At 33.1% G+C, this 68,034-nt stretch overlaps 4 protein-coding genes and 1 long non-coding RNA gene across 10 annotated transcripts; 2 read left to right on the forward strand and 3 right to left on the reverse strand.

Annotated features, from left to right (window-relative positions):
- Window positions 1-19,251: 19,251 nt before the first annotated feature.
- On the reverse strand, window positions 19,252-23,874 carry LOC112278474 (uncharacterized). The gene is made up of 6 exons (XM_024512025.3): window positions 22,763-23,874; window positions 21,540-22,403; window positions 21,324-21,386; window positions 20,780-20,973; window positions 20,334-20,422; window positions 19,252-19,969 (listed from the first exon to the last, which is right to left on the reverse strand). The coding sequence occupies exons 1-6, from the start codon at window positions 23,115-23,117 to the stop codon at window positions 19,876-19,878; spliced, it is 1,659 nt and encodes a 552-aa protein (XP_024367793.1). The 5' UTR covers window positions 23,118-23,874; the 3' UTR covers window positions 19,252-19,875.
- Window positions 23,875-29,614: 5,740 nt separating this feature from the next.
- On the reverse strand, window positions 29,615-33,249 carry LOC112278223 (folate synthesis bifunctional protein, mitochondrial). 6 transcript variants are annotated; one of them, XM_024511404.3, is made up of 5 exons: window positions 32,943-33,249; window positions 31,663-32,002; window positions 30,996-31,349; window positions 30,550-30,762; window positions 29,615-30,290 (listed from the first exon to the last, which is right to left on the reverse strand). In XM_024511404.3, the coding sequence occupies exons 1-5, from the start codon at window positions 33,040-33,042 to the stop codon at window positions 29,729-29,731; spliced, it is 1,569 nt and encodes a 522-aa protein (XP_024367172.1). In that variant the 5' UTR covers window positions 33,043-33,249; the 3' UTR covers window positions 29,615-29,728. The 6 variants fall into 6 exon arrangements, with proteins under 6 accessions (XP_024367172.1, XP_024367173.1, XP_024367174.1 ...); XM_024511405.3 differs by having other exon boundaries at window positions 32,947-33,242; XM_024511406.3 differs by having other exon boundaries at window positions 31,663-32,006; window positions 32,943-33,222.
- Window positions 33,250-39,752: 6,503 nt separating this feature from the next.
- LOC149986260 (uncharacterized) lies at window positions 39,753-40,825 on the forward strand. The gene is made up of 2 exons (XR_016500975.1): window positions 39,753-40,050; window positions 40,197-40,825. It is a non-coding gene; the product is annotated as an uncharacterized LOC149986260 (long non-coding RNA).
- A 2,248-nt stretch (window positions 40,826-43,073) lies between these two features.
- On the forward strand, window positions 43,074-44,781 carry LOC112278226 (putative pyridoxal 5'-phosphate synthase subunit PDX1). Its single transcript, XM_024511411.3, has 2 exons — window positions 43,074-43,626; window positions 44,040-44,781. The coding sequence occupies exons 1-2, from the start codon at window positions 43,311-43,313 to the stop codon at window positions 44,666-44,668; spliced, it is 945 nt and encodes a 314-aa protein (XP_024367179.1). The 5' UTR covers window positions 43,074-43,310; the 3' UTR covers window positions 44,669-44,781.
- Window positions 44,782-65,973: 21,192 nt separating this feature from the next.
- Window positions 65,974-67,741, reverse strand: LOC112278272 (protein TIC 21, chloroplastic). Its single transcript, XM_024511518.3, has 4 exons — window positions 67,271-67,741; window positions 66,718-66,975; window positions 66,395-66,598; window positions 65,974-66,173 (listed from the first exon to the last, which is right to left on the reverse strand). Exons 1-4 carry the CDS (start codon window positions 67,616-67,618, stop codon window positions 66,066-66,068), a joined length of 918 nt encoding a protein of 305 aa, XP_024367286.2. The 5' UTR covers window positions 67,619-67,741; the 3' UTR covers window positions 65,974-66,065.
- Between the last annotated feature and the right edge of the window lie 293 nt (window positions 67,742-68,034).

Consider the following 68,034-nt stretch of genomic DNA (forward strand, 5'->3'; position numbering starts at 1 on the left):
CAAATAGGAGAATTCATTTTGTATCAAGATTTTGATAGATTCTTTTTAAGATTCTAAAAATAGATATAAAAATATTTTTGGCATTCCATCCTCAAATTGATGGATAAATGGAGCATATTATGTGAAGTCTTGCTTGAGAATGCATTGAACACCTAGCTGTGAAAGGTAAAAGAAAATTGCAAAAAAAGATCCTAACAATCCAATAGCATTATAGATAATTTATAATTAAACATTAACAATTATAATCAAATATTAAGCAAGCTCAATTAAATTTTATTGAAGTTATAAAAGAAACATAAGGAAATCCAAAAAAAATATAAAAGAATATTAAAGAAAACTTAGTCAAACCCTAACAAAAATCTAATAAAATCTTAAATTTTAACCAACCCCAAATCTTAATCCAACCTTAATCAAATCTTAGACAAATCCTAAACCCTAAACCAAATTCTAATCAAATCTTAATCAAACTCTAAACCTTAAATCAATCCCTAATCAAATCCTAAATCAAATCTTAAATCCTAATCCAAATCCTAATCCAAATCCTAATCCAAATCCTAAATCCTAAATCAAATCCTAAACCAAATTCTAAATCCTAAACCCTAAACCAAATCCCAAACCATATCCTAACCCTAACAAATCCTAAATCCTAAACCAAATCCTAACCAAATCCTAACCCAAACCAAACCGTAATCATAGATTTGAAAATTAAATAACTAAAGATTGAACCGTTGATTCTAATTCAAAATTTGCATACTTCTTGGAGTTTAAATTAGAAACCAATATACAAAATTTGAAGAAAATTTCACTTATCACTTAGTCCATGACCTCAAAATTTCGTTCAGATATCGGCTGGTCTTTCCTTCTCCAATCTTGATGCCAACTTCAAGTGCTGATATCTCTCCTTTCCACTCTTCAATTGCATCCAAATTTTACTTGCATACAGGAAATCAAGTCTTCTACTGATAAAATCAAAAATATCTCCAATCCAATTGGGAGATTGTTAGATATCTAAGAAAACCTTATTGGTCTTCAAAATCCTAAATCCTGAGACCTTAGCCCACAAAAACCTTCATATGTATCGATCTAGCCATTCGATTGACTTCAAATCTCTTATACACATTTACAACAACCATATCAATAAGACTCTAAATTTTCACCTATAAAAATGCTACAAAAGACACGAAATCCAAAAATTTGTAAACTGGTTTTATTTCTCAAAGATCTGAATTCATAGAGAACACCACTCACTTTGAAAATTCCTCAAAAATCCAATACTAATCCAAACAATATGAAATTACCTCTCAAAAATCCCTCCATAAGTCTTCTCTCTAATTCGCCTCTTCAATCTTCCAAAGAACCCTTGAGTCGCCGTCAGAGTGCAGTTTTGTCCCTCAAGGTCTGATTTCGACCCAGGTTCATAACCGGTCCTCTTCGAGTATCAACTTTCGTCTTCTTGAGGTAATTTTTACTAATTTGCACTCCTAACTCCTCCCTAAATATGCCTATATCCTTTATTTTTCTAATCTACCTTGTTTTGTCTTATTTATGGCCTTACAAAGTAAATAGAAGCATAATTTGTAAAAAGGCAGCATTAGCACCTTTAATTTTTCTACCCTTAGACTAATATCTATTTTTCCAAGATAATTTGCTACAATATTTTTGAAGTGAGATCCTCAAAACATGATATTTTCTTCACCCTTTTACTTTGTTAGCCATAATACATCACGACAGCGTGTTAATCAAGTTTTGGAGGAGTATTTAAGATGTACCATCAACTATCAATAAGATGATTGAACAACTCTTTTGTCATTAGCAAAGTTTTTTTATAATAACACGATACATTCTTCTACAAATCAAACACCTTTCTTTGCCAATTATGGTTATCATCTATGACTTGATATTTTTGACATTTCAAAAGTTGATAATCCTATGGCGAAAGATTTGGCAAATTGTTTGTGAGAGTTACATGCAACAATGAAGGCATACTTAAAAAAAGCTCAAAAGCAACAAAAAATTAATACACATGTCTATTGAAAGAAACAACCACCATTCCAAATGGGTGACAAGGTATGATTACTTTGTTGCAATATCAAGACTACTCGTCCTGGTGATAAATTGGACTATCATACGCTTAGACCATTTCCTAGTTTTGTACAAATCAATCCAGTTGCATATTATTTATACCTATCAGAGTCAATGAAAATCCATCTAATATTTCACATATCTCTTTTTAAATCATATAAGATAGTGGACATACCAAGAAGAAGACAAATGCTACCTCCTCCTATTGAAATGAATAATAATGAAGAATTTGAAGTGAAAGAAGTCCTAGACTTAAGGTAACACCAAAATCGGTTGAAATATCTTATTCATTGGCATAGATATAATATTAGTGAATGCACATGAGAGCCAACAAAGAATCTTGTAAATGCAACAAAGAAGGTCGAGGATTTTTATCAACAATATTCATCAAAATCAAAATAAAGACCTTTTCTATAAAAGAAACAAGATTTAGGTAAGATAATATTCTACTTTCAATCCTTGCTTGTAGCTTCTTTGTATTTATGATACTATAGAAATGAAGAATCAACAACCAATGGATTTGATTGAAGAGCCTTCATTTGTTGACCTATCAGATGAGACATTGCAATTATCACAACCTTTAAGACAACACAATTGACATAAAGATCCTCAAGAACAATATATTTTTCTTCAAACAGATGGCAAGATATAATGCATTTGGTATCACAATCTTAGAAAAAACTCCCGATGTTTGATAATTTTATTAGAAGTATGAACAATTCTTGACGTTGTTACAAATATTTTATTTGAAGGAAGTAATGAAGGCTTCAACAATGACCAAATAATAAGGTGGTCTTCTCGCCCTAGTATGGAATACTATTGATGATTGAAAGGCCCTATCAACCATCTTCAAAGAGATTAAAGATTTGAATATGTGGCAAATATAATTGGTCATATTATAGATTTTTTTCAACTTATAATGATTGCTCCTCATTGAATTCATTCCTAGAAGGAAGAATAATATCACAAACATACACATATAAGCCAATAATTTCTTATATAAATAGATAGAAGTAGATAGAAATAGATAAAAATAAGTTAATTCTATAATATCTTCTAAGAAAGCTTCTTAAAAGCTTTATAGATGCTTCTTTGAATTTATAGGTATCCATTATTGATTTTTAGGTTAAAAACTTGATCAACAAGTTAACTATGTATTACATATGTTGGTAGCTTGAAGAACAAGCTAACTATATAGTGCACATATAGAAAAACTTGCCTTGTAAGTCAAGGCATATGTCCCACAAAGTAAACACATATTAGAGGTCTTATAGAACATTGCCACGTAGCCTTTAGTTAGATAGTATATATAAAAACAATAGTGAAGCCCTCTTTACTCTTATCAATTCCTTTCTTGCTTCTAGTCTAGTTTCTAGAGTCTCAAGTTTTCTTGTCTTTTGGCAATAAGCCATTCTAGTTTCTTTTCAATATATGTACTTCCTTATTTCTATTTTGTCACTTTTTCTTTTATACAAATTTCATTCGTTTATGCATCATCTTATAGTTCATGTCCTTGATACTATGTAAGATCTACTATAGAATATTATAGAAAGAACTTAAGACAGTTATCTAGATAGAATCTACCATAAAATCTTCTAAAAATAGTTAAGGGAGTTATCTATATTGCATCCATCATCAAAGAACATTCTAGAAAGTCCAAGTTTATAAAACAACGTATAAATAGGACTAGTCAAAATCTTTTGGATATTTGGTCAAGTATGGCTTTGGACCTTTTTTCTTAATAAAATTTGCTTTTCCATCTTTTTATTCAATTATGTTCTATTTTATATGTTTTTTTAATTTTATTTTTTATATCTTATTTTGTTAAATTCTATTCAATTTTGTTCTGGTCCATTTTGTCTTATTTTGTGATGAAGTTTTATGTCACTATAGATTAGAAAGATCTTAGACTATCAAGATAGACTAGTTTTATTTCATTGGTATCAGAGCAAGTATTAGATTATTCTTTAGTAGTGTATCAATAGTCATCATCTAATTCGAGGTTAGTTATTGTGGTCACATTGAGTAGTGTATTGAAGCTACCATGAGCTACTCTTAAAAAGTCAATCGAAAGATGAAAAGGCATTACAATAATAGAGTCTAGCAATGAATTACAACATGAAAGATATAGTGGAGCAATCCTAAATGAAGGCTTAAATACATGACCTCTTAGGCCACATAGTTATTTTGCAAAAACAAATAGAAGCCTCTAGGACAAGATAGTCAACACGTATTAGGCTCAAATTGAATAAGCCTAGTATATACTTTGGAACTTTAAGGCAAGAAGATATATGTCAATGGCTATTGAACATGCAACAAGTATCTAGAGCAAATACCACTGAAGGAATTATGTATGCAGCTAGTTATTTAAGAGATGCGCCAACTATTTGGTAGTGAAATCAAGTTCAAAGCTATAGAGCTCAAGGTGGATTTTGTGATTGGAAGGAATTTGAGATCGAATTTAGGAATCAATTTTATTCCATTAATACAAAAAATATAGCATGCAATCAAATGGCAAATTATATACAATCTAGATCAGTGTAAGTTTATATTTTTTATTCAAGTCCTTATGTCTTTAAATTAATAATATTTTAGAGGTAGAGATGATAGATCCATTTCTACAAGATTTAAAACTTAAGGATCCACAAACATTTGAAGAAGCAATTAGGATTGCAAAGATGGTCGATGCTATATATTTCAAAAATCATAGAGCACAATCTATAGCAAGAAATCTTATGTTGCTATCTAATATTATGGCACAATAATCAATGCCAATGGAGATTGATGCCTTATAAGGATCATTGATACCACAAAGACAAAAAATATTGATACAAAAGGTATTATGTTTCTATTATTAGGAGCTAAGCCATCACATTGGAGGTTGTCTAAAACATCAAAATTCAAGCACTAACAAAACAAGGTAAGTTCACAGTCTCAAGACTGACCAACTCAATAATGAGATAGAGTAGAGAAACAAGACTTTTCAATAAAGGCATCAAGGGTTAATATTAGAAATAGCTACTATCTCTCAAAAATAAATGATATGGCCTTAAACTATAAAAAGAGTCAATTAGTGCATCTAATGGGACTCTTAAGAAGACAGTCATGTCAAGTGCTTGTGGATTGTGGCTTTACAAAAAATTACACTTCTATTAAAATTATTGATCGACTTGGAATTAAAACTAAAGTAATCAAAAAAAGAAGTATATATCTTAAAGATGACAAAAAAAATGTATTGAATTAGACATGAAAAAAAGAAATCTTAAGGTTGATTGATACCTACATCTTAAGAGAGAGGTTCAAGACAACAAAGCTAAGATATGATATTATTCTTGATATGCCATGGTTAAAGATGGAAAATAAGCAAGTTAATTGGATAGCAAGAAAAATCTCTTTCAAAGATAATAGACACAAGGTGATTCTTTTTACCTATACATTTAGTGAAGAAAAAAAATAATCTACAACTAAAGACTTACTTGTAGCAATGAATTTTATGAAGAAGCAAATATATTATAAAAAAATACTATATATAGTGGTTCCAAATTTTGTATCAATGATAGGAAAAATAATCAATAGAATAGAATGGACAAAGTAACTCATATAAAAATATTGGGATGTCTTTCTAATTGATCTACCTAGTAGCATGATTTTTAATCAAGGTGCCCCCTTTCAAATAGAACTATTATTTAGAGCCAAACAAGTAAGTCAGCCAATTTATTGTCTAATATCAAATGAATTTAAAGAACTACGGAAGATATTAAACAAACTCTTGGAAAAGGGACTCATTCAAGAAAGCATATTACCATAGGGAGTACTTATACTCTTTACACCTAAGAAAGATGGTACACTTCAACCTTGCATTGACTATCAAGGCCTTAATAAATAGACTATTAAGAATATATATCCACTTTTAAGCATAGATGAACTTTTTGATCAACTTCAAGCTACTACCATCTTTAAAAAATTGGATCTTCAGAGTGGCTATTGATAGATACGTGTAGAATAGGTAAATAAATTTTGTGGTAAGTTACTAGTTGGTTATTGACAACCTTGAGAATTAGACTTATGGTTAGGTAGTTTAGTTGATAACAATAGGTTGTTAGTAGAATAAATGGTTAAGAATTCAAAGGGTCATAACCTTTGGAATCTACTGGGCGACGGATCATCTTTTGGTAAGATAAAGAGGTTGAAAAGTGAGAGATCAAGGCTAGACTATGAGTCGTAAGCTGAGAGCCAAACTGGGAGTCGTAAGTCAAGAGCCAGACTGTGAGTTGTAAACCGGGATAAGCTTGATGCTACCACTTTTTTTTCTTTGTTTTTATTATTTTCTTATGAAGAATTATAATTGAAAGAAGTATTGTTGAAACTGTGATTAGAATATTATGGAATATGACTTTGGACTGACCGTTTTGGAAAAAATCTGTGACCTTGAGAATTGAGATTATCGAATTGTGTTGTATTAAGTGAAGATATTGAATTCTGTGTGATGAATTGAGAAATTGAATATAATAAGTAAGCTGGAGATCAGTAATTGAATATATATAATAATCGAAAGAGAGTAAGTAAGAGATGAACTGATAAGAATATGGAAGTATTGTTGAATTGATAGTCGTAGAATGGATTATAGGTTGAATTAAGATGGAAGTAGTAAGCCTTGGTATTTTGTAGTTTGATAATTGATTTTAGATAGCCACAGTACAGTCAATTGTGACACTAACAGACCTAATTCATATAACTAGTCTTTATCCATATTCAAACCCACCTCTATTAGCTCAATTGCTTTCGTATATTGAAGCTTGAATACAACAAGAACAACAATACCTATTACAAAAGAAGAAATAGAATAAATATGGACATTTTGAATGGCTTGTTTTATCTTTTGGCCTCACCAATGCTTCAACTTATTTCATGGATCACATAAATAAATTATTTCAAGATCTTTTGGACAAGTGTGTAGTTGTCTTCATTGATCATATCCTTACATATAATAAAATCTCTAAGGAGCATTAGCAATTTGCACACATTGCTGCCTCATTGACAAACCAATTGGAGGAGGGTGCCTTATTTGAATGGAAACTGGAGCAGCAAAGCACCTTTCATAGGTTAAAGAAGGCACTTATTACTGCTCCAATATTGTACTTATTATTGCTCAATTCCATTACCTACAATATGTTGGCAGTAGGTGACTATGGATCTTATTACGTATTTGCCGCAGACACCTCATAATCACATCATAGTTATTATCTTTGTGGATCGACTCTCAAAACAACTTTACTTGGCCATAATATGCTTGGATTTTGATGCCTCAATAGTTGCATGGATCTTCTTTGATATTGTCTTTTGTTATCATAGATTATCTTATGTCATCATTTTAGATTGGGATCCATGCTTCACGAGAAGTTTTTGACAAGTCTCATTCAACCTACTAAGCATATGACTTGTCATATCTATTAAAGAACAAACACTATGAAGTTATAACACTTAATATCAAGAAAGTTGCATACAAAGAGAGTATGGAGTAAGATTTCTCTCACTTCCAACATCCATTACTTATATGTGGTGGTTGTTGCTCTAATAAACAACTCCTATCTTTTGATGAATACATCTATCCAACATTCTATTGAGATTATTCATTGCTATCTTATCTATTAGAAGAATATACCTTAAGTATATTTTTTATTTCCTTAAGATCCTTTGTCTATTCATTTATCTTATCTCTTGGCCTTCTTATATAACAAGAGCCAATCTTTTGACTAATAACAACTTATCTAAAGTAATATCTTCTATAATATAACTTATTCTATTTTTATTTTTATTTATTTACTTTAATAACTTTAATACTCTCACTTTGCTATTAGTTAAAGACTTTTAATCCTAATATCTTTGTCAATATGTGATTTCTATCCGTTACCAATATCTTTGTCAATAAATCTACAAGCATGTCTTCTGTTATATAATATTTCATATCAATCCCTTCTATTTCAATCTTCTCCCTAATGAAGTGATATTCAATGTCAATGTACTTAGTCCTTGAATGATGCTTTAGATTCTTTATAAATGCAAGATATTCTTAATTGTCACATTTTATTGGACTTGCTTCCATTTGCACAATTTCAATATCCTCCAAAAATTATCTTAGCTATATTGCCTCCATTATACCATGACTTGATGTCATATACTCTATTTCTATTGTTGATCTTGAAATTTTTGGTTGTTTCTTACAATTCCATGAAATAACTCCCACTCCAATAAAGAATACATATTCCATTGTTGACCTTCTATCATTTGTATCTCTAGTCCAATCTGCATCACAATAACCATGCAAAGTAATGTTATTATTTCCAAGATACAATTTGAAATATAAAGTGCCTTTTAAGTACCTTATGATCCTTTTGATGGTTGCCAAATGGATTGATCCAACTTTTGACATGTATTGGCTCACAACACTCAACATATATATAAGATCCACCCTTGTGCCAACTATTTTATATATATATATATATATATATATATATATATATAAGTGAGCCCACTATTGCCTTATATAGAACACCTTCTATTTGACCTTCAATTCCAGCAAACTCTTCATTCGTGAGCTTCATCAACTTAAAATTGGCCTCCAAAGGTGTACCTATAGGCTTACACTCTTCTATGTTGAATTGTTCCAACACTTCTTCAATGTACTTGCTTTGGCTCATTGTAATGGTCTTCTTAGCATAATCTCTTATAAATTCTACTCCTAAATAATAGTAAAGCTCTTCCAAATCACTCATCTCATATTCTTTTTTTAACTTTGCCTTCAACCAATCCATCATGATTATAATATAGGTTAAAATGATCAAATCACTAATAGAAAAGATAAAAATCAATTTAATTGCATAACATACAAAGAATGGTTAGATTCACTCCTTTCAAATATTTTATTCATAAAGAATATATTAATACATTGATACCATACCTTTGAAGATTGCTTGAGTTCATACAAGGCTTTTTCAACTTATAAATAAGATGTTGTTTGCCTTCTTCTATAAATGCTTGAAGTTGCTCTACAAAGATGTCTTCTTTTAGATTTCTATTTAAAAAAGTCGTCTTCACATCCATTTGATGTATCTCTAAGTCTATTGCTACCCCAATTAAAATAGTGGTGAATTTGGCCACAAGAGCAAATGTCTCATTGAAATCAACACCAAAAACTTGTGAATTATCTTTGGCAACTAATCTAGACTTGTATCTCACAACATTATCCATTGTATCTCTTTTGGTTCTAAATATCTACTTACAACCAATTGAAAATCAATTTGGAAGTTGAGTGAATTTCCATGTTTCATTGTCCATGAATGATTTGTACTCTTCTTCCATGGCATTCTCCTACTTCATAGCATTTGTAGACTTCATTGTATCATATAAATTCAATGGATCAGTATAGAATGCAATATTGGCATGTTCTTCACTTACTTGAGGAAAGATGTAATTCTTCCACCATGCACTAAGTTGTTTTCTATCTCTCAAAGAATATTTCTTTTCACTTGATGAAGCTTCACCTTCTTTCACTCCAGGTTTCTTGTAAGTTTCTTCTCTCTTAAAACTTACTTTTTCACATTCAAAGATTGGTACTCTTCATCATCATCATCATCTTCAACATCTTCATTGTCTTCAATGCTAGTTTTAGTAATAGTAGGTATACTATGGCCTATCTTCTTTGGCTCTTCATCTTAATTTGAATTTCTACCATCATCAATGTTATCATCTTTTTCTTCTTTCTTTGCTAAAATTAAAGATGTATCCACAAACATACCATTACTTCTACTTACACACATTTTCAAATATTTATAAGTATTTTTATGCTCCAAAAATTCTAAATCACGACTCTTGATGATTTTCTTGGTTTTTAAATACATAAGCCTATATACCTTGGTACCTTCACAATATCAAACAAACACACATTTTATACGTTTTGCATTAAGTTTGGACCTCATACAATCTGATATCTTTGCATAGATAATATATCTAAAAATCTTCATGTATAAAATACAAGGTTTTTTGCCATTCCAAGCTTCTTGTAGAATCATTGATATAAGTACACTTGTTAGGTACTTATTCCTTGTATACACTATATTAACCATAACTTCCATTCAATATTCATGTCTAAGATTTTGTGCATGAAACATAGTCCTTGTCATAGTCCTTGCCTAAGATTATGTACATGAAGCATAATCCATAATAATATAATTTTCTCTTTCAATAACTCCATTTTATTCTAGGATGTAAGAAGTAAAAGATTTTCTTGTAATACCTTGAATCTTTAAGGATTAATCAAGATATTTTGACATGTATTTACCTCTATTATCTGTGCACAATACTTTGAGCTTGCACTCATATTGTTTTTCTACAAGAGCTTTAAACTCCTTAAATCTTAAAAAAACATTCATTCTTAGCTTTAATGATATAAATCCATACATTTTTTTAAAAAATCATCAATAAATATAACAAAGTACCTTTCTCTTCCAATTGATAGTGTCTTCATTGATCTAGAAACATTAGAATGCTTAATGTCCAATAATTTGATAGCACGTTTTCGTGTTGTGGTTCGGCTACTATATGAAAATAATGTAATTATGTACTTAATATATAATTTATTAAGTAACATGGTAAGAGCCATGTTAATAGATTTTAGTTGGTTGTAGAATATAATTTGATTGTTACTTTGTTAAGAGGTTGTTTAAAAAGATTACTATAGAATTTGTAGAACTTTAATTTCTTTTTGATAGTGGCTTTTAAGATTGATTTTGGTTGATAGTAACTTCTAAATATTTAGAGTCACCTTTGTTAGACATTGGTGATATTTGAAAACTTATTTTGATTCTTTTATTTGATGTTTAGAGCATAAATTATATAAATCTTATAAAAAATAGGATTAAAGAAGGGTTTTGGTAGCAAAGGGAGTAATTAGGGCACCAATATAGATGAATGGAGATGAATGATGGAAATTTCCATTCCTATTGATCAAAAATCATGACCAATGGACTTTGAAGAGGTTGTCTAAGGCCATATTAGGGATTAGGGTTGGTTTCTCGGACCATTTGAGCTTTGAAGGATAGATTCAGAAGGTTTAGTTTTTTAGCTATGGTTTTGGTATAAGTTTTATATGATTTGGAGTTTATATGAAGGAGATACAAGCGCTCAAAGTTAAGATATTGATTTGGGAGCTACTATCACTCTTTTTGGCATAACGTATGTGTACAAACAACAATTGAAGATCGGCAATTGTAACTGGAGAGAGCACTTTTGCGGCTACACTTTTTACATACTGCTTATTGGATTCCAAGTTGAAATGAAGGAGTTATTGGATTTTGAAGTCAATGCATAAAATCTAAGGGTAGTAAGTAACCTGATTTGCTAGTAGTTGTCTCTTGAGCTATATCATGAGCAATTTGATAAGGTTTTGGCTCAAAATTTTAGGAAATATCTAATTTCATGTTAGTAAACTTTTTATATAAGTTTTATAACATTTAAGTATTGGATTCTTGAGATATTAAGAAAATAGAGTTTAGGTGCTTGTAAAATAGGGTTTAGAGCATTTGCTAGGGTTTCTTAGATGCCAGAAGATCGGAAGTGAATTTGCTGTTATTTTTTTTGTAATAAAATATAAGAGTGAATTCTACCTATCTTGTAAGTTTGAGGCAAATTGAACAATTAGATTGAGAGTTATGATTTTCTAAAGTTTGGAATAAGAAAACCCTTCGTCAGAAAAATATGTTTTGAAGGGGTTTTGTTATATTTTGAGTTTGATGCAAAATAAAGGAGTTTTGGAAAGCTAACACAAGATTCATATAAAGGTTTAAGCTACACTTTCTATAGCTAGATACTTAGTGTATTCTCAGATAGCAAATCACACCATACGACAATATGTTATAATTCTTGTTAGAAATAAATTCCTTTGTTATTTGCCTTGTATGCATCCTTCACAAGCAAGTATCAACTAATTGTAGCTAAATTGACCAAGATCCAAGTGACTTATCATGGATTCGAGCTTCTTCATGCTTTTGGTAGTCAAATGACTAAGTCATTGATGCCAAATTTCAAAATTATCTTGATCTTATGAAAAAACAACAAATGTTGAAACTTCTACTTTATTCACATTCTTATAATTGATGAAGTAGAGGTTGCAATTTTTAAGACCTTTGGTAACATGTTGTCCACCCAATATCTTCACAAAACATCTATTCTCATAAAATTGAACCTTACAACCATGTAATATAAGTTTGTTCACTGAAATGAGATTCTTCTTCATCTTTGATACATATAAGACCTCCTTCAACCTGATTCTCTTGATTTGGTCCTTCACAACAATTTCCACAATAATAGATCTAATTTCAATGGCTTGTATCATGCTATTATCCCCCAACCAATCTTTGATTACTGGAATTTCTTCATAAATATCAAATAAATACTTATATGGTATCATGTGCTTAGTAGTATCCAAATTTATAATCTACTTAGACATAGCAGCCATACAAGCTCTTTTATTTGCCATGAAAGCATATTCATCTCCATCAAAATTGTCACAAGCATTGTTTGCATTCTTCCTATCTCTTTTCTTAGCTTGATAGTAATTTCTAGTAAATTGACCTAGTTTTCTATAAATATAATAATTTCTCATATTTTTTTGAATTATTAAATTGGTGAGAATAGCTATCTTTACTTTATCTTGAAATTAGAGCCAAATCATCACTTTGAAGCTTCTTTTCTTTATTCTTATTTATTTCTTGAGCAAGCCTTGATGTGACATAATTCATGGTAAGTTCTTTCATGTTAATAAACTCCAATGCTACAATGAGGTTGTTGTAAGACTCAAGAAGGCTCATGAACAATGTCAACACAATGTTTCTATCATCAACTAGCTTGTCAACAACTACTAGTTGGTTTGCTAGTGCTTTTACCTTATTGACATGAACCATGAGGTCATTTATTTCTTCCATCTTTATCATTAAGAACTTTCTTTTTCTTCATAGAATGTTGGCAAGGTTTCTATTCTCATAGATCTTGCAAAGAGTCTTCCATGCTTCCATTGGTCTATTACAAGCAATTATATATGAAAAATTGGCATCATCCAAATTTAATGCAATCATACCAAAAGCCTTTCGTTCACAACATTTCGACTTCTTTTTCATCTTGACATCAATATCATCACTTGGAAGCTCTTCATTTTCATCTACAATGTGCCAAAGGTCCAATGAAGCTAATAAAAGCTCTATTTTTTTCTTCCAAGGGTAGAAGTTATCACCTCTAAACTTTTCAATCACTCTCAAATTCTCACCTTCACTTGAATCCATGTCTAAAATAAGGATGTATAAAAAAAATCAAAAAAAGAGAAGAAAGTCCTCTGAAAATCAATAAGAAGGTATTACTGCCTTAGAAATCCAGAATGCTCTCTTTGTGAATAAATAAGTGATTTAATTCTTTAATCACTTTCAACTTCACTTATAGGACTTCTCACAAGTCTCATAATCTATTTTAAACTCTTATATAAGCTTTGCTACTCCACAATCACTCTTCCTTTCATAAAATACTTTTAATCTCATAAAATACTTCTTATCACTTTAAGAGGATCTCAAAGAAAGTTTATCACATAAAACTACAATGTTACATTAAAAATGATGTAAATTAGCAAAAAAAATGTAATATTAGTATTTTAAAATATCATTTTTAGATATCTAACAACTTCCAAGATTATCAATGCACTTAAAAACAAGTAAGAGTAAAACTACATCAATAATTACATGCATCAATAGAATTAGATGATACCAAATTCTAACATCAGCAACAAAAAGAATCTACTCTTCACAACAAGTAAGTCTTCAAAGAACTTCAAAACTCACAAGTAAAGATAAGTAGATCCATAACTTATTAAAAAAACAAGCATTATGAAGTCACAATACTTAGTATCAGTAAGGTTGTACGTAGAGAGAGTATGGAATAAGATATCTTTCACTTCCAACATCCATTACTTATATATTGTGGCTGCTATACTAATAAACAACTTCCATGCTTTAATGAATACATCCATCCAACATTCTATGAAGACTATCTATTGCTATCTTATCTATTAGAAGAATAAGCCTTAAGCATATTCTTTATATCTTTAAGTTACTTTGTCTATTCATCTACCTTATTTCTTAGCCTTCTTACATATCAAGAGCCAACTTTTTAACTAATAGCAATTTAATTAAAGTAATATCCTTTATAATATAATTTATTTTACTTTTATTTTTACTTATTTACTTTAATAACTTTAATAATGTTTACAACCTTCCATCTTCAAATAGATGGACAAATAGAGTATACAAATTTGACCTTGGAAGACATGTTGTAGGCATTTATGATACTTCATCATAATGAATGGGATGAATATTTGACATCCTTGGAGTTTGCTTATGATGAAAGTATTCAAGCAAGTATCAGTCATTCACCATTTTTCTTTAACATCGATTAGCATTTGATTATGCTAGTAAGTTTTTATCATTTCATCAATACTAAAAACTTGATAATCAAAGAGTTTATACAATGGCTTATAAGAGCCTTATAAGAAGTACAGCATCATCTCTTTACTGCATAAAATTAATAGAAGTAATATATAGATAACCACTAACAACACAAGATCTTTTGAAAAGGTGATCAAGTATTACTCTCTAATGCCAACTTGCTACATCAACCTAAATCTATAAACTGACACCTTTATAGCTTAGACCTTTCTACATTTTTGTAATGATTTTTGATGTTGCATACTACCTTGAGCTTCTGCCACATATTTAAGTCCATCCAGTCTTTTATGATTTGTAACTGAAGGAATTTCATACCAAGTCAAAGCACTTTTTAGATTGACACCAACTACCACCATCATTAGTTGTAGTTGATGATCAATAAGAATATACAATAGATACTATTTTGGAGCATTGTTACCTTTGCTATGGTAGTAGACATCCACAACTTCAATACAAAGTTCTTTAGAAAGGTTATTCCATCCACGATGCAACCTGAGAATCTACAAAGAATCTCATTCATTACCAAAAGAAAATTTGGAGATATCATCAAGAACAAAACAAGGACGTTCCATATTAGTGGAGGAAGATTAATTATAACATGGTATAAATAAGACATTTATATTATTGATACATAGAGATAGATAGTTGGAATCATATTTTAGAAGTTTAGAAGTTTCTAAAACTGACACTAGATTAGTGGATTATATAGGATCTATTATAGAATATTCTAAAAAGAGCTTAAGGTGGTTATTTAGATACGATCCACTATAGAATCTTCTAGAAAGAATATAGGGTAGTTATCTATGTAGAATTCATCATCTAGGAGCATTCCAAAAAGTCTAAGGTCATAAAATAAAGTATAAATAAGACTAGCCAAGACCTTTTGGATATCTCGTCAGGTATGGCTTTATACCTTTTCTCTTATTGAAATTTGATTATACATCTTTCTATTCAATTCATTTTTTTTTTATATCTATTTACTTAATTTTATCTTTTGTGTCCTATTTTATTTTTTTTGTTTTGTTTTGTTCTTCTCCATTTTGTCATATTTTGCAATGAAATTTTATATTACTGTGGATTAGAAGGATCTTAGACTTTTGAAAAAAAATTGGTCTTATTTCAAATAACAAATCACAAGGCTTAAATAAGAAATAATTTAAAATTTTAGATTCTAAAAAAAATACATTCATATGGTGGTGAAGGACATACACTATATTTTTAGAATATATGATATTCTTTTATTAGCTACAATCTTAAACAAGAAAAGTTGTAAATTCAATTTAGATGATAATGGAGTTGATTGAATTCTTTCTTTGAATAACTTACTCACACAAGCCATGTTAGTTGGTAAAGCTTATCTTATGGCTTGGAAAATTGAAGAAATTATTGTAATTATTAGTTTAACTATTTTGGATCATATATTTATTGAATAGTATCTAATATTAGCATATTCTTAAATATATATAATATGAAAAATAAAAAATAATAATAATATTAAAAGATTAAAGAATAAGAATGAGAAGAATAAGATACTTATATGTGAATCATGCATTGTTGATAAGACCTATAGGTAGACTTTTCTACATAAGTACAAGCATGTTAGTGGTATTTTAGATATAATAGTATCTAGCCTTGGTTATTTAGATACAACTAATTTTGGTGGTATCATATGATTAGTTGTGTAGATTGATGAATAATCCAATTATTGTAGCCTTATATTTCTTCAAACTAAGGACAAGTTATATGTTGCTTATAAGACTTGGGAAGTTAAGATATAAAAAAAATCAAAAAAATGTGAAAAAAAAATGACTAATTAAAGCACTACATACTTAAATTATATTAATAAACATGCAAAACTAAAAATCCTTGAATAAGTTATAAGCTCAACTATTTGCAAGGAGTGGAATCATGCCATAAAGGAAGAATTTGATTCTTTGAAAGAACATAATATATAGAAGTTTTCATTTTTATTGAATGGCAAGAAGGTTATAGATTCAAAATAGATTTTTAAATTGAAGTTTTCTAGCAATGGTTCTATTGAATATTTTAAAGTATAATTCATTGCAAATGATTTTATTCAAATGAAGAGTATTGATTACAAAGAGATTTTTGTATCAATTTTTTATCTTATAATAATTTATATATTTATTATAATTATTTTTATTTTAATTATAATATGTTTCAACTTAATGTTGTTTCAACTTATTTAAATAGTAAACTTTAAAAATAAAATAAAATAAAATAAAATAAAATAAAAAACATCCACATAAAGATTCCAAAAAGATTAGAAGTCATTTTTGAACACAAAGGCAAGGTTTTGTAATTGCTAAAGACTTTGTATGGCTTGAAGCAATTTAGATGAAGATGAAGTAAGAGTTTAGATGGATCTTTATTAAATCTTAGTTGAGAGTGCTTAGAATCAAATCATATTTATATACAATATATATTGAGAGATTAGTCCTTATATTGATTATTTATATTAATGATATATTAATCAATGATAAGAATTTTGAGATCCTTATAAAATGTAAGGATAAATTACAAGAGTACTATAAGATGAAAGACCTTGGTGAACCTAGTCATTTTTTTTGCATTATTTTCTTATAAGACAAGAAGAATGGTACTATTAATTTGAGCCAAATTAAACATATTTGTTGAAAATTAGAAGAATTTGAGATGAAAGATGCAAAGGTAATTACCACATGAATGGTACAAGATCATTTCACTAAGTATGAAAATGACAATCTTTTGGATGCACAACATGTAAAGATTTATCAAAAAAAATTAGATTTGTTATTGTACCTTGCAAATGGTACAATATACAACATTATATTTGCTTATCAACACTTTGTTGAATATATGGCTTATCCATATATTTTTCATTGGCAAGGAATTAAGCAAATATTATTTTATTTTTAAAGGACAAAAGATTTGATATTATAGTATGGAGGCAAAGAATCAAATTTACAACTTATGGACTATAGTGCCGCACATGGAGCATGTTGTATGGAGATGTATCATTCAATAGGTGGTTATGCATTTATGTTAGATGGTGCAATTATCACTTAGTCAAGTAAGAAGTAATCATTAGTTTGTCTTTTGTCAATAGAAGTAGATTATGAAATTTTGGTGACTACAACATAGGAGACTTTGTGGCTTTGTAAAGTTCTTCAGAATTATGACATTTCTAAGGTAAAGAAGATCTTCATTTATAAGGATAATTAGAATGTCATTGCTATTGCCAAAAATCTAACACACCATGGTTGTACAAAGCATTGGAATATAGTTCATTTTATTACCCAATGTGTGGAGAAATGATAGATTGGTTTGAAATATTGTCCCACAGAGTAGATGGCAATAGATATCTTCACAAAACCTCTTTTTAGAGATAAGTTTCTAAATTTTAGAGATATATTAGGTCTTATTTCAATAGAAAACTAATTCCCAATTCTAGAGGAGAAGTGTTGAATATACCATATTGGTTGTACCACAAGCTGGGACTCACATCAAACATGGCAAACCTTGTGCCGAACCTTGAATTTACGCATTCACTCTCGAGTCAACACGGCCTGTGATGCAAGTAATATTGAAAGATCGCAAACTCGGTGAGAAGCTCCTCGATAGGAGCCTTAACTTGAAAGCCATGTACCTTATTTTTGGTGCCTTCAGGCTGGTTTCATGACGCCAGGATCAGCAGCCACAACCTCAAAGAGATAGTCTGCGGAGTTCCTGGTCAGGTCATGAATTATGAATCAGAATTTTTACCTCGTGTCGTTAATGATTGACTTAATGAGATTGTTCCGTGCCTTGCAGACTGTACACAACCAGCACAAGTTGGACACCTACAAGCATGGGAGGACGCGGGCAAATTTCTCCGGCAGGACCTCACCAAACGGCCTCCCCCTTGAATCCCAACACTCACGGAAGTTTGTCGCCGACGCAACTCTGAGTGAATGGTGCCCTGCAGAAACACTTCGGGCGATGCGTTTCGAAGTCTGCATGTTTTTTCTTACCAAGGCAGCAATCATTCCAGGAAATCATATCAGTGAAGGTAATTTACGACACCAATCGGTTTTCCCCTGCTTTACAGCTCCACTCATCTCAACTGTGAGGAAACCATAGAAATCGTAGAGGTGACAGATTTAAGTATATTATATATATATATATATAAAGTGAAATAAACAAAGAAGGAAGTTGAGCGCATTTGCACCAAAATTTATTCGAGGATATTCTAACTGAAAAAGAATCCTTATGTTTCATCCTCGTGAGATCACAAAATTTCACGAGGATTCTACAACTTAAGACAACCCGCACACTTTCATACGCGCACTGTGTGTCAAGAAAAATTATTTTATGCAATCCTGACCCCCACTGTGCCGTTGAACCGTACCACTTTGTAGCACACCATCTGAGAAAGCAACTATACAGCAAGCACATGTACACCACTGGAATGAATTTCTAGGTTGCCACATGCAAAGTATGGATTTCCGTCACAAAGAGCAGACATAGCAAACATCACATAGTTTAGTGTGAGGTGTCAATCCTTTTGCATCAGTCCATTTCGCAGCAGCTAGAGTTCACCAATGACCAGGTTCTTTCTAACCATTTTCCATGTGTCAAAAAAGTATGATGTTGATCTTTTTCATCTTTATAAATCACTTCGATTACTGGCATTTATCAGCTGCCACGGCATTCGTGCTTGCAGGAGGTTTTGCTTGCCAAAAAACTCTGCAGAGAACACTCTTGTAGTCCAACGAGAAAAAAGAGGTACCCAAGCGCACTTCCAGCATTTCCAGACACGGATAATGAAGATTCTAAGTCAAAGGAATGCATTCGTACATTGCTAAGGACCAACTTTACTGATATCAATGAGAACGAGACCTCTTCTATTAGCGTATTATCCTAAAATATAATGTATCCTACCACACAAGCTTGAGTAGAAGAAATTGCTCAACTCGGGCCATCCGGTGAGGCCTCAGTAGTTGGCACCTCCGTCAGAGAAAGACTCCGTCACCGACTTGTAGTTAGATTAAGCAAATGCCTGCTGCGGGGTCTTAACGCGAGTAGTGGATAACGCTGTGGCTCATGGCAGTTTGGACGACGGAATGTATACATGCGGACAAACAACATGATTTGCAATTTGTTTCCTGAAGCAGGATCTAGGCACGGCAATGCTGATAAGGTAAGGAAGGATGATGCTGTTCAAGACACTGTAAGCTTCATGACCAGGTCCTTAACAGTATTCTTCTATTCAAGAGACAGAGCTCCTGGAAGACATCACTGAAGCTACACCCAAGGGAACGGCCACCTGCTGAAATTCTTGCGTCCTTGGAGGAGTTGGCTCACTGTACATGCAACACCATGTTACCATCAACCGTTCGAATATCAACATTGCAATTAAAGTTGAAAGAGAAAACTGATACATAAACTCTCTCTTTACTTAACCTCCTCCTCCAACTCTCTCTCTCTCTCTCTCTCATCTAGTTTTCTCTATTTAACGAGTAAGATGAATAAGGGACTAACATTTAAGGAACGGTCTCAGTGCTGAACGAAGCACGTTGAGAAAGTGACTGCCCTAAACTGCATGATTTGTACGAAACGTCGCCGTTAAGTATACTCCACTAAAATAAGAACTAGTGTTTTGTACTCGTAGCAAGACAGACAAGCAGCAAGTGAGACAATACCTAAAAGATTGTGCACTCTACATACCTGAAAGTTGTAGATCTGATGTTTGAGGATAAAGTCATATCTCTTTGGCACTCACTCTGCATCACGTGAATTTGCTGGAGCCAACTCTCCTACAAAAATATATCACACAATTCAGTAACCAAAAAGCTTTACAGGCTCAGAAAATGAAACAAAGAGTACCAGTTCATATACCTTCCAAAGTTTAGAAGAAACGGCATAAAGTTCCCTAGAACCTTCTATTGAGGCACAGACCCCACCTCCGAATTCTGCCTCACCAAAGTTGGCTGAAGCACACAACAGTTATGATATTTCCTTTAAAGGATGAGCATTCCGTAGGGGGCCCAAAAGTGACCGAGGAAATCTTCTGCAGAGGATGACGTATCTATGCTACAAATCCATGGGATACGATAAAACCCTGGACAGTGAAGAACAACGGGATCTGAAATTCTTTCAGAGAAAAGACTCACCAGTTTCTGCCCTTCCATGGTGAGGGCCCTATCCATAGATTCAAACACTTTTCTCCAGTTATCCACAAGCGGCTGCCCATCTCCCGGGCTAAGGATTGGTGGTGGTATGGCACCGCCAGGAAGCAAAGGCGCATCAAGATCTAGTTCCCCTGAGACAATAACCCTTCCGACTCTTCGCTTGCTGCTCTTGAGTGCTGCAGTTCAAACCACACCGTGGTCATTATAGGGCCTCAGGCGGTGCACAGAGAGGTTGACATAAAATTTGATAAGTTTCACAGTAACAGGCAAATGAAGTAGGCTCTGTGGAGGTATCGACGTCAACAAAAGTAGAGCCTTGGTGATATTCTGCAACTTGTTCCGGAGCGGGAACAAATGAGACATTACAAAAATTGAGGTTCAATTGCAGAGCTCTTTGCGCACAAAACCGCAGAATTACAATAATGAGTTACCTTGGACATGGTAGATATTTAGAGAAAAAAATTGTAAAAGTACGGGATTATGACCAACGCAACAGGTGTAAAACCAAAGTAAGACTTGTGCTAACCAGCGAGACGTCCTTTGACATCCAGACTAAGAAGCTCCAGCCAGCACGTTGCAACATTAGCAGCTGCAATGAACAACCAGCATGGTTTAAAAAGCCAGAACACTCCATCTCCAATTCATAAATTATCGCGATATTAAGCATTTACAATAACAAGGACAATCGGCTTAAAGCTCGATTGACATTACCAGAATGATGTACTGCACACGTCTAGCGTACCTGCAACTGACACAAGTAACTTAGAATCCTGCTGTTGAAGCAGTGCGCCGTCCTCGTGTGCCAGGGAACCGACGCCTTCACTTAAGGAGGAGAAGTCTAAGGGATATTTACACGTATCCTCCTCAAGATCTTCTTGCTTGCATTCGGTACCCTCAACTGTACATGCTTCCCTAGAAGAGATCAGAGTGATGTCAAGCTCTTGCTTCATGTTCAAAGGCAATTGAGCTTGCTGATTGTAGCCAGTTGGGTCTCTGAGGTCAGCGGTCTGTAAGCGTGACACTGTGGGGAAAATAGGTGAAGTTCGATTACATGCATGCCGTCCATTTCTTTGAAACGGTACAAATCCAGAAGTTCTCTCATGGGTACTTATTAAACCTTTGCGTGTATGCAACCCTGTGTCAAAGGGTCCATCATCTACTTCTGCACATTTACTCTGATTCTCAGCACCCTTTTGTTCACACACTGGTTCAGGAAAATCAATATGGGCGTCAAGTGATTCCTGCAGAGCTGGCCCTTCGGGATGCTCTACACCCTCTTCACTTGAGTTTCGTGAACCGCTACATTCAACAGGTGGCTCTTCCAGTTGATCTGGAAACTCATCACTTGCTTGTATTTCATAACAAAAGTCCTCAACTGCAGACAGAGTGTCCCTGTTTATGAGATCACCAACGACAGCACTAAGTAAGGCATGAACTTCAGTCCGTGTTCGAGTTGGTTTCCTCATGATACCAGGCTTCAAGTCCCCAAGAAGCCCACTGGGTTCCGATGTCCGAGAGAACTTTGTACACAACTTCCCTTTCCCATTGCCGAGCTTCGTAAGTATCTTGACACGCTTTTGTCGTGGTGGAAGTGGAGGAATAGAACCTGCAATACAAACTTGGTATAAGAATACAGTCATGAGATTATCGGCACATTATACATGCAAATATGTACGAATTTAGGAGTTAGCTAGGGCCAATACATGGTTCAAACATGAAATATAAAAAAATAGGCAAGCTGGGTAGAAGATGCATACATCCGACAGAGACCATAACAAGAGTGTTCCCGGTGCCATGTTTTAATCCACTATTCACAGGTTCCGGAGATCCTAGGAATTGAGATCAGATATTCCAATTATAGAAACTCTTGGGCAATTAGAGTCATTATTACAGTTGGCTAGGGGTCTATCTGTTATCCTCCTAAAAAATTTCGGAAATAGAAAAAAAGGCACAGAATGGCATTACCATCAGCTGCATAACCAAGAATCTTCCGCTTAGTTCCAGGGCTCAGAGATGATATCCTTGAGGTAAGACTTCCACCCCTATCACTCCTGTTTTCCTTGCAATCCGTGTGCAAGACCTTTGGGGCCGGTTGACATGTAGCTAAATGGTGGCGTTTCTTCGGAGGAGGTAGCATGTTCTTACTCAGTACAGGCAATGATTGTTGGTTCGAATCGATGTTACCCATTCGGTTGACGTCTCGGCTAGTTAGCAAGCCCGCGTTGGAAGAGTTTATGACTTCTTGAGGATTATTCTCTTTCCCATTCCCTTCCTTCTCCTTCATGACGTTGTGCACATAAACACTAGACCCAGGAGCCATAGGAGTACCAACGATATTTTTCTCAAATATGAATCTAATAAAACAACCACTCTGTTCCTAATTTGAACGTCATAAAACGTCAACCCGAGCTGGAGGAATGGTCATCATCTTAAGAAAGAGATAAAGATAATGGGAGCTCAGTTTGGTAAGGGGAAAAAATCATGGAGCTCTAATGCACAGTTCGTCAACAAGTGACAGGCCCCGTATCTAGACCATGAGCTCTGCCTTGAGAACTCCTGCATGAGAACACCTTGAAACGAAGGAGTTCTGAGGATGTGAAAACAGCCACCGGTTCTACCAGCGACTTTCTCTATCGACTGCATCAGAATAATGCAGCGGCATACCATCAACAACAAAAATACGAGATGGGAAGCCTCTACTAGTTATAAGACCAAAAATAGGAAACGCGCGATGCGCGCAACAGAAACATGAAGACCCTCGAGATTCAGGCTCCGAAGTAAGAATAACTCACAAGCACACACTCAGCCCTCGTAACAGACTTGTGTCGTCATTTGTGAGGAAAAGAAGAATAATGAGAACTTGAATCCATTGACATGTCAAAAATGTAGTAAGTTTCGAAAGACAAACAAATTGGAAGCCGAAGAAAGCGAAGCCAATTTTGAACAAACCAAAAGAAGACCTTGCTTGAAAGCTCAAAAGCAGCAAAACTTGACCTAGACCGCCATGTGCTATCGTAGATCCCATCGACTAACAAAAAAATGGCTTCGAAAATTTCAAAAAACAGAGAGGTGAACCATAGCTCTTAATAAGTTCTAGTTATAATCAACCAACTCTTTCCAAACTAAGCTTGGCGAAAAACTAGCAAATCCCTCTCCAGCGCACGATCAAATTGCTACACACACAGAGATACGGTCAAGAACCAGACACCTCCACCCAGACCACCCAGAATCCAACAACGCTCTGATTTCGCAATTTTACACCAATCACCCGAAGCACGCTGCAATGGACTCATTCCAAAGGGAGCTCACATCTACAGCTCTCACAGCTCTCTCACAACTCTCAATTCCAATAGAGGACTTTGTCATTGCCATCCTGCAAAGACACGTGCATTCTCCTACACCATCTCCACCTCCGTATACAATATCATCTCCATCTTCACGAATCCCCACAAAATCCCTCCGCTAATCTCCGGAAACTGTCTCGCGCGCTCTTCCTCTCTCTCTCTCTCCTCCCTCCCTCCAACCTCCGCACCCCGAAATCTCAACCCAACAAAACAGCCACCACGAATTGAATCACGAATGAACCCACCAAAACCCACAACTGATACGGCCTTAGAAACGAGGACGCGTAGACGGGAGGCCGATCCGGTGCCAATTGAATTAGGGCTTGATGACCCACATAAGTGTGTTCCACCGTCGTGCAGTAAGGAACAGGGCGAAGAGCGAGGGAGGGAGGGAGGAAGGGAGAGTGCGTAGATGCAGCCCAGCCCCGTATGACTCACCCGAATGGAGCGAATGTACAATTTGAATTCCTGCGATGATAGTCAGGCTCCCCCCCGCCCTGGTGTCCGTCCGATCGATTCTCATCGCACGATCTAGGCCGTCGGCTTAGAGCGATCCTGTGGTGGGACCAGATCCTCGGGGTCGTGCAAGTTCGAATGGTATTATGGGCTAATCAGTTCGCGGGCTGGGTGGGACAAAATTTGTGGCTGGATGGCCGGGTCCACAAGTCCATCTCCCTTACTACATATATATATGTATATATATGTATGCATTAGATTAGTGAGAAATCTATTTGCTAGCCTCATGTTATAAAAACTTCATGTGATGCAGTTCTTCTTCAATTGCCATTTGAATATTTATTTTTCATGTAGATTTTCTCGCTTAACAGGTGATTTAGATTTTCCATTTAGCTAGTATTCCAATACGATTGTTAGATATTCTGTAAGTGAATTTATATTTAAATATCTAAATTAAAATTTAATTCAAATAATTTTTTATGATTTCTAGTTGAGACAACTTATCTTAAGTTACTAAAAAATTTAACTTTAAACTAATTTTAATTTATTGAATTTATTTCGTAAATTTATGAATACTATTATAAAGTAAAATTTTATAAATATTTTCAATCTCTATTGTTTAGACCTCCAATTATCGAAATGCATTCAATTCAAAAGGGCTTGTTATTAACGTCTATTTTTTCACAACAAAATTATTTGTCTATTAAAATCTTAACTTGATTAGAAACTCATGTAAAATGTTTAATCAATTTCAACAATATTTTTTTAATTTGAATAATTTTTTTCATTTATTATAAAATGCATGTAAAAAATAATATTTATAAATTTTACATTTGAACATAAAAAACAACTGTATACATAAGAACATTAAACAAAAATATGACAATTTATAATCTTGGTCTATTTTTTTATCACCCTGGCTTTAGCTCTTTTGATTATTTTTGTCATTTCTAAAAGCTATTGCTATAGTTTCTACATCAAGTTTTTATTAATCTTATTAGAGTAGGGCATTACTTTCTTATTGAATACAATTAGAGAAAAAACCCATGTGCCACAAAAATTTACCAATATTCAGATAGAACTAAAAATGCATATTTGAATCTTACTTTATAAATTAAATGATAAAATAAAATATTTTTTTTAATTTTAATTTGTAATTATTTAATAAAAATCTTAGATTTTTAAAGATAAAAATCCTTAAATATTTTTTAATACGTTTAATAGTTTAAAAGATGAAATTCATTATATATTATTATTTATTTATTTATTGATAAAAAAACAACCATAGATTATAAATTGGGACTCCAATTTTTAAGCAAAAAATATATATATATATATATATATATATATATATATACATATTCCTTACTTAATTTATACCCTTTGAGTAATATTCCTTACTTATAATGTTTTGTAGAAAGGAGATTGTTTTTAGCTTATAAACTTATAACCTTATTTTTTTGCATAATTATTAAAAAATAATGTGAAATTGTCTAATTTATATAAGAAATATTTGACAACCATGTGTTGATTCTAAAATTATACAATTACTTCCTACAAGGCTTGCCAATGAGGCTTTAATCATATATATTCAAGTTAGTTATTTTTTTTTGGATTTTGAATTAACTATAGTTTTAATTCTTATAATGTTGATATATTTTTGTTTGAATTTAAGATTATTGCATGATCAATCTATAGAGATTAATATGGTTAGTCTCTTGCATCCTTTTCATGCATGAATATTTACAAAACCACCTTAAATTTTGTTGATATTGTATTCAATGAGCCCTACTTATAATGCATTCTTGTAGATTGCTATTAGTCATCACAAGTACATCATCTTCTACTGATTATACTAGTAGAAGGTTGTTTCTATTGTCTTGCTTCTTTTGGTGCAACTTGCATAAATATTCAAATTTTATTTGACTATTTGTAGAATTTTGCAATGCTTGCAATCACCAATAACAAATGGTTGCATGTAATAGCATCTGCCACAGTGCAAATCACAAGTTAATGCTTTGCAAGTGCAATTTGGATTGATTGATATTAATTGGAAAAAGACTTAGAATTTGTGAATTATGTAATTAATAATAGAAGAAGAATTTGGTTACATTTGGATTTGGTTGCAAATGAATGAAATGGTGACACAAGGAGTTGTAAATAAGATTGAAGCTTTTGGATATTGTTGTTTGAGAAAATATATGTGATGACTTAGAAACTATGAAATTTCATGACTTCACACAAATTATAAAACCTTGCATAATTTATAAAATTTCCATCCACTAAGGTTTTGAATGAAGTACAATAGATATATAGGAATTTATAATAGACCCAAGTTTTTACTGAATCAAACCACCCATCCTAACCATCATGCAAATAAAAATAACATCTAGATTTATTTCTCTACTATTAGATCTACAACCAATAAAACCAACCACATTCATCATGATTACCATATTCTTTATCCTATGTGGGTTGATTTAGTAAAAATTCCACTAAATAAGAATATATATATATATATATATATAAACTTTAGCATCTTTAATACCCTAACAAATATACTTGTGGACGAAAAACGCTGAACGGAGTGGCTCAGCCAACGAATTCCATCGCAACGAATGTCATCGAAGTCACTGGACCCATGCAACAACTTTCGTTCAAACATCCATCCACCTGCAGCGCGGCATCTTGAGAATGTCGCTGGCTTCAAAATTCAAAAAGGCTCAACCGCTTTAGCGAACTGTGTCGTCGTGGTCGTCACGCAATGGGAGTTGAGGGAAATGGAAAGAGTAATCCATTCCGAGACGACCCAATTCGTCGCCTTGTTGCTACACAATGCTGCTTGTGATGTAGCTCCTCGCGGATGGTGATAGTTGAGAAGAGCATCGACTTCTCAGAACCGCTCGTTTTAATCTGGAGACGCGAGGGGGGTGAGGTGAACCCATCGAGGATTTGAAGACAATAGAGTAATCACGAGTTGTTGAGACACTGCTCACATCTGATGTTGGTTAGCTAGACTGCACAGAATCGCAGGAACTGTGGAGTAACTGTTCATGGAATGGAGAATAGGCCGACCGGAAGTAGAATATTGGTGCGGCAGCATGATTGAAGGGGCACACCCAGTGAGTGACAGAGCTACTGTGTTGGGAATCGACCAAACAGGGGTATGTGCAATCACTCCGTTCCAGACTAGTTGCCACTCAGGTCAGAGAATCCTTGGTTTCATATGAGATGTGAGTCGGAACAATGGGACATATAGCGGAAGGATATGCCCCAGAAGTGATTGTGCTTAACAATAAGGTTGGCAATGCCGTTTCTAGGCTGTGACATACTACTTGCTTATTGTTGTGTTTACAATGGTGCTCTCTTCTCCCACGAGTAACTTGATTTTTAAGACGAAACCAACCAGGCCGTGTGAGTTTACAAGCAAACAGGGAACAGGACCCCTCTCGTCGTATCTGCAACTCTGCGCCACTTTGTTCATGACTTGGTTTCACGCTGGATGTTGTCTACAGCCTGAATTTAGAACAGGACTGTAGTAAACCCTTCATCAATCAAGCCCTGCACGTCGAACTCACGCTGTAGCCCGCCGCTCAGTCTGTTCTCCCAAATCCTCCATTTCGGCTCACACATCCATGCCCGGTAATTAAGAGCTAATTTGAATTCACATACGAAGGTCCTTAATTGCTTTAGTACAGTTGTCATCAAAGAAGTTTCGCAATTGTGTGCTTGACAGTTGTGTGTGGCACGAAATATCATTGACAGACAAGGTTTAGGGTTTTCAAAGCTTCAAAACTTATCTTCGTATGTATGATCATTTCACAAGTACTGGCTAAACAATGTCAAACTCTCAACACACAGATCTCGAAACTAAGCAGGTAAGACAAACTAGCAAACAATCCCTCCTGCTTTTAAACCACAAAATATTCCGGGCCAGTAGCATCACCACCTCCGCAATGCCCAGCTCATGGCAATGATACCGTTATACGCATCAAATACAAAGCAGTTTCAATGCACTAAGAATTTCAAATGTTGCAGACTTTTTAGTTCCAACCATTCATATTTTAGAAAATCCACAACCAACACACGAGTGTTTACTGATAATCGGATTAGTACCTTCTTTATAATAACTAAACCTTTCTTTTTGTAAGAACTGTTCATATGTACCACATTGATTCCTAATCCATCAATGAAAATTTTAGTGTGGCACAAAACATTTACGAAAGAAAAAGGACTCACAGTTTTGAAAGTCGAAATTCCAAAACATCCAAAATAAAAATACAAAATCCTCCATTTCAGTTTTTCCCAGTGTAAATTTCAAAGATGAATGATCTTTAATTTGACAAAATAACAGTTCATCAAAACACCATAATTGTATTTTCCTTCATGTTAGCATTGAACGCAATTTCTTGTATTCACCAGATATCAAGTTGTGACGCTCCTCGTCAAAGTCTCCATGAAATTGTTGTGTTCTACTTTGGAAAATTAATCCATTGTACTCATCCCTAATCTCAAATTTCATGACGATAGTTTTCAGTCATGTCCAATGGTGGAAGCTGTTGAATTTTGGACTTGTATTCTGAAAATCTCTTCCATCGTGCCGATACAGCACACAATCAATTCACAGATTGAATTACACTTTGTCACAGGAAAGACTCTTGATCAGGTTACTTTAGTACGACACTCTGTGCGACAGAATGCGAATTAAAGGCCTTTCATAAACCATGAACCGTAGCAAAGTTGTCATTGCAAGAGTAAACAAATATCTTAATTAATAGATTTAATCGTGAGACCAAAACGTTCTCATATAACATAAAGAGCTACATTTGTATTCCATGTCCTCAAATAGTTACTAGTTTCACCTGCGAGGTTGAATTGCATCATCATCAACCCCATCACCAACCGTAAGCTACACTTGTGCGTGTTAGAACCCACCTTCTTAATTAACACTCTAAGAAAAGTAGGGTTAGTAACTAACAATTTAGAAGTATCACAAGAAAAAGGAGCAGAAGCAAAATACAAAAGCTTTAAGTGCGTGACAAAATATGATGTCATGCATTAAAGTGGTGGTTGCTTTAAGCTGTAGCTTACAAAGAATATTCTACGCCAGAGAGAAGATGGTATGACAGGATTATTTGTAAATTGCATCTACCACTTTCATAGCATCTCGAACAGCCCGCACATTATGTGCTCTTATAATATTAGCACCACCTATGGCAGCTACAACTGCAGCAGCAACCGTTGCAGCATCTCTATCCTCACCCTTTTGACGTTCCGTTATCTTCCCTAGGAATCCTTTTCTAGAAGGTCCAACAAGCATGGGACCCCGACTAACAGTACAACTACTCTCTGAAAGCACTCTCCTCACAACGGGAAGATGTTTCAATAGATCCAAGTTTTGCGGTAAAGTCTTGGAAAACCCGATACCGGGATCTGTGATAATACGCCATGCAGGGACGCCGACTGCTTCAGCCTGAACAACTCGAGAATTTAGTTCCTTCCCGACTTCCTCACACACGTCGCTGTAGGTTGTGTTCGCCTTGCTCTGCATATTGGTGGGATCCCCTCGCATATGCATCATGATGTAAGGGACCCCGAGCTCCGCCACTGTCGACAGCATCTCGGAGTCTAGGGAACCGCCTGATACATCGTTGACAACATGTACTCCCATCTTTACAGCCTCACGGCCAACCCTACGAGTACGTTACCATTAAACAGCTAAGCATAAGTTTTGCAGAAAGATCGAATGCAACTTGAGCAGATTTATTTTATATCTCAATGACTGTGACAAGAACCGGCAGTCCGATGACCTTTAAAATCATGTTTCAAGTCAAGATCCTGGTACAACCTTACAGTTGTAACTTGGAGGACCAGGGAAGTAGGAGAAAAGCTCAAATCATAAGAAACATGTCATGGTTTGAAACTTTGAGCGTAAGCACAGGTATTACACACCTTGCATCAAATGTGTCTACCGACAGTTTTACACCTTTCAAGGCAGAATCGGCAGTCAAGGCCTCCAGGACTGGCACGAGACGAGAAAGCTCTTCCTCGGTAGAAAGTCTTGTAGCTCCCGGACGAGTCGATTGAGCCCCAATGTCAATAAAATCTGCCCCCTCAGCAGCCATCGAACGAGCATGTGCCACAGCATCCTCCACAGCCATGAACCTATCAAAAAATTACTCCATCATCCAACGACTGTATACAACATATTTAAAGACGCCCCAAATTTGTGTTTTATAAAGTATACGTGCCTGACTCTCCGATAGAAGGAGAAGAGGAGCCTTCTTGTCACACACAAACCACTCATGTTGCCTCCAATCTAAACTTATTGTTTTCTGTGCGTCTGTAAGCAAATAGAACACCATGAAAATGAGAAAGCAATTGAAGTTCAGGCATACCGTCCGCCATCACTGAAGCTATCTGGAGTAACGTTCAATATGCCCATGACATGTGTCTTAGCTGACAAGTCCAGCAGCTCATTACCCACTGGTATCACTCTTCGCAGGTCCTCGTTTCCAATGCAGGCCTCCCCTCCCATCTTATTCCAGGCTTGTGCAACCCCTCCATCACAGCGTTTATGATTAGACCAGTGAGATGTTGACCTTGTCCCTGCATCATTGAGAAGATCTGCCAATGGTGCTAAGACAAAAGGACGTTCGAGAAATCTGGCATGAGGAATTTCCAATGTCTCAGTGGTCACAGAGCGGTTCCCGTAAAAAATGATATCCAAATCTAGAGGTCTGGGGCCATACCTGAAAAAACAGACGGCCATAAATACAATATGCAGAACTTCACAAACTTGTCATGCTATGAAGAGAACCATGATCTAACATATTTTCGCACCAATCATTAACAATGTACCAATACAAGAGGCAGAAATGTTTCTTAAAAAATAATCTGTTTGTGAAATAATAATAGAGGGCTGTTGGAAATATAGAAATATAATAACAAAATTTTCCAGTTACTCGGCAGCAATAACTGCTTCTCGAGCTACAAGTTTATACTAAGCAGGAACTATATTACTCACACGCTACAAACTGAGTTGAACTCGAAATACACCCACACCTTATACCCCCAGACGTGCGGCCAAGCTCGCTCTCAATGTCCTTCAACGTCCTCAAAAGTGAATGAGGATCAAGACTTGTGATGGCTGACACTGCTGAATTTAGAAAGAGCGGCTGGTCGGTGACATAAGCCGGGGCACTTTCATACAAGGAAGCATGTCTAATGGCTTGGATGCCAGAGGCACGCATCAGCTCCAAGGCACGGTTAAAGTTCGCAATTCTATCCCCAATATTGCTGCCGATTGCAATCACAACTTCTTCTTCCGTGGTGCTTGCAGTCGATGACGAGTAATGAGCATGATTGGGTACCGAGGCCTTTGATAAAGAACTTCTTCCAAAGGCTGCCTTCAGGAAATAGAGGCACAAATGGCAGTCAGATCAAACAGGTAGCAATATTATTAAGGCCCGAAATGATCTATGACACGCCCAAATCTCAACACCAAACACTAAATCCACCTCCAAGCACAAGAGCTTGCGATCAATCAGCAATGGCTGGTTTAGACGTTACTCATTGATGGCTCACATTCACACCTGCTCAGATGCCATAGAAATATTGAACAGTTCAGCAATGTCCACAAACGGTTCAACACAATCGGTCACCCTTTCAAAACAGCTCGAGTAACTTAGACTAATTTTCTTACCACTATGTAATGTATGTCCAAAGGTGCTCGTTACTAGTCTCCTCTGAAAAGAAGCAATTAAATTCAAAAGCGCTTGGCAGCATATCTTACTCAAGAAGCGATAACCTGAAGATTTCATCCTCTTGACATGCCTCATTCACGCACGAATCTAGCGAGGCCATCTAATTTCTACTTCGCAATGGTTTAGGTTTCAATTGAATCCATGGGCGACAATACTCCTAAAAAAAAAAAAAAAAAAAAAAAAAAAAAAACTCTTTCTTCGTAGCACGCCGGTAATTTTCAAAAGCCACGCGATCTGCGAACCTGTTGATTATAATAATCTCATAATTAATAAAACGACGAATCTCGCTCTTCAAAAATAACACTGCGAAATCAAGGTAGCTTAGAATGCAGAGTGACATCCTGCAGTACCTACAGGAGGAACCACGTTACTTAAAATCGAGCTCCAACAATGTGTGGTACACTACTCAGAGACAGAAATGTACAAACCAACTCCTAATTGCTCAACTCGAGGAAATCGTCCGAAAGTATCCGCGCTTCTGCCAAAACCCTATCAGAGGTGAACAACGATAAGCCTTCTTCATGATTCAAACGACGTGGCTCCATTTCTAGGGCAGCGCAATAGAGAAAGATGAAGTACCTACGAGATGAGAGTGGCCTTGCAGCAGCGAACGCTCCCTGCCACTTTGCTGCTGCATCCGACGCAACCTGGCCATGGCGCCCCATGCTTCCCGCCGCATTGTCACTCCTCTCTATCAAACAGTCCTCTCAATCTCTCGCTCTCTCGCGCTCTCTCTCTCGCTTCCTCCACTCCACAAGAACTTCTTCTTCTCTCTCGCACCTTCCTAATCAAAAAAGCATTCTCTCGCCGCTTACAAAGGATTGCTCCGAGTTGCAATCCACAGCTCGCCACACTTAGAAAACCCAAAACCCCAAGCCTGCACTGAGCTCCAGATTACTTCACGTTCCCCATCGCCAACTTGAATCAACGCTCCCTCTGCTTCGGAAGATGGCAGTGTGAACAAGAGTATAATTCATCCCCTTGTCCATACGGACGAGAGTCTGTGTGAACGCGTTTAGGTTTTCGGCCATTCCGGTAATTTATTGTGTGAACCGGTTGTCTTCGATTTGAAGATCTCAGCCGTTGAAACTTGTATTAATGTTCAGATGTTAAAATATTAGCAACTTTTTTATATTTGAAGGGAAAACATTGATTTCAAATAAAATCATTTCATGTTTATAAAAGTAAAAAAAATAATAAAAATATTTAATTTAAGCATATTTTAAATTTTAAATTGTATATATTATCTCATAATGTATTGCAAGTAGCTTTCAAATCCTTCCAAAATTTAAATACTTCAAAGTTAAGCAAAATAGTTGATTTCACTCGCTATATAATTTTAAATAATATTTCTATCACATAGATTTGTAAAAATGGTCCTTAGTAAAATGATGTATACAAAGGAGAAAGGTAATACTCCATTATCATTTACATATGATTATAAAATAGCATATAAAATTTATTTTAATGTCCACCTCAATATTGTAATGTATTTGTGTATGCATAATGCATAAATTATGCCGCCTTCTTTTGCAAAAACAATAAAGATTGTAAGCACAAGGTTATTAAGAACCATGAGTATATTCCTCTTCTAGTTTGTAATCTATATGTCATACAGAAAAGATGCATCAAATGAAGTAACTAAACTACATAGTTTTTTCTAACAAAATAAAGATATTTTTTCTTCACAATAATAATTATAAAAAACATCATATTAAAATACATTTATTTATTAAGAATTCTTTTGATTTTTCATTGGATATACATCATCAACAAGATAATTATAAATTACTTTTTTGAAAATGACATAAAAGAAATTTTAGAGAAGTTTAGCCTTAGTATACCAAACTTAGACATGCAAGACCAACCTATTGATATCAATAGTGATTATTCCACCATCCTTATAAATATCCTTATATTTATATTGACTATTAATTATAGTGCCAAAAAATATCTCTTCTTTAATATATTGGACAACTAAACTTTTAAAATAATATTTTATTAACATATTTTATATTAATTTTTATTTGAGGTCATTTTAACAAAAACATTATCTAATAAAAATCCATTTATTTGATTGCTATACTAGTAAAAAAAATTCAAAACAATTGATGTGTGTCTTACAAGCTTTGATAGAACAAGAAGAATAATATCATTGGTATCTCAATTTTAAAAAAACAAAAATTTAAGAATAAATAACTAAATTAAAGTAAATCAAAATAATTTTATAAAAGTATATAATTATAACTTGTTTTAAAAAATAGTTCTTTTATATTTATTTGTTTGAATAATGTGACATGCATTGATAAGATTTTATTAAATAAATCACTTTTATGTGTTTTCTTGATAGAACTTTTTATATAAAATTGACGAACTAAATATTAAAGATTTATAAGTAAGAAAAAAAAAACACACACACATATATATATATATATATATATATATATACTAAAAACATATACACATTAGTTGTCATTGACTTAAGTTATTTGTTGATTGAATAGAAATCAAGTTTATATTGAGTTCTATTGCCATTGTGGTAACCAAATTTAACATTGGTCAATTTTTTATTTTTATTCCAAAAAAACTATTGAAAAAAAAATTGGCAATGTTGTTGTTAGTCTAAAAAGTATACATCTATGTTGTTGCAATAATATAAGGAATTATAAATAATATTTTTAGAAATTTTATGTATAATTAAAATAATTTATTATTATTATTTAAATTTAAATAATTTTTTGATACAACTTCTTGTACTATTTAATCAAGTAGATATAAAATAATAATAAATAAAAATATCATCTTCTTCAAGAAATATTTTTAAATATGAATTGGATTTTTAAATGAGCTATGTAGGAAGAATTACTTATCAAAAAAGTAACCTAATTTTATAAAGCTATCATAAAAGTGTATTGTAACTTGGATACTTGGCATGGAAGCCTTATGACTATCTAAAAAATTTACATAGTCATCTATTAATCTATTATATGTGGGAGTAAGTCTAAGTCTAAGGCCATGTGTACTCTTGTTCAACTTTGTCTTTTATTTCACTCCCAATTTAAGACTCTTTAATAATTTTTACATAGCAATAAATATTATTTTATATTTATTTCTTGCAAATATTCTTTATCTCATTTTTTATATTTTTTTAATTTTATTTTAGATGTGTATAAGAATATACATTTTTAATATGTATGTTTATATTTGTATCATTAATAATTGCAATAGTTTTCAAAAGTCTAAATATTCTTCTATAAATAATCTATTGTTGTACTCTTTTTGTTAATACAAGGGGTATATTTTCTAAAATTATAATAATATTAATGTTAATATATATTTACCTAATATTTATATAATAAATAAATAAATAAATAAATAAATAAATAAATAAATAAATAAAACATAAAAGTTTTAAGGTTAAGTGCACCTTTTATATAAGAAGTTGTAGACAATATCTCTGAAATTGGAATAAAATAATATAATGTATACAGTAATGGTGCAAGTCAATATCTTGTTATGCCACTTTATTTGGAATTTATTTGCAATAATGACTGTTGTTCTCATTGTGTTCAAGCTTCAATATACCAAAGCAATTGAACTAATAGAGGTGGGTTCGAACATGGGGAAAGATTGGTTATATATATTGGGTCTGTTAATGTCACAATTGACTGTACTTTAGCTGTCTAAAATCAATTATCAAACTACAAAACACCAAGGCTTACTACTTTCGTCTTAATTCAACACATAATCCATTCTACGAATATCAATTCAACAATACTTCCATATTCATATCAATTCATCTCTCACTTACTGTCTTTGCACTTTATAGATATTCAATTACTGATCTCTAGCTTACTTATTATATTCAGTTTCTCAATTCATCACATAGAATTCAATATCTTCACTTAACACAACACAATTCGATAATCTCAATTCTCAAGGTCACAAATTTTCTCCAAAACGATCAGTCCAAAGTCATATTCCACAATATTCTAATCATAGTTTCAACAATACTTCTCTCAATCACAATTCTTCATAAGAAAATAATAAAAGCAAAGAAAACAAAGAGGTAGCACTAAGCTTATCCCTGCTTATGACTATCATAGTCTGGCCTCGATCTCCCTTTCTCAACCTCTTTATCCTACCAAAAGATGGATCGTCGGCCAACAGATTCCAAAGGTTATGAACCTTTGAATTCTTAACCATTTGTTCCACTAACAACCTACTATTACCAACTAAACTACATAACCATAAGTCTAATTCTCAAGGTTATCAATAATCAACCTGTAACTTACCACAAAAATTATTTACATATTCTACAATGACTTTAATTATATTGTTTGAATGTGTAAAAAAATAACTTCAAAACATGGTTATAGGTTGAAGCAATCTAAAAATAAAAATAAAAACTAAAATAGAACATTAGAATTTGTTAAAAGTGCTCAAAGAAATATGATATTTGAAAGTCTTTTCGATGACATTAAAAATATGTCATTTGCTTTAGTTTTGAGGATTATTCAACAATATTATTTACAACTTCGTATATTTATTGATGATTTAGAATTTATATATTTTTAAAATTACCTATATAAAATCTTATTTATTTATAATGAAATAATTTTAAAAATTAAAAACTCAAATATTATTTAATATATTATATTTTATAGGTACCTTACAAGAAAAACAATTGTAATGTTTGCATGTGCTCTAATTAAAATGAAGCAAGTATACATTTTCTTGTTGTGGTTTTAACTTCATCAAATGAGAAATTCACAATATCTTATATATATATATATATATATATATACACACACAAATACACATCATTCTAATACTTTTCTGAAAGACTAAGTAATTTAATAATAATAAATTGACAAACATATTTAAGATTATTTGTATATATATATATATATATATATATATATTCTTAGAAAATTATTAATTTAAAAATAAATTATTTATTCAAGATTAATTTGTAGTATTTTGAAATGTTGGGAGTCTCTCTTTCTATATATATATATATATATATATATATATTTCTTTACTACAAAGCTATAAAGAAAGATTTTTTTATTTTTTTATGTATAATTAATTTTCCAAAGTTTAAATTCTTCCATTACAAAATACATTGAAACAACCCCAAAACACAACACAAAATTACCGTGATATATTATTTAAATTATACTCTAAGTAACTTAAAGTAATTTACATTAAATAATAAATATATGTTTTAAAATGTAAACAAAAGATGTATTGATTATATAGAAACATTTTTTTAATGATTAAAAATCATAATATTAAATAAAGACCTTAATATCACAAATTGTAATTTTTACTAATCTTACTTATAATTATACATTTTTTTAATGTATAGTTAGTTTTATACCTATCACACATCTGTATAATTAGTAATAAAATAATATTTCTAATTAACTTATTTATCTGTATTTTATTTTTATAATTATAACTATGAATAAAGTATAAAAACATTAAATTTCAAAATTGAAATTTAATTATCCCTTAAACAGCACCTTGGTATATTGTGATCTAATTGCAATTAATGGATATATATATATATATATATATTTATGATGACCTCATGATATCCTTTTTAGTAATTAATTTTAAAGCATTCTAAATTCAAATAATTATTATAATTATTATATGTATGCATATATATCAATCAATCAATCAGGAGTCAAAATTATATTTACATAAGTTATTTACGATATTGAGTTATAATTATAAATACATATATGTATATTATTGTCTTAAATTAGTAAGAAATATAAAAACTTTAAGATTTCTTAATAATTAAAAAAACATTCTGAAATTGATAATAATACGTTTTTATTTTTGAAGTTCACATAAAAAAAAATATATACTTTTGACATTTACAGTGTCTGTACATCTGTTATGATTGCTTATTCACCATGTATTCAAAATTAATATTAGTAGTAATTTTAACGTTATAGTTTAATAGATTTTACGGTGTTTATGAATTTGTTAATATTTTAAGAAAAGAACACTATGTGAAAAATATATGCTAGTATATATATAGAAATGAATCAAAATAAAAATGAATGGATGAATAACCTATCTTCTTTACTATCATATTGGTTGTTTCTATGAAAATCACTTAAAACATAGTTCAATGTGTAAGGATGTTTTATTTTTCTGATAAAAAACTTGATTGCACAAAATAAAATAGAAGTATTCTTAATTTGTCAATGAAACCAGAACAAAGGACAAAGAATTCAGGAAGTACAAAAAGTGTAAAAGGACGAGATGCTAAATACAAAGAAAAATTAGGTACAAACTATAAATTAAGCAATAGTTGTGTTTATTTTAAATTTATATTGGCAAGACTAATATACTAAAATAGCAATTAGTTTTTACTCAACCTTTCAAAATAGGATTTGAGATTGAAGAATCAACCGTAATTTTAAAATACCTTATATGAAAACTTTTAAAACACTGTAAAAAATTAATAAAATATTTCGAAAAACAAGTATAAGTTTTAAAATTTCATGGAAGGTTCTAAAAGATTGTTCAAACTCCTAAAAGACCACAAAGGTAGTAAACAAACAAAAGATATTATTTGCAAATTCCATACATTTTTCAAAATTACTTAAAACTGTAGTGTTGACATATTTCTTTTGTAGAACTGAAAACTTGGCCTGTGAGAATATAGTGATATTATGTACTCAATTTTTTTTTTATCCATGAAAATTTAAACTTGTCATTTGGAAATAAAATATAATAGTAAGTAAACTACAACCCATTGTCTTCCCAGAAAACACTCAACAACCCAATTGATGAAGGTCTACTAAGGTTTGAGTTCAATAACTCATATGTCTAAGTTGAGCCCCATTGTTTTTGTCTCTCTCTCTCTCTCTAAATTTAAACGTCTAATAGAATCATCAGATGTTTATTGCAAGGGCAGCTTTGAATTCGTCAGATTCTTCATTCTGCCTTGGATTGGAATCAAACTGGTCACCCAAGACATACTTTTAATATGCACTAGAAATGTTATTTTGGGGCAGGCAGTCACCTGGGCAGGGGGGGGGGGCAGCAGGAGGGGCAACGCCATGGACCCTTCAATCCTTGAAAGGGTTCTGAGATTATGGGCAGGCATTCCCCCTTATCTCTCCTACTAGCAGTATTTCATCCATCCACGCATTCATCGGCATCCACTTCATGTGAAGGCAGTTCCCCATGGACAATGGAGCTCTGTCCACTGGATGATAAACATCCAGTGGGATCAGGGGTATATTCCCCAACAACTGAGCCCAATCCTCCTCCTTGTCCTCATGGAAGCATAAGCTGAATGAATGAGTTAGGTGCAGGGGGGGGGTGGGGCAAAGGGGTGAAGAATCTGATGCATAAAGGAATGGCATTCCAGGGCCACACATGTGCCTTTCCACATACAGACAGATCTGTGCCCATTTTTAGACTGAGCTTTGGATGCAGTAGAATCCTTTCAGAACCTGGATGCCAGGCATGTAGCCAGGGAGTGAGTGGGGAAGGATGATGTAGTGTGGAAAGGTACTCTCCATCAAGGAAAGTGCAATGGGAGGTTCCATGTCACTGATATTAGGAAACCCTAAAATGCCAACCCACAAGGGGACAGAAGAATTGTGGCACCTCCACATCCTCACATCCTGTTGAGATCCTTCCTCACCAGGTCCAGTTGTTGCAGTTTTATTTATTTTTATTTATTTTTATTTTGTTTTTTTTGATCCACTTGCTAATGCAGCACTTCCAACAAAATGTAAAACAAATAAAAACCCTGTGAACTGTACTTAATGAGTAAAGATTTTGGATTGACAGGGATTGGATAACATCTTATCAGAATGTTCAGTGGTGGAAGAGCAGCCACTACAGAGAAAGAATGAAAGAAAAAACTCATATTGCTGTATGTCTCCCCACTGCCATGCGTGGAGTAATGCTGAATACAAAGTTGGGGATGACAAACATGGTGATGGAAACTTGCCACATATATCTTGCAATTCTGACCATCCAAGGCCACCAAAGACCATCCAGTTGAAGAGCACAAGCTTTGGACAGTGGAAGCCACAAAAACTCCAAAAAGCCCAGTCAGTGGAAACCTCATCTTCTTCAAGATCATATTTCACCACACCCACAAAGAAAGGGCAACTGCAGTTCTTCTCTCATCTCCTTCTTCAGCATCATCCTTGGTCTTGGAACCACTCCCCAGTTGGGTCACATTCACTCACTCCAAAACCCACACACAACAACACTCAATAAATGGGGTGAGGACAAAAAAACCCAGCTTGAGTATGGAATGGAGTCTCAATACATTGGGATGTATTAGGTCATTTCTTTGTATTTGAGATGCATTACTCCCACCCACCCACTTACCTGCATACACATTCACTATGGGAAAACTGTAAACTGTACACTTGGTTCATGTTCCAATAATAAATAATAATATACCTGGAAGGCTGTGGTTGTAAGACCAGTCTGTGGATTGCACCATGGCACTCTTTTGGACAAGCTTTTTTGAATGGAAAGGATTAGATTCAACTTTAAACAAGACATATTTTCTTGTTGATTCATGGTGTTAACTTTCTGAGTTGGGTGTAAGATCAGTAAACTGAAGCAGAGGTACTGTGCATTTGAGAACAAATCACAGATTTCTGTTTTTTCCCCTAAAACAACCACAACCCAAATTGGGTCCTTAAACCCATAAACTTGACACCATAAAGATTGCAGAAATAGATCCCAGGGCCTGGACTGACAGGCTGCAGTGTTGGCAATCTCTATTGGTTAAAGAACTCCATGTCTTAACAATTGCATGAATTTTTTCCTTTAAAACAAAATCCAATTTCCATGAAAAGGATGGTTAAATTATAATTATTCACCCCGAGATTGTTTTTTTCTTTTACTGGTGGCAAGTCATTTTCAGTCAACATGAGTTTTTTGTATGCAATATCTGTTATATACATTTACAATTTAAAAAAAAAAACACCTATTCCTTCACTCTTTGTTTGTAATGGCACAAGAATCCAATATCTTCATAGTTTTTTTTTATTGTTATCTTTGAAAAAAGAGTTTGAAATTTGCATGGGATGACCAAATCTGGGGTTGTAGGAGGTGGGAAAACATTTGAACAAAAAAGTGATCTGGTATGAAGAAATTCCAAATGTAAGAAAGTAAAATTGAAATAAACTAATCAAACGTGTATTGGTGCTTTGTTGAGTGAATATAAATATAACATAGGTTATTACCATACTTTAACATGTTTCGCAATTTTTAAGGTAAACCAGTCAATTACATGGTACAACAGTAAATAAAATTTACAACATTAATAACAGAAATATTAAGAAGCAAAGATGTGAACAAATTAAAATCAGATAATGTGTTTGCAATGCAGAACCAGTCTTATATTTTTGAAGCTGGCATAGAAAGGTTTCTTTAAAGATGTTTTGATTCATTTTCTCATCTTTTGTTATTATTATTATTATTATTTCTATTATTTTGTTTTCATTTTTTGAATCCATTTAAGGAACAGCATGATGTTAGTTATGGGATGATGTTCAGATTTGTATACTTTAAATTACCTCAGTCATACGCAAAGAACAGCTGTTGATGCATATTGTTTTACTTTATGTTACAACTTACATGTTTGAATTGCAAACAAAGATTAATGAATATAAACATTGTTTTACTTACAGGTTTGAAGCTAGTTTCAAGTGTAAGTTAACATATACAACAAGAGACATTAAATGAAATTCAAGTATGTTGAGTAGATACACAACAAATATTTATAAACATGCATCACAAAATGTACTTTTTGTGTGTGTGTAGTCTAGTATAAACTATTTTTGTTTGGTTTGATTAGCATTGTAACCTACTTTCAAATACATACCTATCCATGTGTAAAGAACCAAACTTCAAATCATGACTGTGATCTACTTATTACTTATAGAAAATTGTACTATGGAATTCTCAACTTCATAAACATTTGAAGCAACATTTATTATTAATTATTGACTTAATTGAATTCAACTTATTTAACACTTTCAAACCATTGTATTGAAGGAAGTACATTATGTGATGCATGTTTAGAAATGCAAGAATGATAAAATCACTCAATTGTATCATGAAACAATATGATAGCATGTTTGAGTGTTTTGGCACAGCAGTTAATATTATATACATTATAAGTCCACACATCAACATTAAATCAAGTTGAAAAAAACTTAATATCATCTTATTTATTTCTGTATGTTTTCTTGTGAGCTGAACATGGAAGAGCTTCTCTCTCCAGAAGTTGCTATTGTCATTAAATTGTGTGGCAAAAGGACAAAGAAGAATTGCATCACGAGAAGATTCCCAAACTTGGCCAGCTTACTCCCACAGAATATCGAAACTAGTGCGAGTTTTTAATTAAACTGGGTAATAACAAGCAATGGCCGTCGATGTTGAGATGTTCCATGGGGAACCAATGGAGTGCGCGGCTTTCGGGAGCCAAGGGAACGTGGGGACGTGCTTGGGGCACATTTTCCCCGGAACAACTAGGGTGATGTGGCCGTCTCACCTCCAAGACCCCATTATTGAATGCATCTCGAGCCTATCCCATCACCGTGCCCGCTTCGCCGCTGCTGCCCCACCGCCGCCGCCGTGCCCAGTCGCCGGCGACAACTTATCGCAACCCTCGGCTGCCCGGCTAAACAGATCAGTAGCGCTGCCTGCCAGCGCTTCACGGCGTGCTTCGATACCCAATTTCCCCTGCGGGCTTCTCCACGGACGCTCTCGTGAGATCAGAGCGTGAGGGATCAACAGAGCGCTGCCAGGGTTTTGCAATTGTGGACGTTCGCGCGTGAGTGAGTGAGTGTGAGAGAGAGTGATTTTTCGTCGAGAGGCGAGCAATTTCGTGGGGCTCGGAGCAGTAGGTTGCACGCCAGGAGGGGAAGAGAGATGGAGGGGAACGGTGTTGTGGCGGTGTACCACAACAATGGCAGCGGGTTGTCGGAGAACCAGAACAAGAAAACAGTCTCCTATGCGGTGAAGGTTGGCTTGGCACAAATGCTGCGTGGTGGAGTGATCATGGATGTCGTGGACGCCGCCCAGGCTCGGATTGCCGAGGAGGCGGGAGCTGTCGCAGTGATGGCGTTGGAGCGAGTTCCAGCTGATATCCGTGCCGAGGGCGGTGTGGCTCGCATGAGCGACCCTTCCATGATCAAGGAGATCAAGAAGGCTGTGACCATTCCCGTCATGGCTAAAGCCAGAATTGGTGCGTTGCTTTGTGTGCAGGATTTTGTTTCTATCTTCTCTTCCTACAGATGTGTTGATACTGTGGTGAATTATGTAGTCGCCCTGGGCTCCCCATATCCTCTTTTAAGAGCTGTGAGAGTGTTTGGTCTCTCAAGGGTTTAAGCGTCGTCCAGCTCATTTTTGGGCTGCAGCTTGTTGTCTCGTTAGACCAATGTGGCTCATTTGTTGTTATTCACTGGAACTAAATTTTAGAACATTCTACTCTTCGATTTGAGACAGTTGTTTGTTCCCGTCTTCTGATTGATATGCTAAGTGTAGTTTGGTTGAGATTGTGATCCCTTCCCTCCGTATTTAGAAGCTTGAAAATTACACGAATTAGAGGGATAGTGTTTGTGGACTGTTTCTCACTTTATTAGTTGATGGATTGAACAGGACACTTCGTGGAGGCTCAAATCCTCGAAGCCATTGGCGTGGATTACATTGATGAGAGCGAAGTGCTGACGCCAGCAGACGATGTGAACCACATCAACAAGCACAACTACCGAATCCCATTCGTGTGTGGATGCCGCAACCTTGGAGAGGCCCTGAGGCGTATTGCTGAGGGTGCCGCTATGATCAGAACTAAGGGAGAGGCTGGTACTGGAAATGTCGTGGAAGCCGTCAGGCACACAAGGTCGGTGCTGGGTGATATCCGTAGGCTGCAGAGTTTGGACGATGATGAGGTGTTCACTTTTGCTAAGGAAATTCAGGCACCCTATGAACTCGTGAGGCAGACCAAGCAGCTTGGAAGGCTCCCAGTGGTTAATTTCGCTGCTGGAGGTGTGGCCACGCCCGCCGATGCAGCCCTCATGATGCAGTTGGGATGCGATGGAGTCTTTGTTGGCTCTGGGATCTTCAAGAGTGGCGATCCTGCGAAGCGGGCACGTGCCATCGTGGAGGCTGTGACGCATTACAGGGACGCTCATGTACTTGCTGATGTGAGTGAGAACCTTGGAGAAGCAATGGTGGGCATCAACCTCAGCGACAAGAAGGTTGAACGCTTTGCAGCAAGGTCTGAGTAGGGAGAGGAGTACTAGCCATTGAAGTCTTAAGCTCTGTACTTTTCATTCCATTGCTTTGTAGAACTAGTGCTTGCCCATTCTGATTTGGTGTTGCACTGTACCATTCTTTTAAATTTGGGATGTAGATGGATTTTTTTTTTTTTTTTTTTTTTTTTTTTTTTTTCTTTCTTTCGATTTCCCTCCTGTTGAGCAGGGGATAGCGTTGTCGCAAATGTTCTCCAGTGCTCCCAAGTGCTCATGAATTGCGCTCCGCGTATAATTTAAACAATTATCCTGATACATTAACCTGATCCTTTTGCAGTCTGGTTTCTCTGTCAATATCAATGTTTATTCTCAAGTGTTTTTAGTATCTGGACGAGTCTGTCCAAATAGGCTGTGGAAAAATTGTTCTGGTGGCATGCAAGGGTTCTATCTCGTAGGCGAAATTCAAGTGGATTTAGCACTGTTATAAAGAAGAAACACAAATAGACGGTGATATCATAATCAGTGATATTTGGTCGCTTTGTCTTTATAGTATGTGGAGAATATTCTACTGCATGCGTCTACATTCTGCTTGATCAATGCCATCGCGCGATCGATTCTGCATACCCAAGTGTTATAGAATTTTGATGCGACACTGTTGTGTAATGCTTCAACTCTTGGGTTCTTAGTTACTACGTTAGTAAGGTGACTTGAGTCCAGATTGTATGGGGTGTAAATAAATCGTGGGGAAGTCACCATGATTATCACATTATCGCAAGTCATTCAGAATGATTACTCAGGCAGGTGTGTCGTCAATTTACCTTCACATCGAAGTATCACATCTTGAGCTGTCCAGACATGCGAAATTTCCAGTTATCTACGATCTCATCTAACCCCCGCCATTGGTGTACGGGGTTTCTATGTCAATCGGTAAGTAGCATATTTTCGACCACGTGGTTAATTCGGGTTTCGAGTTCCAGTGAAGTTAGAGAGTTTCTTCGTTTTATATATGGAGTCGATGTTGTGACATGAAGATTTGGAACATCCACAGAATGACTATTACACTGATACAATCTGCCGCAAATTGAACAAATATCGGCCCTGCTATGTAAACCAGTGAACTACGACACTGTTGATCACCAATGTGTCGACATCTTCCATGTTGACAGGTGCAGTCTCAGAAGCCGATCCGTGCAGGGATTTATCAAATTTTGGAGTTCGAGTGTCATCACATTCTTTCAATTTTGCATAGAACTGCACATCCTCCATTCGAAGTTGTCGTATGATGTCGCAGTTCGCAGGTGATCATAATCGAAATCAAAATACAATATTAGGACCGAGGGGTTGCAATGGGCAGAAAAGCATTCTGCACCTTAGTTGCTTGGGTGTGAGGGCTAATTCCGTTGCTGATTTCGTGGATGAGTTGATTTTATAATGGATTGACATCACGTTCTGCACCTCATGCAATCGCTTGTTTGAAGTATAAAACCGAAAAGGATTATGACAAATTGGATACGTTAGAGAGCCGAATATACACGTGACATTTCGTGTTAACACATATATAAATTTATACACAAACTTCCGGCCTTCCTCAAAGGGCACAGGCATGGGCTATCAAACTACAGTTTCTCCTTCCACAATCCACGTCCGTTCGTCGATCACAGACGCGTAAAAATTAAGTTCGGTTTAGTTAATAGGCTTCTTCACTAGACTGATCTCCCCCAGATACACTTACAAAATTGCCATTCAGTCCTCCGTTGCTCGATTTCAGACTTCTAACTTTTGCAAGAGCTTTACTGAATGAGCGCTCTTCCGGTTCTTCGCTGATGGCGCCCTCCAGATCACTGCGGAACTCACCAAGCATTTTCACCACTTGGAGGACATGATCAGTGGTGAGCTCCACGCCAGAGCCCTTGGCCCACGTCTGGGCGATGCGAATGGTGTTGCGAATCTCACGGCCGTTCAACGTCGAATCATTAAATTGTGTGAGGTCGGGGTTTTGGATGCCGGCGCGACCAAGAAGGCTTGCCCAGACTGCGTCCTTTTGCGCACCAGCGAGGCGATGGTAGCGCAAGAACATGGAGATGCGGGAGCAGAACGCGTCGTCGAAGGAGGCGACGCGATTGGTGGTGAGGAAGAGGACGCCGCGGTAGTACTCAAGCAGCCGCAAGAAGATGGCAGTCATGGCAATTCGATTAGGGTCGCCATTGGAAGTGCGTTTCTCCATGTAGATGTCGGCCTCGTCCAAAAGTAGAACCGCATTCCATTGCGACGCAATATCAAGACTTTCGACCAGGCGCGTTTCCAACTCTTGCGCAGTTGTGCCCAGTTCGAAAACGCTAATCGACCACAGCGGGCGACGCAGTTTCTCTGCCATGGACTCGGCCGTGAGCGTCTTTCCGGTGCCAGGCGGACCATAGCACAAGAAAATGCAGCCATCGCCTTTGTTGGATATGGGATCGAGCTTAGGCAAATCTTCCACACCGTCGTTTCTCAAGTAGTGCGACACTAACGCCAGCAGCATTTCTTTTCTGGAGGGGTCTGAAAGAACAAGGTCGCGGTCAAATGCTTGATCATCAAATTGGATGTCAGTAAAGCCATTGATGTCGAAGCAACCCCATAGCTTGTTGGAAAAGGAGAAGCCATAGACAACAGCTGGTGCAAGCATTAACTCTTCATCGCTTGGCATTCCTTCTACGCTGCATATGGCATCTTCACTACTACAACAAGACGTCTTGGGAGGAGAAGCGTTATCGAGTGGATACGCAGGATTCATCCTTGCAAAGCTCATCAGATCTACCATCACTCGTCCGTCGGCCTTCTGCTTTTTCAATTGCCAGCATTTCCCGACGAGTTCCATCCGTAGACGAGACCCTTGGTACTGCAGATAACTATGACCTTGCTTGGCGATGTTGTAAAACTTTTTGCCGTTGTGCAGGAACATGGATTCCATATCCGCTGCCTCTGCAGGCTTCAGAAGATCCATTGGACATATTCCAATCGTGTCGAAGGACTTCTCGCCCTTATAGTTGTCTACCTTAATGTTCTTGTAGCATTTTGTATATCTCTTGCTGTTGTAGTCGCGCACCTCGATATCAACACGGAATTTATTCCCAGCTGGTGTCACGTAATAGTACTTATAGCGAACTATTCCTTGCAACGTCTGGCCAGTCAACTGACAAGTGTAATATACTCTCTGGCCCTTGGGGAAAAACGCCCAGAGCATGTTCCAGCTTACTTTCTTCTCTCGGTGCACTCTCGAGACCTGGGCGACCGTATCCTTAAACTCCGAATTCAAGAATCGAAGCAAATGCTTCAAGTGATACTTAGCCAACGATTTGCCATCCTCAAGACTGGTTTCATAGGCTTCCGTGAACGAACTCAGTGCATGGAACATATCCTTCGCCTCAATCTGTGGGTGCTCAACAGCAAGATTCTCGTCCTCAGGCATGAATTTCTTTGCTACTTGAATGAGATACTTTGAACGCAATTTGACTGTCACGAGGTCTGGCAAGCCCCGTTCTTGCTCGTAGGTGACCTCGAATGGTGCAGCAGTCACTTCGACCTTCTCAGGCTTTCGGAGCTTGCGCTTCATGCGGCAGGCGTTTTTATTCCAAAATTCGTCGTAAACGGGCCACTCCCAGTCATCACTCTTCACTTTCTTCTCCATCTCCTTCTTGTTCTTCTTCTGTTCCCCTTCAGAAAGGCTTACTTGTTCAGATTCTCCGCTGGAGGCCTCTGCATCTGAATCTTCACTTTCGTCATCCTTTTCCTTCTTCAGCTTCTTTTCTTCCTTGGGCTGAGGTGCATCCTTTTTATCCCTCAACTGCTTTTCGTCCTTGGCATCGGCAGACGGAACTTCCGCTATGGCAGTGGGTGGAGTGGGGGGGCTTGGCCAAGGTGCATCGCATCGCATGCCATAGCATCGGGAGGAGGAGGAAGAGGAGCTCCGGCTTGAAATCCTCGCTTCAGCTTTGCCAAACTTGTAAGCTCCCACAGCCACGAAGAATCCAGAAGCTAAAACTACCAAGAGTGCAGAGGCAATGGCGTTGATCCACGTTGCAGACACCATGGGATCCATGACTGGAACCGGCAGTGCCCACTCTTAGAATTCTCCGCTTCTGCAACAGCTCAACAAAACACAATATCCTTCCGCCACGGTTGGAACTGCATGAACAGCGATCTCGATGGGGGGCCAAGCACGCTCACAGTATCTGGGCAAACTGACAAGATTTGTGTCAAACTAAACACTACACATCTCGATCGCAACAAACTAACCACAACTACGAGCACCGTGTCTTCATGCCAAGCACTACACCACCAATCCCAATCCACCCCAGTATCGTCGTAACACGCTGCATACTTAGTGGGTTGCTAGCAGTGGTGCCGATGGCGAAATTTATTCATGTGATGGCTCCCGGGGCAAGCCAAAAAACGGGTTTCGAATGAAAAAGTAAAGATACCACGTGGTAATCTATTTGGTGGTATTTCATGGAAATCGACAACGACTGGTACAGACTTGTATGAAATGCCGACAATCGGTGGTATGGGGGGAAATATCAAGCATGGAAAATTGTGGCAAAGGAGCAGGGATCTCACTCCAGTTCCCTCGTGTTAGCAACTGTCAAAGTAACAATTCTGGTAGCTGTGCCATTTCAGCATCATTTATGGTGGTTTGGGGTACAAGCCAAGTTCAGGGCAACCCTAGGGCTGCACTGGCCATCGCCCGTGCTCTGTGGGAGGGGCTATCCCGAGGCGGGATGTTGACTGAGCCCTGGTCGTGACGAAGGAGATCTGGTCCGCATGGCGTCGTTCAGATGAGCCCACCACCGAATTCATTATTCCTCGTTCTTTTCGTTGTCGGTATTTTCCCCTTTGTCGGAAAATGGAAGCGGCTTCGAGTTCGCATCTCCGCTTTTCCCGCTGAATATGGATGAGTGTCGTTTAAGACAAATACATTTTTCCTTGATTCAAATGTTTTATCTTTGGTAGTCATGTGTGGAGCTGTGAATTTCTATTTTGGCATGTGTTTGCATGTTTGAATATTGGACTAAGCAAGAGATTGGGGTCATAGAAAATAGATGTAGAAATAGTGGACTAAATTATTTGCAAAATAGTGAACGATGGTAGCATCAATCTTCTACTTGAAGTTATTATTAATAAAATAGGAGACAATTCTTAAGAAAAAGTTAGGTTGTTATAACTTATTTTTTTGTTATTGCAGTTGATAATCTATCAATGTTAGATTATTAAGGTTATTTTTTTAAATTTTACATAAATTTTTGATTTATATAAAGATGTTAGATACATGAATTAAGGAATAAGGAATATTAAATCAATCCCACCAAACGTTATTTTGATCCATCTCTTATATGAATGATAAAAAAATATATCATTATTTGATTCTAATAGTATCCATGTGAATATAAAATTAAAAAATAAATTATCAAGATGCAATATGATATAATAAACATCATTAGTAAAGCAATTGGATTAATTATGGGGACTTGTTCTTGGATGTTATATTAAACATATTTTACCATTTCCTTATGAATTGTTTGTCACATCGTTGTTCACAATAGTAGTGATACTAAACAAAATTGAATGTAATTTAGACACTCTTTACAATACAACATCTAATACTTAAAATCTTCAATTTGAGTTGCATCTATACTACTCAGCTTGTGCAATGCAGCATCAAGACTTGAAAATTCTAGAAGGAATTATTTTTTGGAGTACTAAAAATAAGTTTAGAAAACCACAATAAAGACAATGATAAGAATTTGTGAATTATAGGCATATTATAAATTTCCAACAAAAATCTTAGATGGATGAATATTAGGATAAGTTGATAAGTGATAAAATGACATGTACTTTTATTAATTTGTATGATTTTGACCACTTGTCCTTACTTTAGACTATAGTACTATGCAATAAGATATTTTTCTTGTATTTGAGAGTGCTACAAAAGCAATTTAACACTTTCTCAAATCCAAGAAAAATAAAAGAGCTAAATATTGCATATAATATAGTATATCACAATTTTAAATAGACAATGATATCTTCCAAAAATTGCAATATGTAGATGTCTTTAAAAAGATGAATGGTGGTTTTTTATTTTTATTTTTATTTATAATTAAATAAATTAATAAAAAAAAGTATGTATTTTAGTTTGATTTACTATGTATCACTTTAATAAAGTCTTCTTCTTTTCAAAAGTCAACACCTTGTGTTGACTTGCTCAATGAGCTTTTTGCTATCAATTGCCTTAAGCATGCAATTTTTCTATTCAATCTTCTACTTAGAGGCCCAAAGTTCATAGGATCATCAATACTTCTAAGCCCTACTACATAATTGATTATACATACATGTATAAATTAAGTACATAAAAGAGATATTGCTACTATTAATGCTCCAAAACTAAATCAAGCTGTCAAATTAACATTAAGTTAGGCTAAACATAACATCAATCCAATATTATAAATCCAAATTATATCCAATGTTTTATATAAATTTGAACAATGTGTTGTGAGCATACATATTTATTCTAAGATTTACTTATATATTAAAGTAGAAGTAAATAAAAATAGATTTATTTCATAAAATTTTCTAAAGTAGCTCTTTAGAAGCTTCATAGACATTGCTTTGACTTTACATATATTTGTAGTTAATTGGTAGGATAAAAACTTGGTTAATAAGTTCACCATGTGTTGGCAGTTTGTCGAAGAAGCTAATTATGTAGCATACATATAAAAAACTTACTTTCCAAATTAGGATATATATCTTGCAAAGTCAACACGTTTTGAAGGTCTTATATGATATCACTATGTAGCTCCTAGTTAAGAGTATATATGGAGGCAAAAGTGAAGCCTTCTTCACTCTTATCAACTCCTTTCTAGTCTTTAGTCTTGTTTCAAGACTTTCTAATCTTCTTGTCTTTGACAATAGCCATTCTAGTTTAATACTATATCATCTTTGATGGAATTTTTAATTTTTTTGAATAACATAAGAGTGTATTTAGGGTTACTTTCTTTAAATTTCATATCTTTAATAGTTTGACAAGAGTAAAAACTTATTGTTCTTATCTTATTTTAGAAGTGAGTGAATTACCTCACTTCTATTGTTATATTTTGAAGGTTGTAAATCATCTACTTTTAAATAAGTTATTTATTTATTTAAATACTCATATCTTCTTTAAAAAAGAAGGATTATCCTTCTTTGTGGAAATTTTCATTTGATATTAGAGATTGTTGCTTATTTTCCTCTAATCTAACTTATGGATGCTTCACTTGGCAAAAAAGAGAATAAATTTGAAACTATTGCTAATGTTTAAGAACTTTTCAATATTCTTAGGATAAAATTTTTATTCATCATAAATACCAAATATAGAAATACTAATCTTATACCTATAAAAAAAGTCTAGAATCTATATTAAGAACTTGTATAATTGAAGAAAGAAAGTAAATCAATATCATAACCAAATCCAAGAAGATTTGCTTCTACAAGTATGATAGAGACAAAGATTAGTATGCTTGAGAAATTTGATGGAATAAGATCAAGATTTTAAGGATTTTTGCAACAAATCAAGTTCTATCTAAAATTTCATCACTTCTAATAACTTGATGGATTTACTCAAGTTGGATTTACAAATAAACTTCTATCTAGAAATGCTTTGTCTTAATTTGCACCTTTGATGGAAAAGAATTCACAACTTCTTTGTGATTTGAATTCATTCTTAGAGGTGTTTATAGCCACATTTGAAGAAAGTAATTGAAAAAGAGTAGCATAGATCAAGTTCTTATCTTTATGACAAAGATCACAATCGACTATCACCTATGCTGCTAAATTCCAAAACCTTGCATGTAACATAGATTGGAATGACAAAGCCTTCTTTGATCAATTTTGATATGAGTTGAAGGATAACATCGAAGATTTGTTATTGATAATGTTAAAAAAAAAATCTTTTGAATAATTTACTGCTGAAGCTATTACATATGACAATTGATTACTTGAAAGGCATCAAAAATAAAGACTTAATTGTAAAGGAATAAGCTAAGTAATAATGGCAACTTCTAAGTTTTTAAAAACTTATTCATCAAGGCCAAAACTAATGAAAATTAATATTTTACATTTTAAACTCTTCATTGAGCAAAAAAAGATTTGATGTTGTCATATTGTAACATAATTATATGGTGAAAATATGACTAAAAATAATTTTTAATTAATACTCTATTATCTTAATTCAACAAAAATTCAACTTATTTTAATAAAGCTTTTATGAAAGCCTCTTATCCTATTTTTTTTTGTCTTAATAGCAAATAGATAAAAGTTAGTTAATATTTTTACCTTTTAGGATATAGAAACTCTTTTACTATCTTAAAAAGGCCATAGATTGATAAAATCATAGTAGAAAAGATAAATGGTTGATATAGTTGATATAAGGATTAAGTTGAAGATAAGATCAAGCTACAAAATCCTTAGGATAGGTTAGATTGATACCCGGAGGTCGACCATTTGTGGGACAGGGTCGAAATCAGACCTCTAGTCACAAAAACGACGACCTAGAGCAAAGTATGGAAGATTTGGAAGATTGGTGATAAGGATTAAAGATCTAGCTTCAAGATCTTTTCAAATATATAAGAATTGTTTTTTTAGGATTTATAAGGACTTTGCACTTATTATTGGAAGTTAGAGTTTGTATTGAAAACTTGGAATTTATGGTCATTTATTATCTTCTGTAGTCATAGATGGTCATTTATTGTCTTCTTTACTTATAGATGGTTTTTTATTGTCTTTTGGAGATGTTACTCATGAGATTATTTTTTTAGATGTAGTAATTAAAGATCATATTAATGTTGTAATATTTAATGTGATAAGATTTCCATCCAATCTAGTTATTTAGGATTATTGTGGTTAAAAAAATATAATCCTTAAATAAATTTGTTTTCTCATAATCTTAACTTTTCTTGTAGTTGAATTCAAAATTTTGATACTAAAGTAGAATTAAATAAGCTTAATACATCCAAACCCTTATTAGTAAGTAAAAGAGTTTTCATGCATGTGGCAAAAGAAGGGCCATCTTTTGCCATATATGCCACAACCATTTTTGATGGTAGAAAGATATCAAGTGATATTCATAATAAGTATCAAGATTTTTAGGACATTTTTGAAAAGAAGAATGTAGATATTCTTTTAGAACATAAATTCTATGATTGTACAATTGATCTACAAGAAAGAGCTCGACTATTATTTGGACTAATCTATAGCTTATTGCCAACAGAGTTGACTATATTAATAGAGCATAGTGATGAGAATTTAACTAAGAAATTCATACACTACTCAAAATATTCAATATGAGCTCCTATCTTATTTTTGAAGAAAAAAGATAGATCCTTGTAGATGTACATAGACTATGAAGGACTTAATAAGATCACCATCAAGAATAAGTATCCTTTATCTTTAATTTTAGGACTTCTTGATCAACTCAATTATGTAAATATCTACAAAAAAATAGATCTATAAGGGGCATATAAACTAATCCACATTAAAAAAGAGATAAATAGAAGAATACTTTCTGAACTAGGTATAGATATTTTAAGTATAATGTCAAGTATATTGGACTCACAAATATATTAGCTCTTTTTCAACATTTCATGAATGATATCTTTTATGAGTTTCTTGATGATTTTGTTGTTTTTTTATTTAGACAATATTTTAATCTATTCTAAGAATATAGAAAAATATAAAATTCATGTTTGACATGTGTTACAAATACTTAAAGATGCAAGATTATATGCTAAGATAGAAAAGTATGTACTCCACACTACTCAAGTTGATTTTCTAGAATACATCATTTTCAACAAAGGATTAATGATGGATATTAAGTAGGTCTAGAATATCATGTATTAGAAGGTTTAAAAATAATCAAAGATCTATAATTGTTTTTGAAATTTGCCAATTATTATTGAATCTTCACTAAGAATTTTTTAAAAATTGTGGCTCTTCTTATATGTGTGACATGTAAAGACAAACTTAAAAATGAGCAAAGAAGCTAAAACATCTTTTGAAGTTTTAAAGACAATATTTATTTTTGTACCAATTTTGTATTATATTAATTTTTTTAAGGCATTCTTCATAAAAATAGATGCATTGAACTTTATTATTGATGCTATTTTATCATAAATAGAAGCAAATAATGAGCTCAACCTAATTTCTTTTTATTCCTATAAATTTATAACAATTGAGATTAACTATGAGATCTACAACAAAAAGCTTCTTGAAATTATATGTTTATTTTAAGAATAGAGTTATTATCTAGAAGGCTCTTCTAATTCAGTTATTATGTATACAAATCACAAGAACCTTGAGTATTTTATGTTGGACATATTTTGAATCATTATCAAGTTTGCTATATTATATTTTTATTAAGGTTTGATTTCAAGATCACTTATAGATACAAAAGAAAACAAGATTTATCAAATGCCCTTTTTAAATATTCTTATCTTATACAAGAAGAAGAAAATATAGCTTTTTATTAATAAAAAATAATCTTTTTGAAACAATAGCATTTTCATCTTTGAGCAATAAAATCAATATTGACTATTGATTCAATCTTTGTCAAAAAAATTCAATCAAGTATGTCTTTTATTTCTCTTGTTCATAATATTAAGAATAATTTTTCTAAATTTCATAATACTTTTAAGTTTAAATTTAAGAATAATCTAATCTAATTTTAAAGACAATTATATATTCCAAAAGATAAAGCATGATTATATGTTCTTCAAGCTCATCATGACTTTCCAGCAATTGATATTTTTTTAGATACAATAAGACTTTGGAGCTAATATCAAGAGATTTTTGATAGCCTCAAATATGGAAGGAAATTAAAAACTTTGTACAATTATGTGATATTTGTTTAAGAGCCAAAACTCCTTGTCATCAATCTTATAGAATTCTCTAGCCATTACCTATTCTAGACTAATCATAATCTTTTGTTTCTATGGATTTTATCACAAATCTTATAATCTTTAATTGGAATGATTTCATATTTATGATAATAGATTATTTTATCAATATGTCATATTTTGTACCATGTAAAAAATCTATTACATGTGAAGAAATGACTAAATTTTTTATTGATAATATCTATTGCTATCATAGATTGCTCAAAAATATTATATCAAATAGAAGGATTCAATTTGTATGAAGATTTTAAAGAATCTTTTTTAAGATTTTAAAAGTCAATATAAAACTCTTTTTGATTTTTCATCTTCAAATTGATAGATAAATAAAATAAGTGAATCAAATTTTGAAGTAATATTTGAAGTGTTCTATCAATTATTATTAAGATGATTGGACAATTCTTATACTATTGATAGAATTCATATATAATAATTTGGTATATTTTTCTACTCAACAAATAATTTTTTTAATAATTATGATTATCATCTATAATTAAATATTTTTAATTTTTTAGAAGTTGATAATCTTGAGATAAAAGATTTGATAAATTATTTATTTAAGCTATATATAAACAATAAAGGCATAGTTAAAAGAAGTTCAAAAATAACAAAAGATCAATACAAATTCATATTATAAGAAATAACCACTATTAACCATAGGTAATAAGATATAATTAATTTATCATAATATGAAGATTATTCATCCTTATAATAGGCTAGACTATTATAGGCTTAGACATTTTCTTATTTGTAAACAAGTCAATCCTATTGCTTATCAATTATATCTACTAGAGTCTATGAAGATCCATTCCATATTCCATGTATCTCTTTTTGAGTCATATAAAACAATGAATATTTCAAGAAGAAGACAAATGTCACTTCTTCCTATAGAAGTGGATAATAATAATGAATTTGAGGTAGAAGAAGTCTTATATTCAAGACAATGCCAAAATAGATTAAAATATCTTATTCATTGGCATGGATATGATATTATGAATATACATGGAAGCTAGCAAAAAATCTTACAAATGTAACAAAGACGGTTGAGGCTTTTTATCAACAACATCTATCAAAATTAAGATGAAGAATAGGAAAACTTTGTTATAAAAGAAATAACATCTACGCAAGATAACATTCTACCTTCTACTCTTATTTGATATTTTTGTATATTTATGATCATAAAAAGATGAAAAACTAATAATTAGCAAATTCAATTGAAGAGCTATTACTTATTGACTTATTAGATAAAATATTGCAATAATTACAGCCTTTAAGATGATGTAATTGAGATGAAGATCCTCAAGAATGACACATCTTTCCTTGAATAGATGGAAAGATACAACATGTTTGGTATCATGACCTTGGAAGACACTCTTAATGTTTGGTGATTTTATTAGACATTGGAGCGACTCCTAATGGTATTTTAAATATTTTATTTGAAAGAAATTACGAAGGCTTAAATAATAATCAAATAACCAGGTGGTCTTTTTTCCCTAGTATGAGACATTATCAATACTTGAAAAGACCTATCAACTATCTTTGAAGAGAACAAAGATTAGAATATGTGGCAAAAATAATTTGTCCCATCTTGGATTTTTTCAATATTTGATGACCACTTCTTGTAGAACTTGTCTCTAAAAGGGGAGATATTTTTATAAACATTCATATTTTTTGTAATATTTACCTATATAATTAATTAAAAGTAGGTAAAAGTAGATTTATTTCATAATATTTTTTAGAATAGCTTTTTAGAAGCTTCATAGATACTTCTTTGATTTTATATGTGTTTGTAGTGGATTTGTAGGATAGAAACTTAGTAAATAAGTTAATCATGTGTTGATAGCTTATAGAATAAGTTAATTATGTGGCATACATATAAAAAACTTGCCTTCCAAGTTAAGATACATATCTTATAAAGTCAACATATTTTGAAGGTCATATTGGATATTACCACATAGCTCCTAATTAAGGATATTTATGGACACAAGAATGAAGTCTTCTTCACTCTTATCATTTTCTTTTTAGTCTTTAGTCTTGTTTGAAGACTTTCTAGTCTTTTTGTCTTTAGTAATAGTCATTCTAGTTTAATATTATATCATCTTTGAGTGAATTTTTAGTTCTTTTGAAGGATACAAGAGTATATTGAGGATTTATTTCTTTGAACTTGATGTCATTGATACAATGCTACAACATCAATGCAAGTATTGATGTCCACAACTCAATAAAAGTAACTTGACTATAATATCCCTAATTTAGCTTATATCTACTATATCCATAATTGAATTGAATCAAATTGATTTTTTTTGATTTCTATGACTTAGTCAAATTATAATCTCTTTGATTTCTACTTATCAACTAATATCCACAATTTTTACAATCTAGTCATTTTAATAAAATTAGAAGATCAAAGATTTAGCTGGATGAAAAGATGGATTGACAAGATATTGACAATCTTATTTATTTTCCTATTTTACTTTCTTTTTTTATCCTAAATCTTAATATCATGTATAAATAAAAAAAAAATCATTTCTAATATCTTCAAAATATTGTTGCTTTTATTCTTTCTTCCTATCTCTCATTGAATAATTTAGATTCATAATCTTTAAAAATTTTAGTGGCCAAAGAATGATGAAACCTTGATCTTATGTATTACTGTAGTAGATAATAAAATTTGTTGTTAATACAATTAATGAGTTTGATGATGGAATTCAATACTATATTCTAGCAAATAAGTATGTGCTAATTTAGTAAAAATAAAGCATCGTATTTTACATGGATGCATAAGATGACATTGCACAAGATCTTACCAACAATAAGACTTGTCGAATAAAATTAAGTAGATATTATTGTGAGTAGATACAATTATATAAGTGGAATCAAATGTAGGCCTATGTTGCATAATTAATATGATGTTGTAAGTAGAAATGGTTATTTTTTAAATAAATATTTAATATTTATAATGTTAGATTCGAGTAAGAACCAAATTTATAAGTTTAAAAGGATATATCAATGAAATTTTTATTTATTAAAATTGCTAAATTTTTTATTTTTAAGAATATATATATATATATATATATATATGTATATTTGAAGCATCTTTAATATCTAATTTAAGCTATTTGAATCAAATAATTGGTATATAGATTATATATATAAGAGACTATATATGCTTAGAAGACTATACTCATAAGAAAGTTGCTTTTAGGCTTAAAACTTCTAAAAAAGAGATTTTTTTTTTTAATATCAAAATCAAATAATAATATTTTTTTTACAAATTATTTTTTAGTTTGTTTATAAATCTATCTATCAAATTTTTGACATTAAAAAAAGCTTTATAAAATAAAACATATATATATCTATATATATATTATATAGTATATATATATATATATATATATATATATATATATATATATATATATATAGTATATATATTTAAAAAATACTATATATTGTATAGCCAAATATCATATCCTATGTCAAAAATTATTTTGCTAATTCTTATTATGTACTACAACAAAGCACCAACAGACTTCATAGATGGCAAAGTGCATACTTTTTAAAAAAAAGACAATGATTGGAGATATGGTTGGAAATATCAAATAAAGTAATATTGAATTGAGATAGTCAAGATAGCTTATTTAAGTATAAATTTGATTTATGTGGACTTAAGTACAAATCTTATAAGTTTATATAAGCACATAAGCTTCAACTAGTACATGAGCACAAAGTAGAGTATATTAGTTTGCTAGAGTAGAGCTTCATTTTAAACTTTTGTTCAAATTACTTAACCAAAGGATTACTTTGAATCCAAAATATACTCAAATGAGGTTGCAATAGCTCTACTATTAACTCAAGTCTATTGATACTAAATTCAAGTCGTTTGGTGATAAAATCAAATAAATTGATAATAAATTCAACTTAGTTGGTAATGCAACAATAGAAGATTTTGAAGCATAAATACCGTAAGAAGGATAAGTGTGGATGTTATGCCCAACGCCTATGCAATTTTTGCAATGGAACACATTTATACTTATGTCTTTGATATTTTTAAATTATGATAGAAATTATTGTTTTAAGTGTATTTATATGCTATTTTTTGAGCTGCACAAGTAATCTTTTAGAAGACTTATTAGATCAGTCTATAAATCTATAGTTATTGTTGCTAACTCTAAGAGCTTCTTGTATACCTTCTATTAATGGTAGGATGAAACAAGCTCATATTTTCAATCAACTTCTTCAAATATATGGTCTAGTTTGATAGCAATAGTAATTTATCCAAGGGTATTATGGCTAATTAAAATTACTCAAACATAAGATTGAAAGTGTACATCATACCTCTATAATAACACCCTTGAAAAAAAAAATATTGTAATAATGGCATACTTATAAATGCTTAGATCATTTCTTGCTTTAATTGCTATATTTATATATATATATATATAATTATAAATAATATTTTATTTTATACATCTTAAAGATTTTTTATAAAGACTTTGATATACAAATTTAAAGAAAAATATTTCTCTTTTACACACAATTTCGTCTAATAGCCAAGGTGGAGAGTACTATTTGTATAAATTTTATTAAATTATTTTTTTGTGAAGAATCCAAGTTTTTTAAAGGTATGCAATAACTTCATTTATAGGAGCAGAAGCAAATATGGTGCAAAAGTTTATCTACTGTATATTAGAAATATCCTCTAAAGAAGAATTCATCACCATTATCTATTTTTCAAGAAAGTTGGACCAATTATCATCTTTCTTTAGATAAAAAAATATTTCTTGTAATTGGATAATATGTTCTTTTAAATATACTAAATACAATTCAAAACCTTAGATGTAAAAAAAACATCTTCAATGGCATTTGTGAGTCTATATCAACACTAATGCTAATGGGCTGGAATTTTCTACACAATAGAATAAGTTGCATCAACACTCAATACAAAAATAATTATGTTTCTTCTTAGAAAAATGTAACTGCTTCTGTGAAGGATATGTTGAAACTTGTAACTACCACAACATGCAATATGGGCATTTTAGACCTTTTTGTTTTGTATGTGCAATCTATAACTATGTTGTATGGATAGTTTTTTGCAAGTTGTACACATAAAAGATGAGCAAAAAATAGACAATTAAACTTCTTTATTTCAAATCAATAAGTACCAACTTTTATCAATATACAAATAATGAACATATAATTTAAATAGGCACTTTGTTAATTGCATGACTAAATTATGTTATCGAGAATTTGCTTGAGACCAATTATAAGTGTAACCTTTATCACACTTAAAGATAATGTAGCCCATATTTGAGTAATGTTGACAAGATGGATAACCATGGACGTGCTTAAATCAATCTAAGCATCTCTTTTTATCTTTGTATATAGAAAAAACTTCTTTAAGAGAGGCTCCATATCAAATGTGTTTTCTATTTTGGAATAGAAGAATACCAAAATATTTTGAGATAAAAGATAATATAGTATAAAATTGTTAAACTAAAATTATAAAAGTATAAAAAGATAGAATTAAATTTTATAAATTTAAAATAACAATAAAGTAGGTAATATAAACATTACAAATACAAAGCACTCTATTATTTTTGTTTATTGTGACTATCAAATTTAAAGTATTTTATTGATTATTTCTCGATGAATGTACAAATTTTACATACATATTAACCATGATTAAACTAATTGCTTTGCCAATGATATTTGTTGTGATATATTATACATTTATAATCTATTTTTTAATTTTATATTCATATGGATATTACTAAAATCAAATAATAATATATTTTTTTTACATTTTGATGGTAGATGGATCAAATTAATAGCTAATGAGATCAATTTAACATTCTTCTAAAGATTATGTAGTATTCTTAATCAATATATAAATATCAAGATTTAAATAATTAAAATTTTAAAATATTTGTATTAGATTTTTGAATTAAAAAATATATTATAAAAAACTTGCTATTTTTTAAATTATATTTATAAGTTTATATATGCATATTTAAAATCTATTGCTGTTGTGATATATGTTGTATTGTCTAAGAATGCACTAAGCACTTAATAAAAGATAATAGACTTATATTTTACAACTTATAAAGAATCTAAAATTCTAATAAAATCCTAAATAAACTCCATTTAAAATTTAATATTCTTATTCAAACTTTAATTAAATTCCAAAGATATCTTAATTAAATCCTTACAAGAATCATAAAGAAATCATAAAAAATCTTTTAATTTTTTTAAAGAAACACTAAGTAAATTGTAACAAATCCTAATCTAGTTCTAAGTAAATCCTAAAAAATCTTAATAAAATCCTAAATAAACTCTGAAGATATAACAATCAAATCCTAAATAAATTTTTATTAAATTACAAGTAAATACTAAAGTATCTTAATCAAATCCTAGAGATATCAAACTTTAATCATGAAGCTATCTTTAACATTGTGCATTATTGGTGATACAAATTGTCAAATCCAAAGACTAATAGGTCAATTTGAATTTCAACAACCATCAATGATTAGCACAATTGGAGACTTAACAAAAGATCGAGAACAAAAGCTGTTGCAATTTTTGAACATCAAATATGGTATATTGATTCTGTCATATCTTGTTTAAACTTTTCTTCTAAAGATTAGCTTTCTTTTGGGTTTTCTTTGTTGCAATTCAAGGAAATCTCTCAATATGTCTTATTTTTTTAAATTGTAAAATAAGTCTACTTTTGATGCAATTAGCATGAAGATGTTATCATTTTTATGAAAAGAAGGGGAGATTCTACCTTGTCATCTTTCATGATCAAAGTTATGTTTTTCAAATGACTTGCTACTTTACAACTTTTTTATCATAATGTACAAAATAAATTATTCTTTAATGTTTTAAAATAATTCAGTACAAACTGATTCCTTAAAAAGAATTTACTAAGAGGGTAGTATACATACATACATACACACACACACACACACACACACACATATATATATATATATATATAAATTTAAGCATTTTTACAAAAAACTAAAAAAAACAAATAGTTATAATTTTTACTATATCAAATGATAAGACCAATGGACAATTAAATATCTAATATTTTAGTTTTGACGATGTAATGATATGATGTTGGTGCATTTCTCACATAAAAAAAATTCATAATTATGCAATCACACCATTCAATAAGAAAAAATCTTCAATATGCAACTTTTAATAATGTAATATGAACATTTTATAATTTTTAATAGATAGAATGAATATTGCTGTTAAATTTCCAAAATATAGTAATTATTATTTAACATTTAATACCATTAGCAAGATAAATTATAAATATATATATATATATATATATATATATATATATATGAAGTATTAGAAACAAAAAATGTCGCAATAAAAATTTGTTATCTATAATAAAGTAGTAGTAAATAAGTAATAAAAGATTATTTATAACAACCAAGAGTAAAAATAATTTATTACTAAATTAAATTTAAATTAGTAATTAAAGTAAAATATGAGTAATCTAATAAAATATTATTTAATTACACATATATAAAAGTGTATATATATATATGTATATATATATATTTTAAAAAATATTTAGAAGATAATTGAAGGTAGAAGGTGCTAAAAAATTAATAAACCAATATTAGTATTTGGAGAGTTAAAAATAATTATGAATTTATAAGATAGTTCTTTTATAAAATATTAAGTATTAATAGGAATGCATACAATATGTTGATTGTTTTATAGATACTAACTTAGAATTGTAAGTGTGAGCACAGTTATTAAAAATCTATATTTTTTAAAAATTATATTATAACTTCAAAGCAAAAAAAATGCATCTAATCTATAGAAGGCTATCTTTTTAATACTTGAAGATATAATAAATATGTAAAATAAGTAAAATTCTTCATTTATTGTATTTTGTAATAGAATAGAAACTTTCATAGTATTTTAGAAGAACAAGGAAAAGAAAGACATTTGAACAATAGTTTGTTTGCTAATTGGTTTGCCTTAAAACTAGAAATAATTAGGATCTTTGATTTATTAAAAATTGATGAATTGGTTTTATATATTAAATAAGAAAAACTAAACAAAATATTTTTTAAAGTCAATTAATTGTTATAGAACTTAAAAGAAGAAGAAGAATAAGAACATATAAATAGAATATAAAGAGAAGGTAATAAGGTTATTGTGTGTTTTTATTTATTTATTTATTTATTTTTTGAATAATAAGAAAATTTTAACAATCAATTGTAAAAAAATGAATGAAATATTATAAACATTCTATTATTTGTTGTAAAAGATAGAATAAAGGATGTTTCATTATATCAAATATTCAACATAATTTGTTTGTAATTACTCTTTTAAAAAGAATCTAAAAAGATAAAATAGTAATTAAGTTATTTTGATAGTCATAGAACTATCTAAAATTTGGCAATAAGATAATAAAACTACATTAGAATTATATTTTCAAATACTCATAATAGAATAATACAAAATAATTAAATTAAATTAAATAATTGACTAAAGAATTTATGCAAGAAAAAAGATCTAATTCAAGAAAGAAGATTTTTTTTTTATTGGACACTTGTTACAAGACACATCTATATATAATTTATACAACTACTTCAAAAATTATAATATTATCATTAATATGGTCATCATTAAAGATTGATTTGTAAGATATTTGAAAAAATTTCAATTTGTTGTTTTTTGTGATCCAATTGTACTTCACAACAGTACATTAAATTAAAGGAAATGGTAAAATGACCCACCCATTTACTAAATTCATCCACCATATTGTAAGGATCATAAGAAAAATGGATTATCTCTAAAAACCATCATTGCAATCATGGCCCTCATTTCCACCCTCCTTGTTTCCAATTTTTGCTTTCTCTGTTCTCAACCTTCTTCATTCCAACTCCCCATTTCTCTCCTCCCCATGATTGATGTCGTGCTCAAATTCAAGATAAATTATGTATTCATTATTATGAATCTTGATTTCCTCTTCACGTAATTTAGAGTTGAAAAAAGAAATAAAAGGCACTACTCCATTTCTTGTGGAGTGTAAATTTTACTCTAATTGGAATAGCGGCAAAAGTTGACAATAGAGCTAAGCAGAAGTTTAAAGGGATGAAAGTCAAAGTATATATCTAATAGACTTTTGGAGAATTTTGCCACACGTTGGGCAATCACTCTCCTTTACTAACCCCTTTTCTTATTTTTGTTAAAATTTTTTACATTCAACTATACTAGACAAAAAAATTTAATAGGATTCTCTACATTGTTGGATAACCACACTTGGTTTCACCTTCAACAATGTTGACTGTTCAAATGCATGATCAAATCGCTGTAAACTTGAGATTGGAGTATAAAGTTGTTTGGAAAACATTTTGGGTTTCATTGCCTTCTCAAGGAATTTGATGCTAAAAAACCAATTTCACATCAGTTAAAGAGGAAGAATATTGCTGAATAGAACTCTTGATTGAGACTCATTTAGTTGGGATTGGGAGGAGGGGAGGAATGAGGGGGGATCAAGATGAGAGTTGGGAACAAAGAACAAAGAGAGTGGGGGTTGGGAACAAAGGAGGTGGAGATGAAGACTATGATTGTAAGCATGGTTTATGGAGATAATTCATTTTTTTTTTATAATGGTTACAATAGGGTGGGTCAATTTAGTAAAAAGGTGGGTCATTTTAATATTGTATGTGATTAAAAGACAAGTGATAGCTTTTAAAATCTAAAAGAAATATTTATATTAATAGATAACAACTTGGGATATAAATTCTGTATTCAAGAAAATTAGATGACATTAATATGAGGCATTATTCAAGTAAAGTAGTGTTCGAGTTTTTCAACAAATTTAGACTTATTGTGCGATTTTTGCATCTTTGTCCTTATCAATGTGCATGTCAAGTGTAAGCATGCAAAGGAATAGGTAATACAATGTTGCTGTACCATGTAACCGTTTAATATAGTAATCCACAAAATATATATATAATAGTAAGCAAAATCAATCTACATTATAATAATTGATCTATCACTGCACAATGAACCTCCAGGTTGTTGGTCCAAAAAAATACGGCTATGCAGCTACAAAAAGTTCAAAATGTGTCAAACCAAGTTTTTCTCAGGACACAGCCTCAATCAAATGGACTATCGAAGTCCACCTGACTAGAAGACTCTATCTGAGTAAACAGTACATAAAATAAATCAAATCCTTGAGTGGAGAGAGAGTAAATATGCACATCTTTAGCAGCAAGTCGATAACATTAACCTCGTAAAATTGAACCATTTTGTTAACACAACTAATTTCATTTCATTGCAACCTTGGTACTCCTAGAATGACACGATATCATATGCAATACGCGACGGCAAAAATAGTAACCAATATAGCTTTACAAATTCGTAAAAATACATCATGAAAAACTCTCTGCACCATCCCTGCAACATCCTAACACTATGCAGCACCCTCAAGCTAACTTGGGCTCCGAAGGAGGTTGTTGAAGAGTTACTGATCGCAGCAGCTCCAGGGAGAATAGTAAACCGAGGAAATGAGACAAAATCGCATTCCCCGAAGCCTTTACACAACCGTCCACCAAGATTTTTGTGCGTCAGTTACACTAGAAACGTCTCGGTAAAAAGACTATGAGCACTCAAAAAGAAAAATTGCAACAGAGAAAAACCAGTGGAGTTTATCCTCGGCCAGATCACCAAATGGGGGAATAAGGTCAACCTCATAGACTAATATCTGCATAAAACTAAGACGTAATGTGCGTATGATGTGTCGTCCAATGCTTACCTGTACAAGAAAGACGTCAAGGGCAAGAACTGGACTGTAACCCGATGGGGCTCCTTGCAAGTATGGTGTGCTGGAGGATGTGAGAGCTTTGGCAACAAGGACTCCGACAGTAGCTTGCAAACCTAGCAAAGTGGCTCCCATTCCAAGCAAGTTGATGATGATTCCATTCCTCAAGTTCTTTACCACCTGAGCTCGAGGAGGCGCCTTCAAAACAAAAGAACTTAAGATGAACTGCTTTTTGATATAAAAGTTAAGAAGTGTGCCACTACAACTCACGCAGGGTTTGAAACAGGTCAAAAGGAGATTTCAGGCGTAACAGGTACCTTGGTTGGAGTGCCGATGGTTTCGCGCAGCTTCTGCGCCAGGCGAATGTATCCGAAAGACCAGAATACAGAGAGAAAGGCGGCAGCAATGCCGCCGGCAGTAAGATAGATTGATACAGGTGATGTGGCTTGGCCAGTAATCACCACAGAAAAGGCTAAAATCACAGCTGCAACAACTGTACACACAAGTTGCCCCCAAAATCCCAAGCTTCCAAACCGCTTGAAATGCCCTGCAGTCCGCTCCAACCGCCTCGCGACCTGCATCCGCACTAGATTGGCTCAAATGAACATTTCAAGAAGTAACACTCTAGAAGAGCGTAATAACTCTATTGCGTGTGACAACAACGACATACATAAAGATTGACAAGAAACTGCTAACTATAAGATTAAAATACCGATGTATCAGTTAGAAGAAATATCCACCTTTCAAAACACGATTCAAACAACGCATGCAGGCACAGAATCTTGTGCAAACCAGAAAACACGGATTGATGCACGTCATCCCCCCCCCCCCCCCCCCGACACATTCTAAGAGACACTTCACTTCCCTCACCTGCGCAATTTTGGCCGCTTCATCCTTTTCGAAACCACCCTGATTGAATGCACCCGCTCCGGCCTCCGCCCTCGCACTCGTCGACCTCCCGCCCCACAGTGCGTGTGGCTTCGGCGGCAATTCCAGCCCTTCCAAACCCGGGGCTAGAAACTGCAAAGAGGACAATGTCCTCGCACAAGACAACCTCCGCGCTCCAGAAAATCTAACTCCAGCTTCAAGCACCCGCAGAGTTCCTGACGGAGCACAAGCTCGCGTCCCGACCTGGTGGCGAAGATTCAACAGCGACGACGCGCTAGGGTTGGGCACCACCACCCTCCCCTGCACACAGGCGTGAACGGCGAACTGCATTCTTCTCGTCTTCTTCCTATTTCCTGCGGCAAATTTAGCGCAATGTCACTCACCAGCACTGCGAAAACCCTAGTGCTCAACCAAAGTCGCCGGGCAACAACGTCCTGCTCCGGCGCCTCAAGCACGATCTCTCTTACTCTCTCGAAGCAACGTCCCTCCTCTTCGACGCCTCTACCCCCCCCCCCCCCACTGCTCCTGGTCATCCCTGAAGCTGACGTGGTATAGGTCTGACACGTGGCGATATATGACACGTGGCAACTCGAGGCACTCCCATTTGTCCATGAGTTTGGTTCATGGGCTTCTACGTTCCGGATAGGTTCTTCGTCTTCAACCCCCATGGTCCTTTATCACCTGGGTGGCATTGAACTGGCTTTGGCTTTTTCTTTATCCGTGGTCCTCAGGTTTTTTTATTTTTT

Source organism: Physcomitrium patens, chromosome 25 (assembly GCF_059467195.1).
Source record: "Physcomitrium patens ecotype Gransden chromosome 25, ASM5946719v1, whole genome shotgun sequence".
Lineage (NCBI taxonomy): Eukaryota > Viridiplantae > Streptophyta > Bryopsida > Funariales > Funariaceae > Physcomitrium > Physcomitrium patens.

Bases quoted from the DNA above. Each gene is read 5' to 3' on its own strand.
- LOC112278223 (XM_024511404.3), bottom strand. From the start codon at position 33,042: ATGCGGCGGGAAGCATGGGGCGCCATGGCCAGGTTGCGTCGGATGCAG. The intron at 30,763-30,995 runs GTATGCCTGAAC...ATTTTTTGATAG, and splicing joins AGCTTCAGTGATGGCGGACG to GTTCATGGCTGTGGAGGATG. The intron at 30,291-30,549 runs GTGTGTAATACC...ACGTACTCGTAG, and splicing joins GTAGACACATTTGATGCAAG to GGTTGGCCGTGAGGCTGTAA.
- LOC112278474 (XM_024512025.3), bottom strand. From the start codon at position 23,117: ATGGCTCCTGGGTCTAGTGTTTATGTGCACAACGTCATGAAGGAGAAG. The intron at 20,423-20,779 runs GTGAGTCTTTTC...ATATTTTTGTAG, and splicing joins CCATGGAAGGGCAGAAACTG to GAGAGTTGGCTCCAGCAAAT. The intron at 19,970-20,333 runs GTATGTAGAGTG...TTGCATGTACAG, and splicing joins ATCAGATCTACAACTTTCAG to TGAGCCAACTCCTCCAAGGA.
- LOC112278226 (XM_024511411.3), top strand. From the start codon at position 43,311: ATGGAGGGGAACGGTGTTGTGGCGGTGTACCACAACAATGGCAGCGGG. The intron at 43,627-44,039 runs GTGCGTTGCTTT...TGGATTGAACAG, and splicing joins CATGGCTAAAGCCAGAATTG to GACACTTCGTGGAGGCTCAA.
- LOC112278272 (XM_024511518.3), bottom strand. From the start codon at position 67,618: ATGCAGTTCGCCGTTCACGCCTGTGTGCAGGGGAGGGTGGTGGTGCCC. The intron at 66,976-67,270 runs GTGAGGGAAGTG...GTGCGGATGCAG, and splicing joins AAGCGGCCAAAATTGCGCAG to GTCGCGAGGCGGTTGGAGCG. The intron at 66,174-66,394 runs GTAAGCATTGGA...GGTTGTGTAAAG, and splicing joins TTGACGTCTTTCTTGTACAG to GCTTCGGGGAATGCGATTTT.